Here is a 72,089-nt window from a genome sequence, read left to right on the forward strand (position 1 = left end):
CCACTAAGTCAACACATGTACCACTACTTCATGCATCAATTTTTTTTTAAAGACAACCCTAAGGGTTGTCATTAGAAAATTTCTATTATATTTTGAGTTTCTCGTAATTATGTTACAATGTTTTGATATTTATTTATAACGATCAAGAATGGACTCGTATGTTGCTGTAAAAAATGATTTTTAACGATCCGCATATTGTGATCAACGATTGTTACAAACTTTTGGTTAAATGAAAAGTAATAATAATACATATATAGTTAACAAAAGTTTAGAAAAAATTAACATTTTTAAAAAGGTATATAGGGAAGGGAAATAAATATTGGTTAAACAAAAAGTAAAAGTTATACATATATTATTTTATTATATATACTTCACAAAAGTTGACAAAATCAATATTTTTAGAGTTATAAAGGAAGGGAAAAAATGGTTTTTGTTATGATACAAAAAATTTAAGATAGGATGGCTGACAATTTCCATATGAATCCAAAATTTAGGAGACGTAATTGAATGTATATCACAAGCGTGAATTTGTACAGTGAACCTTACTAGTATAAATACAACATGAATCAACATGTAAGACACACAAAACAATTTCATAATAGAAATCTCCTACTTCTCATATTTATTTCTTTGTTTATATATATGTCTTGTTGCATAGCATAGATCATTAAAGTTGTTAAATAAAACTAAAATTATAACACGTTATCAGCCCGAAGTGCTCCGTATAATCAAGGTTTATCTAAACAAGCACAAGTCACTAATCAAGGTAAGAAATTCTTTAACGATATCTTTTATTATTTATTAGTAAGGTAAATATTATTATCATCATAAGTAAAATTATATTTCTGTAATCTAACTTTTATTAACATCACTAACATTTATATTTATGTTATTTAAGTTATATATGGTCGGTTATACCGCCTGAATTATATTTATGTAATCTAACTTTTATTAACTTCACTAACATTTATATTTATGTTATTTAAGTTATATATGGTCGGTTATACCGCCTGAATTATATTTATGTAATCTAACTTTTATTAACTTCACTAACATTTATATTTATGTTATTTAAGTTATATATGGTCGGTTATACCGCCTGAATTATATTTCTGTAATCTAACTCTTAACTTCACTAACATTTATATTTATGTTATCTAACATTTATGATTACTTATGCAATTAATCATTATTTATTTTATGCATACTAATGTTTATTCTTAAAATTTATTATTTATGCATAATATGTTTATTCTCTTAATCTTCGTATTTATACTAAACGTATTTATACTAAATGTATTTATAGTAATCGTATTTGTACTAATAAAATTCTTTTATTAAAATTATTATTAATACAACGTGTACATAACAGTCTTTAACGTCAACTAACGACGTTACAACGGTCATATATACATAACGGTTGTTAACGTCAACTGACTACGTTACAACGACTATATTTTTCAAATATAAAATAAACATCTCCGTTTTCACAAATCAATCTTCATTTTCTCAGATTACCACTCTCAAAAAGTTTTTTTTTGTAAAGATGATTCACACAAGGATGATTTTTCCTATTGTATTGGTCATACTAACTATCATCATTGTTGCTAATATACCACGGGGTGAACCTATATTCTATCCTGCTCTTGTGGTTTTATCATTTGTAATCATGCCATTATTCTGTTGTTTGCTACTTATAAATTTAAAATGATTCTAATTTCATTTTATTATTTGTCTATGAATAGAAGTTGATTATGATTATGATTTATGTTGTTCATCTTTTGATAATAGAAAATGTCGAATTTGAAAAGGCTTAAATTTGCTCCTTTAGAATTAAGTGGGAACAACTACTTAACATGGGTTATGAATGTAGAAAAAATCTCAAATCAATCGGTATTTTAGAAACCCTGAATGAAAATAACAATTGTTCCGAACAAAAGAAAGCAATAGCAAGTATTTTTATTAGCAAACATATTGACGAGTCCTTAGAATCTACATATTATATGATCGAAGATCCAAGTGTATTATGGAAAATACTCAAAGATAGATACGATATTAATTATCAAGAAATAATGGTGATCCATGAAAGAATAAAATTGAAGATGTTAGTAGACGCTCTTATAAGAATCTCGGAGATTCTTATTAATGGTCTGGTAACATGGATCATCAGTCTAGTATTTCTTGAATACATGAACATCTTGTTTAGCTCTACAAATAAGTCCCAAAAGAAAAGAAAACTAGAGTGAATTTGTTGAAAAATCTTGATTAAATAAACCCTGAGCTACCTTGAGACTTGAATGGTTTGAATTTTCTATGATGCCTAGCTTGTTATATATCACTCATAAATAAATGGTTTTAGACCATAACGCATATGTTTATTAAGTGTTATCTTTTATGTACTTCAGATTGTAACTTGTTTGCAGGTAATATAATTTGACTATCTTGCTGAAATATAACTCATTATTTACTTATCTTATTTGAAGTTTTAGTATGAATCCTGCTGAAATACAACATCAATTAAATGGTAAAGTCCTATGTATTGCAGATAGTGGTAACATACACTATGATCAAATCTAAGAAATATTTCATTGATTTAAATCAAATGAAGGAATTATAAATACTATATCAGGTCTTGCAAACTTGATCTAAGGAACGGAAAAGGCAAAAATTCATATTACCAAATGGTACGAATTTTCTGATAAACAATGCATTGTTTTCTCCCAAATCAAAGAGAAATTTGTTAAGTTTCTCTGATATATATCATAATGGATATGATTATCAGTCAATGATAACCGGAAATGAGAAATACCTATGTAGCACCGAAAAGCGCATATGATAAAAAGCGCAGCGCATATGATTAATAGCGCATATGATGAAAAGTGCATATGATGAAAAGCGCAGCGCATATGATTAAAAGGGCAGCGCATATGATTAAAAGCGCATATGATGAAAAGCGCAGCGCATATGATTAAAAGCGCATATGATGAAAAGCGCATATGATTAAAAGTCATATGATGAAAAGTGCATATGATGAAAAGCGCAGCGCATATGATTAAAAGCGCATATGGTGAAAAGGATATATGATGAAAAACGCATATGGTGATTAATGAAAAAGCACATATGGTGATTAATGAAAAGCACATATGGTGATTAATAAAAAAAAGTGCATATGGTGATTAATGAAAAAAAAGCACATATGGTGATTAATGAAAAGTATATTGTGAAAAGGAATCACAAATGTTTCTTGAAAGAATTCAAGGTGATATATATGGATCAATACATCCATCATGTGGACCATTTCGATATTTCATGGTTCTAATAGACACATCTAACAGATGGTCTCATATTTGTTTATTATCAAATCGAAATGTGGCATTAGAAAAAGTTTCTTGTTCGAATTATTAAATTAAGAGCACATTTCTCGATTACACCATTAAAAGGGTGAGACTTGTTAATGTTGGTTAGTCAACATCTCAAGCATTTTATGATTATTATATGTCTAAAGGGATTGTTATTGAACATCCAGTTGCTCATGTGCATAAAAAATTGGTATAGCTGAATCAATAATTAAAAGCATGCAACTAATTACTAGACCATTAAAAATGAGTACATAACTCTCAGAATTTATATGAGGACATGAAAATTTACATGCTGCGACTTTATTTCACATTAAACAAAGTGTGACTCATAAATATTCTCCTCTACAGCTTGATCTTGGCCAAGAGCTAAATATTTCACACCATTAAGACATTTGATTGTGCAGTATATGTTCTAGTTGCACAACCACAACGCACTAAAATGGGTCCTCAAAGAGGGATGAAAATATATGTTGGATATGAAACATATTCAATTATAAGATATATTGAATCCATGACGGATGATGTTTTTACAGCACATTTTGCTGATTGTCATTATAATGAAAAATTGTTCCCTACATATGCAAGAACTTGCAAATAAATTACCTAATGTATTTACATATACAAAAAGTAGTGACTAAATCATATATACTAGTAGTAAATGCTTCATCTAGAATTGAAATTCTAAAAGCTGGCAATAATGTCACTCATGAGTCTTTGCCACGCCAGAAACGTGGGAGACCAATTGGTTCCAAAGATAAAAATCCTTGAAAAAGAAAATCAGCTGATAATGAGGTAAAAGAAAGTGTTCAAGAAGAACCACAAATCAATACTCCTTCTGCAGAGGAGATTGTTGATATCAATACGGAAATTGCAATCAATTATGCACATTCAAAAAATATTATGAAACCGAAATGACACGAAAAATCTTGATGAGATATTTTCATATAATGTTGCATATGACATCATGAATGATGATGATGATCTAGAACCAAAATCTGTCATGAAAAAATAGACATGATTGAGATCATTGGAAAAGAGAAATACGAGCTGAATTTGAATCGCTCAATAAAAGAAAAGTTTTCGAATCTATCGTTCTCATACCTAAAGATGTGAAACATGTGGAGTATAGATGAATTTTTATGCGAAAATGAAATGAGAAAAATGAAGTTACAAGGTATAAAGCTAGACTTGAAACTCAAGATTTTTCTCAAAGACCGGGAATTGATTATGATGAAACTTATTCCCCTGTTATGGATGCAATTACTTTTAGATACTTAATCAGCCTGTCAGTTTCTAAAAATATAGAAATGCATCTTATGGATGTTATTACTGTTGATCTTTATGGATCACTTGATAGTGATATATATATATATATATATATATATATATATATATATATATATATATATATATATATATATATATATATATATATGAAGATACCTGACGGATTTAAGGTATCAGAAGCATCAAATGCAAAACACAAAGAAATGTACTCAATTAAATTACAAAGATTTTTATATGGGTTAATACAATAGTATAACTAATTAAGTGATTACTTAATAAGAAAAAAGGTATACAAATAATCTTATTTGAACATGTGTTCTTATTAAGAAAACAACATTCGGATATGTGATCATAGCTATTTTTGTCGATGATCTTAACATCATAGGTACAAATAAAGAGATCCATGAAGCCATTCAACTTCTAAAGAAAGAAATTGAAATGAAAGATCTCGGAAAAACCAATTATTGCCTTGGTTTGCAGATTGAGCATATGCCTAATGGTTTACTTGTACATCAAACAACTTATACAGAAAAGATTTTAAAACGTTTCAATATGGACAAGGCAAAACCATTAAGTACTCTTATGATTGTTAGATCACTTAATGTTGACACTAATCCATTTCGTCCCTGTGAAGATCATGAAGATATCCTAGGACCAGAAGTACCATATCTTAGTGCAATTGGAGCTCTTATGTATCTTACAAATTGTACAAGACCTGACATTTCTTTTTGCAGTTAATTTGTTTGGCAAGGTTCAGCTCAGCTCCCACCAAAAGACACTGGAATGGGATCAAACACATATCTCGATACCTTCGAGGAACTACTGATTTAGGATTATTTTATTCTAACGAATCAAAACAATATTTGGTTGATTATGCAGATGCAGGTTATTTATCCGATCCACATTAAGCTAAATCTCAAATTGGATATGTATTCCTAAATGGAGGTACCACAAAATCATGGCGTTCTTAAAACAAACACTTGTTGCAACATCATCAAATCATGACGAAGTGATTGCATTATATGAAACTACTCGAAAATGTGTTTGGTTGAGATCAATGACACAAATCATTATTGATTCTTGTGGACTAGAATGCTATAAAAGACCAACAACTATCTTCACCAACAACTATATATGAAGATAATGTAGCTTGCATAATACAAATGAAAGAAGAGTATCAAAAGTGACAGAACAAAATATAAATGCTGACGAGGTACCAAAGCCATAGATGGTCTTAACGGTCATAAGTTTGATGGAAAATAATGGTATGTTGGTAAGGCTCAGAAAAGACTAAAAGGGAATAGGAATTGAAACAAGGGTTTGAGCAAACCATGAAGGAGACTGTAGACAAATCATAGGGGCTAAACTTGTACATAAAAGATTTAGATGATACAGTTTCAGATGAAAACTCAGATTCTTCTCATATACTCAAGATCTCGTAAAAGACAACCAGATTAAAATGAGATACGTTCAATCAACAACTCTGCTGATCTTTATACCAAAGCACTGTCAACTGCTGTTTTCAGAACACACATTCACAATATTGGCATGAGGCAAGTTCAAAAGATGTGACGACTCAGCGATGTCTACTTGAGAGGGAGTCAACTCTATACTGCACTCTTTTTCCCTTGACTAAAGTTTTTATCCCACTGGGTTTTTCTTTAGCAAGGTTTTTAACGAGGCAGTACTAGTTGATCTCTATTGAAAATAAATTGTCATCCAAAGGGGAGTGTTATGATATGAAAAATTCAAGATAGGATGGCTGACAATTTCCATATGAATCCAAAATTTAGGAGATGTAATTGAATGTATATCACAAGCGTGAATTTGTACAGCGAACCTTACTAGTATAAATACAACATGAATCAACATGTAAGACACACAAAACAATTTCATAATAGAAATCTCCTACTTCTCATATTTATTTCTTTGTTTATATATATGTCTTGTTGCATAGCATAGATCATTAAACTTGTTAATTAAAACTAAAATTATTACAGTTTTGTTCTATAACAATAAACAATAAAAAAATAAGAGTACTATGCTCCCAAAAAAATGACAAATGACAAAGTAGCTACTATTCACAAGCCCTCTACAATTAGCATATATAATAATAATAACTAGTAATTTGGGGTCGCTTGCGGCGGGCGAGATGATTTCAACATCTAAAACTATATTTTTTCGTTAAAATATTCTTTTCATATTGTGCTTAACAGAACAAAAAAAGAAAGAAAGTCACAATTACCAAATACGCACAAATTTAATTTTCTATTATTGAACCAATCGAAGTCACATAATATAGCTAATTAAAATGGTTGAGTAAAAGAATAATTTTTAAACAAAATTCAATAGTAATCATTATTGTTAACAACATATAATAGAGTTATTGTTGGAAAATTGTTAAAGAATATATAATTATAAAATTAAATTTTTAGAAAAATCTTATTTTCATCAAATAATTTGTTGGTGTGTGTACATAAACAATTGTAGTTGTCACTTTTTTTTCTTAATATAGTGGGTTATGCGTGTTGGATAAAATAATAGCTTAATCCCTATCATTTTGAATAAATGGACATCTCAAATATCGCTAACTAATGAAGACTTAACCAAAGTACCAGTGTGGATTAAGCTTCATGATGTTCCGTTGGCTGGTGATGTGGTGAAACGTAACCTTTATTTATGAACGGATTTGAGTTATTTTGTTACACGAATTGTTTTATTGTATATGTGGTGTTTTAATGAATTCAGGTTGATTTCACACATATATAGGCAACTAGTCCTATCCGCGTAGTTTAGTTTGTTGGTAAATCCGATTCGTTTCACAGGGAGATGGAGTGTTTTAATGGGTTTTTAATAGTCTTTGAAGTTAAACTTATTCAAAGGGGGTTTTGGATTAGGAATTTATATTTAGCATAACATAATAATAATAAAATATAACTTATTCTTAATTTAATTGAACTACTTATTAATTAAAATTACAAGATTATATGATTTATAATTATTAAAGAAATGAACTTAAATGAAACTATAAATGGTGACACAACAATTTTATTACTAAATGGTAATTAATAAAACAATAACTTGTAATAAAACTAAATGATTAGAATTTTGTTTTGAGCAATATAAATTTATTTAAATTAACTAAATAATAAGTTTTAATTAAATTAAAAATGAATTATAGGAAATTATAATAATTAAACTAATTATAAATTAATTACAACAATAATAAAAGATTTAATTAATACTTAAATTTTAAACAGTATTCGTACAGTACTAGTATTATACTTACGCGTTTCGCGTGTATTTATACGCGTTACGCGTATATTTTAGAAGCTACGCGTTTCGTGTATATATCTACACGGTTCGCGTACGTTAAATTCGATGTGACAAAACAGTACTGTTAAACTGATGCATATTGATTGTATATTTTTTTAACTGTATAATAATACGTAAATAAATAATAATAATAATAATAATAATAATAATAATAAGTATTTGCAATATATAAGTAGGAGTGTTTACTTAAATGTGTCACCTCTAGATCTATGGATTGTTTTAAATTTAAGCTCTATTAAAATGTTTAGTATAAAACTTTATATTTTTCTTTCGAATAAATAAAGTTTCAACTAGCTAAATTAAGTCTAATTTTCGTCGGATCTTATTTAGATAGTTACTATTTCCCAAGTATTTAAATTGAGACCCAACCTAGTTTTGACTTTCGCCAAAACCCAAATCATAACGGTTTCCCTTTTTACAATTTCACTATTATATACCTAATGATATTACCCAAACCACCGAACTTTAATTCTAATTTAGTGTTAATAAACTATTCATAAGTTCGTCTAAATCACTTTTAATGTTGAAGCTTAATTTATATAAATAAAAATAACTTTCGTTATTTGAATCTAACAAATTAAGTGACAAGGGTTAAATATCCAAATACATAATAATGGTTCTTTTAATTAGGCTCAATATTAAAAATACTTAAGTTACATTTTAATGTATTACAAATGATAACAATCCATTTCACTAGGGGCTCTACATCTAAGCAAACACTAGGGAAATTTAGCTACTCATTATACTAGATTAAACATAAAAATATAAATATACAAACATACTAATAACGATAAAAATTGATAACGATAATTTTAATAGGATAAACTTACTAAAATCTTCACTTTCATTTACTTCAAACGGTAGAAAAATTACAATAACAACACCCTTTGCACTTGCACAATAATACCCTTAATCACGAACGATACACCCTTAATATTGAAACTATCCTAAAAAATTGAACTTGAAAATTAATTGGAACAATAAAATGGTATGAATACTTGAAAGAAATAAATTCTCTCTGCTCTACTCTCTCTATATTTTTCTGTATGTGTGTTGTTGGATGTTGTGTACTGACTCTTCTGTATATTATTTTGTGTTTTTATCCCTTGCACTCGTACTCCGTATTATAACATTCTGAGAGTTGAAGTAGTAGGTAAACTTGAGTGTGTATTCTCTTTTGTATCTGTAAAGCTGAAAAGTAATAATATTATACTCAAAAGAAACCGTCCCATGTGAATTTGCAATCTGAATCTGGTCTTGACATTACGCGTTTCGCGTAGAGGATCACACGTTCTGCGTAGGAGTAAATTATTACGCGTTTCGCGTGGTTATATACGCGATCCGCGTAAGTTGAAACAGAACTTTTCTTATTTTTATTTTTGCGTTTGTTCTTTGTTGATCCTGTGTTGACGTATATTGACTTGGAACTTTCATTTGAACTCTTTTTCTTCGATCATTTTGGACTTTCATTCGGATAACTGTTATCTCGATATATATTTGGTTAAAACCCGTCGTTTATTATCATTTCTTCAAACTTCAAGTTCGCGTTTACTTTTGCCATTTTTCTCGTGAATTATGCATTTGAATGTCTTCGTTTCGGTAAAAGTCGATGAAATATAAATGATATTGCGTCGAAATATATGTATGTTTAAAGCAATATCAGCTGGGTTCACGGATGATGGTCTGAGTGCGATTGCTACAAAGGTTGGTAAGCCTTTAATGCTGGACTCTTACACAAGTACCATGTGTCTTGAGTCATGGGGTCGCCCGAATTATGCTAGGGCAATGGTTGAATTGAATGCGACTAATGAGGTGAAGGAGAGGCTCAACGTTGCCATGCCAAGCATAGATGGGAAAGGTAAAACCGTTGATGTTGTGACCATCGAGTATGAATGGAAGCCACCTAGGTGTTCGTGTTGCCAAGTTTTTGGGCATAAGGATGCCCAATGTCCTAAGAACATTCCGGTAACTACTTAAGATGTGGATGCTGATGGATTCAAAAAGGTTACTAAAAAACATGTTCATGGTCTAGTAATTGGGAATCATAAGGATGATAATGTGAAATCCAAGAGTGGATATGTGGTCGGTAAAGTGAAGCAACAATTGGTTTATCGCCCTGTGAATAAAAATGTAGGAGCTCATGATAATGAAGCAAACACAAGTAGAACGAACAAAATTGATAAAGATAAGGCTGTTCCAATTAGTGTGGTCAATGATTTTGAGGCACTGAACAATCTTGATGATGATGATAAGTTAGCGGGAGCCAACAGTAAGAGTGCTCAAGACAATGAGAATGATGTGGTTGATAATGAGGTGAATAGGAATGAAACTGAAGAGTTTATTGCAAATAGATCTTTTGAGGGGGCAAGCACTCCCGGTCTAGACGCTTTAAATGTTTAGTATAGGTGCTTGAAATATAAGGGGTATGAACCGAAACCCTAAACAAAATGATGTTGTGGATGCTATCTCATGTAATAAAGTTAGTGTGTGCGCGGTGTTTGAATCTCATGTTACTGTTGATAAGCTTGAGAGTATTTGTAATAGAGTTTTTCCTCATTGGGATTGGACTTCAAATGCTAATGTGTGTGTGTAAAAGGCACTCGTATTCTGCTTGGTTGGGATCCGGATGTTGTAAACATTAAGGTTTTAGCGATGACTGATCAAGTTATACATTGTTTGATTGACACGATTGGTGGGAATAATAAATTCTTTGTATCATTTGTTTATGCGAAAAATAATTATATTATGCGTAGGTCATTGTGGCGAGATCAATGTATGCATAAGAGTTCCGTTGGCAAATATCCATGGGTTATGATGGGCGATTTTAATGCATCGTTGTATCTAGATGATTCGTCGGTAGGTACCTCGAAGATAACTTTAGCTATGCGTGATTTTCTAGATTGTGTGGAGAGTTTACATATGTCTGATGTAAACCAAACGGGTTTGAGATTTACGTGGAACCAAAGGCCTAATGCTTCAACGGGTATCTTGAAGAAAATTGATAGAGTTATGGCGAATGACGAGTTTGTAAGTAAATATTAGGAATCATATGCAATTTTTCAGCCGTATCGTATTTCGGACCATATCCCTGCTATTTTGAAAATCCCTTTGGATACTCAGATTCGTCCTCGTGCTTTTAATATATTCTTCAATATATTCTTTCTCGGTTTGGTTTTCATCCAACAATGGTGCAATGGATTATGAAGTGTGTTTCCTCTACGTCTTTTTCAATAAACATAAATGGGTCATTGCATGGCTATTTTAAGGGGAAACGTGGATTAAGACAAGGGGACCCGATGTCACCTTATTTATTCATGTTGGTTATGGAGGTTTTAACGTTATTATTGGCGCAAAAGGCGAGAGATACGGATCAATTTCGCTTCCACCCGAAATGCGATAAGCATGAGATTATCAATCTATGTTTTGCGGACGATTTGTTCATATTTTCATATGCGGATATTGAGTCGGTGAAGGTCATTCATCAGGCTTTGGAGGACTTTAAGAAATATTCGGGTCTTGTTCCAAGTTTACCGAAAAGTACGGCATATTTATCTAATGTAACTCGGGGTATGAAGAACCACATTTTATCATTACTCCCCTTTGAAGAAGGAGCTATGCCAATTCGGTACTTGGGGGTTCCATTGGTGTCTTCGAGGTTGCTTTATAGAGATTGTAAAGTGCTTGTTGAACGTGTTCAAAAGAAACTAGCGAACTGGAAAAATAAGTGTTTATCTTTTGCCGGGAGAGTCCAGCTTATCATTTCCGTCTTGACCTCTATGCAAGTGTACTGGCAGTCGGTATTCATCCTTCCTTATGCTATTATAAAAGAGATCGAAGCTCTTATGCGAGGCTTTCTTTGGTGTCAAGGAGAGTTAAAACGTGGAAAAGTTAAAGTGAAATGGGTGGATGTATGCAAACCTAAGAGTGAAGGAGGACTTGGAATTAAACGTTTAAGTGATTGGAATGTTGCTCTTATGGCAACTAATATTTGGCTGGTTATTTCGAACAAAAACGCCTTATGGATCAAGTGGGTTCATGCTTATCGCATTAAAGACATGAATTTTTGGGTCATTCCGATTCCAAATGATGCTTCGTGGAGTTGGGGAAATCTGTTATTAATTCGTGATAAGGTGCGAAAAAATTTCATGTTTAAAATAGCTAATGGTAACTCAGTTTTTGTTTGGCATGACAAATGGGTTAAAGATGGCCCAATATCTGACTTCATTTCTAGCCGAAGAATACACGCAGCTGGTTTCCAAATGAATTATAAAGTATGTGATTTATGGAATAATGGGTGGAAGTGGCCTACTGAGTGGATTACTCAATTTCAAGTTATTCAAAACTCTACCCATCTTATCCCTTCTGATTCTAATGACAAGTTATGTTGGTTGGATGAAAATGGGGGGTTAAGTGACTTTACTGTTAACAAAGTGTAGGAATCTATCCGCTCAAGGTCAAATAGTGTGTCTTAGTACGAAATTGTTTGGCATGCTCAATGTATCCCGATACATTCATTCTTATTGTGGCTTCTTATGGGAGAAAAATTAAAGACTCAAGATAAGTTAGCTAGATGGGAGATAAATAATAATGTGAACTTTGTATGCCCTTTGTGTTCGACTCAAATGGATAGCCATGATCACCTCTTTTTTGAGTGCACATTCTCGGCCCAGGTTTGGATGTATGCAAGAAACCGTATGTCATTTCAGTTGTTAAGTGGGAATTGGAAGGATGCTACAGTTTATTAGGAGCAGTATACTAATAAAAAGACGGCGCCGGTTATTGTTGCTAAGCTTCTACTTGGAGCTTCGGTTTACTTCATATGGCAGGAGCGTAATAATAGGCTTTTTAAAAAGACAGCCAGAACGTGCGATCAACTTATGGAGGTCATTTTCTCTACGGTCAGATTGAAGCTGATGTCGATTCGATGGAAGGATTCTATTCAAGCTCATACTATGAAGGCATCATGGAAGATTTCTTAATTTAATGTAGTCTGGTTTGGAGTGGGTTGGTTTTGGTTGGCTAGTGTGTCTTGTTGGCACTAGTTGGCTTGTTGGCGTGAGGGCTGTCTCATTGCCATTTATTTTTCTTTATAACTCTATTGTATATATCTTTTGATTATCAATATATTTACCTGGTACTACCCTTTACCCAAAAAATAAAAAATAAAAAAACTATTACGAAAAAATGTACAATGGCCTAATTGTGATGGGTAATAATGTTTATGTCTACGGTAAGACCACACTGTATGGATACGTTACCCGTTGTTATAAGCTCATGTGGCATTCATTACCCTTTGGTGCCATAGGCACCAATTCATTATAGGTTTTAGTTATAGGATTTCACCATGGATTTAACGGAGGAAAGAGGGATAGTTATAGTAATTGTGGGTTCCAGTGGATTTTTTATTGTTGGACTTGATGTTTTATTGCTTGTACGTTGTATATAAAGAGGAGTATTGTTTAGTCATGATAGGGAGTGTTTAGTTATGAGTTAGTTATAAGATATTGGTGTTGATGTGGCGCTGATGTGGAAAGTTAAGAGAATGAATAGTTTAGTTACGATAAAGAGTAGCCTAAGTGTCAACTTTCTATTCTAGACCAATCAAAATGAAAAGCCACTTACACATTTTAAATATTATAAAAATAAATATATAATAAATATAAATATTAAAAGAAAGTTAAGCGCTCTAGAAACTCAAATGGACCAATCATATGCATGGTTGACTTACATGTTTTAATATAATTTTTTTGAATGGAAGTATCGGCCTCAACAAGAGGAGACTTAACTACTTTCGCGATCATATGCCACCCACACACGCGTTAGAAGAGAACCCAAATCGCAATATGAAAGGACCCGTTCATATACATTATAAACGATTCACAATAGTTGATTACATTGCGAGGTATTTGCTATATGATACATTTTACAAATATTGCATTCGTTTTTAAAAGACAAACTTTCTTTACATCGAAAATTGACAGGCATGCATACCATTTCATAATATCCACTATCCAACTATAAATTGATTTAATAATAATCTTTGATGAACTCAATGACTCAAATGCAACATTCTTCGAAATATGCTATGAAAGACTCCAAGTAATATCTTTAAAATGAGCAAATGCATAGCGGAAGATTTCTTTAACACCTGAGAATAAACATGCTTTAAAGTGTCAACCAAAAGGTTGGTGAGTTCATTAGTTTATCATAATCATTCATTTTCATCATTTTAATAGACCACAAGAATTTCATTTCCAGTTCTCATAAATATACGTCCCATGCATAGAGACAAAAATAATCATTCATATGGTGAACATCTGGTAACCGACATTAACTAGATACATATAAGAATATCCCCTATCATTCCGGGATCCTCCTTCGGACATGATATAAATTTCGAAGTATTAAAGCATCCGGTACTTTGGATGGGGTTTGTTAGGCCCAATAGATCTATCTTTAGGATTCGCGTCAATTAGGGTGTCTGTTCCCTAATTCTTAGATTACCAGACTTTAATAAAAAGGGGCATATTCGATTTCGATAATTCAACCATAGAATGTAGTTTCAATTACTTGTGTCTATTTCGGCAAACATTTATAAAAGCGCATGTATTCTCAGTCCCAAAAATATAAAGGGTAAAAAGGTAAATGAAACTCACCATACTGTATTTCGTAGTAAAAATACATATAACGTCATTGAACAAGTGCAAGGTTGGCCTCGGATTCACGAACCTAAATTAATTATATATAATTATGTGTTGGTCAATATTTGTCTAACAAATTAGGTCAAGTCATAGTGTACCACAATCCTAATGCTCGAGACTAATATGCAAAAGTCAACAAAAGTATATTTGACTCAAAATTATTTCCAAAAATCTATACATGATTAATATATAGTTTAAATATCGTCGTTTTATATTTTTAAATATTTTTAAAAGATTTATTAGAGTAAATAATATAATTTATTTATTAATAAATAAAATTTTTATATTAAATTTATATAATAAAATATACTTTTATATATATTAAGTAATAAAATTTATAGGGTTCATTTAATATCATAAAGATAATATGATAGGTATTATTAAAGTAAGTTATTACACGTAGTAAAATATGTTTGTATCACATATTTATTTGATAAAATAATATCTATAATGATAGTAAGTAAAAGTTGTATTATTTTGTAATAATAATTATTATTATAAAAATATCAATATTTATAATTACTAAGATGACATTATGATAAAACGATAATTCTAATTATGATAACTTTAATATTTACGATAATTTTTAATATTATCTTTAAAATAATAATTCTATTTAAAATAATAATAATAATAATGATATTTTATAGTAACAATGACATTTCTATTAAAATAATAATTTTTGTTAAAATGATAGTTTTAATACTAATGATACTTTTAATAATAATAATAGTAATGATAAAAATAATAAGAACGATAATTTTATCTAAATCAATATCTTATAATATTTTAATTTCATCATGATACTCTTACTCATTATTTCCTAATCATTTTGTTTAATAGCTTTTAATCATCTTTTATATCGTGTTCATAATAATGATAATAATAGTAATCAAAATAATTAGGTGTTATAAATATTTATTTTAATTACACTAATATTAATAATGATAGTTACTATAACATTATTAACGATAATACTAATAATTATCTTAATGATAATATAGTAATAATAATAATAACAATAAAAATAACCATTTTCAAATAATGATATATATATTAATAATGATAATAATAATAATAATACTAATAATAATAATAATAATAATAATAATTGGATAATAATAATAATACTAATTATAACTTTAACAATAATAACGATAGTAATAATAAAAAAAAACATTTTTTAATGATAAATCCCTTTTATTGATAAAGATAATAATAATGATAATAATAAGATAAAACTAGAACGACGATAAAAACGATGATAATAATAATCATTTTTAATAAAAATATCGAAAATTCAATTGATTATAACTTCTAATCCGTTTATCGAAACCATTCGATATCTAAAGGAAAAGTTCTTAATTTTTCGCTAGCTTTCCAAGGACATGCATATCTTATACCTTATCTCAACCGCAAGTGTAACTAATTCAATATTCAACCTAACCTGTCTAAGGGCAATATCAAAAGTACAAGCATGCATAATCCTAAATACTCGAGCACTAGTCAGGGATACACTATTAGTATGTAAAAGTTAAATTATGAGTACTCACGTATCAATATTGAGATTCAATATTGCAGGAAAGGTACGTAGACGCAACGGGAATGATAAACACTATATTGACCTCACGAGCATACCCATGAACCATACTCAATCACCTCCATAGCTATAACCCATAATTTCCTTAATCCTATTCTGCTCGAAAAATAATTTCGAAATCACTCGGACAGCACTCCGTCGTAATATTTTATGTATACTAATAATATCTTGAAATAATACGGAGTAAATATATATATGTAAATCGATTGAGAGAGTTTAGAGAAAAATATTTTCAAGTTTCTATGAAATAATGAAACCTATTGAATTCTATTTATAATAGATTTTTGAATTATTAAAGTGAATTATTAAAGTATGAATTATTAAAGTGAATTATTAAAGTATGAATTATTAAAGTGATTTATTAAAGTATGAATTATTAAAGTGAATTATTAAAATATGAATTATTAAAGTGAATTATTAAAGTATGAATTATTAAAGTGAATTATTAAAGTTAAAGTAAAGTAAAAATAAAGTAAAGGTAAAGTTTAAGTATAGTAAAAGTATAAAACTATGTACGTATAATACGCGTATAAATATATATAATATTAATTTAAATCTTTATATATATTTAATAAAATAAAATATAAATATAAATATCGTTATCTTTATCATACTAGTTAAGTAATGAGTTGTCAAAAGTGGTTCTAGATATTTATAAAAGTTATATACGTTTTAATAATAAAGTTCTTTTTAAGCTGAAAACGTTTTTGTACGTTTGAAACTAAATAGATCAATCGAGTCTTTATTAGATTCAATCTTCCACTATCCTTTGTCTAGTTCTCAATGATTGATAATTTATTCTTATTTATAAATCACTTTACTATTTTCCGAATATTGTTAAAATGGAAAGATTTCTCAAATCAACGTGGGCCATTCAACAGAGACTTGTAATCATAATTCAATATATCTGATAATTCAATCATTTGATCTTATCTTCTAATTCTATTGATAAACATTTTGAAACAGATACAATCATATAAAGTATTTAATCTAATATTTTGTTTACGTTTCAAGTTATAATATATATACACATATACATATATAATCATATTCGTTCAATGGTTCGTAAATCGTTGGAACTTGGTCGAGGTTGAATGAATGTATGAACATAGTTTAAAATTCTTGCAATTTAACTTACAAAATATTGCTTATCGTGTCGGAAACATATAAAGATTACAGTTTAAATTTGGTTGAAAATTTCCGGGTTGTCACAGTACCTACCCGTTAAAGAAATTTTGTCTCGAAATTTGAGTAGAAAGGTCGTGAATGATAATAAGTATGTTTTCATGATGCATACGGGCTGAAAATTAGAGTTTTATCATCAGCGAATAATTTGGATAAACAATCCATTTATATGAAGAGTACGAATGAAGCTAACATAGAAGAGTGAAATGAGTAAGTGTAGATTCATCTTATCATTTGACGTAGATATGATTGATTCCCAGATTTTGATGCATTTTATGCAAGTCCCTAGTCATCTACCCACGTCCATTGCAGGTACAACAGTTTACAGGCCACCATGATTGCTCGTTATTATCCTATCTGTGTTTGTATGTGGTTATAGGAACTGCAGGAACGAGATTTAAATATTTGACTATGTTAGACTTAGTCAGACGTACGAGTGAAGCCTCACTAGTACAACTGACAGGCTCATACGCACGGTTGATGCTGAGCTAAGTCACAATTACAACCTAAATGAGAAGACACGAGTGAGTGATCACCCGTACGGCTGATGAAGCCAACTCGTACGTGTGATGAATGAATCGTATGGGTGAGTCAACAGCAGGGGTATATAAAGTCTTATGTTCTTCATTTTAGGTTAAGCCTCTCATTTGTTACACACACTCAGATCTAGTGAGCTCCTCCGATTCTCTCTCAGTCCAAATCACCCAGGTGGTGAATAATAGCCTTAGGTGTTGATCTAATCACACTTGATTTAGTTGTGCTTTGACTAAATTAATCAAAAAAACTTAACCTATTCACTAGAGGGTTTGATTCACTTATTACGCCATTGTGTGAGTTAAATCTGTTGATTTATAAGTTCCTAGTCATGTTTCATCACCTTCTATTCTTTCACCCTCAACTCATATTTTAAAGTATTCATCAATATGCTCCATCCAGTTCTGATTCTCGATATACTTCTAACTTTCATATCGGTCATTCTTCTTTTTCATCTACCGTCAGAAGAATCTATTTACTTCTACTATACTCTTGGGTTTATAGTGTTTCTAGTTCTCCCGTGTCTTTATATTGCTATATGCATCGATATATATGGTTTATAATTTCTGGTTTGTCGTTGGGATTTATATGTTCTCTTATATTTCAAAGTCTCTGCTTCTGTCTTCTATAATCATTATCATTCACAGTTAATGCTCTCTTTTATTTGCTGCAATTTATACCCCAATTTCTATTTCGGAGTTTTGTCCTTTCGTTTCTTCTTCTTGCTATTAAGCACCGCTTGTAATGGTCCAGAATTCACAGATATGAATTTTGGAATGAACATTGTTAATGTTCTAGGAAGGAACTTGTGATGGCACGATCTTGACTTGTCAAGTTACTAGAATACCTTGGAAAAGGCCGAATCATCAAGAAATATTTTCTTGATATTTTAGAGGTTAAATAGAATACAAGAGTCGTATAACATGGCACATGATGATGTTATGATCTGTGAATCATCACGTTCCATTTAGAAACTCAGCATGACTTACTGTAATATAATCACATTGATCAAGTGTCATTATATTATACTAATTCATGCTTCAGTTCCCAACACTACTTCAAAATATTCCTATTTTAAACTTGAATGTTTCAGAATTTAGAAACTAAAATAGTTTCTTTTATGATGTAATACAGATAGCGCGAAGAGGTAAATGATTTCAAATAAGAAAAATTAAGAAAATATCTTCAGAAATATGGAGGATATTTATAATGAAAGATATGATGATATTTTAGAATTTATAATATCAGAGGATGATGAAGAATATTGTCCGCAGGGGTTTAGAGTCAGGAGCAAGGTATTCGTTAATGACTTCAGCAGGTACTGAATCATTTGGATCCTTTGAAGTCAGGTTCAGTTTTTGTAATTTGCCCACAGCCTCCTTCCTACTTTGCTCAATCCGTTTTCCAGTTCCAAAACTTCTCTTTTTCTGCGCTTTGTCATCACACTTCATCATTATCATCCAGCTTTTACCGTTTAAAGTCGTTTATAGTTTTTGCTGCTTCATCAGCATTTTTTTTTCCATTTTCGGAGAACCAATTCGTAGTTCGGAGTGTTTTTCAGAAACTTCACATTCAAATTAAGTCCAGAAGATAGACGTTATATATACACATATAACTGTTGGCGTAGACATCCTGCGAGATTACTAAATACTGATTGCTAATTCTCAATGATTCGTATGGCAATTCTCATTACAAGATGCGAATGAGTAAATGATGGGGTTTCAATGAATAATTATAATGACTTTTTGGAGAGGCTAAAGTCAAAGGGTAATGAAGTTGTTGGTACATCTGCTAATAATGTGGTGGAATGTAAAAGGTTCCCAGGTAACGATGGTGTATATCTCAAGGTTATAATAAGGTTAGTCTGACTGAAAAGTCGAAGTTGACTTGCTGGAGCTGTGACAAAACTGGCTACTTTGAATAGGAGTCGCAAAGTTATTTTTGCTAATAAATGCCAAAGAATCTGACGCGGATACGTTGTTTAAACTTTTACTTTGGTTTCAAGAGTTTTTCGGGTACATAACTGTGGGTAACATGTGGTTGGATCATCATCTCGATTGCTCATCATTCGAAGTGTCTTCAGAAATTTTCGAAGGGTTTGAACACAGATTGTAATCGTTAACATACATTTGATGTTCTAACACAGTTTTGAAGTCAAAATATAGCTTGTGAAAGATGTAAGGATCTAAGAGTGATCATTTTGGTCATATCTCAAGTTGAATTTTGAGATTTCAAAATCAGAATATGTAATTAAATTTTGAATGAGTATGGTTGTTTTGATTTCTATAAAATAATGTATATTGTTGTGAAAGTAGGGAGTATAATGGATGATTTGCTGAATCAGATTCGAAGAATGTAACATATTAATTGTGAATTTATATATCTCTCGGGTATTACCTACCCGTTAAAAAAAATTTCACAATTAATATTTTGTACAAAAGAATTTTATTACAGTCTTTATGAAAATATATATATGTATATTTTCTTCAGATGTAACATAGATTTAATGAGTTAATGTTAAATTAAACTCATTTGATTTATGGTTGAAACTAGAATTGAATAATCCCTAAAGGCTTTAAAAAGTACATAACTTTTACGCAGTATTTCTTTAATGACATTGAAATTATGAATCAATACTTCGTTATTTGTTGATGTATGATGTTTGGTTCGTGGAATTCTTGTGAATTTCGCTAAGTACTAATGATGTTATCTGAAAAGTTTCGGGTATATCGATGATGAAAGTGTAAAATCAAATATATACTTGATTTATTATGAATTGAAATTTGTTGAATTGCGACAGAGATTGTAGTTAACGCTGGTTAAGTTGCGGCCGAAGGACGTACATTATTGCATATTTGTAATATGAATTAACCGAGTAGTTAAGATTCACACACAATAGGTTAGCACGGAAAGATTTATTTCAATATATATATATATATATATATATATATATATATATATATATATATATATATATATATATATATATATATATATATATATAATATACATATAATTTCTTCAGAGGGAATGCGTTAATTCTTCATAACTCGTTAATACAATATACACGTTATTGATTCGTAATGATGTCCACAGTGATTCTTGAACTGACGGAGTTTGTGATGTTATCGGTGTTATTGATTCGGATGTTGACTGTACTGACGATGCTGGTAACGCTGACGGTACTGTGGATGCTTTTGGTAAAGCAAGTTTAGCTTGTTAATCATACACCATTTTTGTCAGGGTTTCTACTCTTCCTTTTATCATTTTGGTTCGTTTAACTGATTTATGGTTAGGGCTAGATTAGATAATCTCTAAGACTTTAGAGATTACATAATCGCCGCGGAATGTTTCTCCAATGAAGTTATGAATTAATACTTCGTCAGTTATTGTTGTTGGTACTCCTTGATATCTATGGTGCGTATGATGTTGATGCTCGTGGGACAGATTGTGAAGTTGAGGATTACAACGCGGTTGTGGTTGGAGGTGGTAATGGTACTGTTGGCGTTGATGATGGTGGTACTGGTTATGCTGCTGATGCTGCTGCTGGTGTTTGTAATCTCTGCACCATATTCTTCAAAGCCACTACCCGAGCGCGAAGCTCGTTGACTTCTTCTATTACACCGGGGTGATTGTCGGTTCGGACGATCGGATAAATAAAATCTAAAATTTGATGTAATATATAATCGTGACGAGATACTCTGGAAATGAGCGAGAAAATGGTGTTTCGGACAAGTTCGCCGGTAAGTGTTTCAGGTTCTTCGTCAAGAGGGCAATGTGGTGGATGGAAGGGATCACCTTCTTCTTGTCTCTAATGATTGAGGAGGCTACGAACCCATCCCCAATTCATCCAGAATAGGTGATGACTGATTGGTTGATCTATTCCGGTCACTCTGCTTTCGGAGCTTGAATGGGATTCCATTTCGGAATCTGAGTGACTTGAACTGATAACGAATTCCATTTCATACGATTGGATAAAGGATTTTTTTTTCCGATATGAAATGATTTTGGCTAACGGATGGTATTCTAATTACATAGAATATATATATATATATATATATATATATATATATATATATATATATATATATATATATATATATATATATATATATATATATATATATATATATATATATATATAGATCAAAAGATTTCGTAGATTACGGAGGACTTTGCGGGATATGTCAGGCAAAGTTTAAAGTAACAGATACGATAAGATATGATTTAGCAGATATGCTAAGATATGAATTTTTGTCTATACACTATTCATGCAATCAATGCAGTAAGACGTGTCTTAGACTAAAAATGATAAGCAGGTAATTTTCTGAGGATGATAAGTAGTTAATTTTCGACACAAAATGATAAGCAAAACTTTTGACATGCAGACACGGTCGAAGTCCAGACTCACTAATGCATCCTATTGACTTATCAGTTAGATACACTAATGCAGACCTGGTTGGCTAAGACCACCGCTCTGATACCAACTGAAAGGACCCGTTCATATACATTATAAACGATTCACAATAGTTGATTACATTGCGAGGTATTTGACCTATATATGATACATTTTACAAACATTGCATTCATTTTTAAAAGACAAACTTTCTTTACATCGAAAATTGACAGGCATGCATACCATTTCATAATATCCACTATCCAACTATAAATTGATTTAATAATAATCTTTGATGAACTCAATGACTCGAATGCAACATTCTTCGAAATATGCTATGAAAGACTCCAAGTAATATCTTTAAAATGAGCAAATGCACAGCGAAAGATTTCTTTAACACCTGAGAATAAACATGCTTTAAAGTGTTGAAGAATATGTATTGAAGATTAACCCTAACGTCTATCAAAGCAGGTAATGTTCAGTTTATTTCCACTTTATATTTAATCAATCATTTTGTAAATATCGATTCATGTATACAAATGGGTTTTAATTAGGTTAATGAGAGTTAGTGCTTCTTGTGTTTTGATTCATCTGATCTTTAGTTGTTTATTCTAACATATAGGTTTTGCTGAAGTCTTTTGAACGTTTAATTAATTACCAGGCACAAATTATGGTTGATTTTCGTATCTGAGATAAATGCAAATCTCATATAGGTTCATTGCCCTCCAACGGTTCATGCTTTGGTGCAGAAGCGGTAATCATATTATTAATTTCTTGCCAATAATGAACTTTTGATCATGTTTTCGTTCAGGACATGTTTTTATTAAAATACATTTCAATTTGTCTTGCATTTCTCTGTAGATAGATGATGCATGATGTAACTCGTGTGAAGGGATTAGAAAAGCATATAAAAGATACGGATGGGGTATGACTAATCCGGAGTTGATTGACTGGGAAAGACGTACCATATTTTTATGTTCTGTATGGTTTTACTAATAGGTAAAACATATAACGAAAATCTAAAATTATAAGATCGGAGAAAAATTAGAGTTTTAGGCTCTTATTAATTCAACACTTATATATATTGAAATATTTGGGTCTACTTTCATTTCCACTATTGCTATTACAGTGATGTTTCTTTGTACCTTGGTGATAATTTTATTTTATTGTGGGTCTCAGTGCAAACTGAAGGTGTTGCTCAGAGGATTAAAGATGACTATATGAGAAAGGTGAAGGATGCAATATTTATGGGTCTTTAGAGGATAACAATGTGGCTGGAAATTTTAACTTCATCTAAAGCTTTCATCAGTCGAGTATTGATATCCTGATTTACTAGCTTCTTCAATAAGATTATTATAATGTAGGCTAGAATCCCCATCTTTCTGCAGACCATCAATTTATTGAAGTATTTTTTCTTTTTTTTCTTTTTTTTTTGTAAATCTGAAATCGTATCTTCAATTGATTTCTGCTAATATATTGAAAATGCATCATGCAGATAATTCACAAGACAAAATAAATTAGCTTTTGGAGATTATTATCCTGGAGGTACGATTCCTCTGGATGGGTATTTATTTTCGTTTACTTTTGTCACTTTAGTATGCCACATGCCATAGATGACAAAATGGGTGGGTCAAATGCTTTTGGGTAACAACTAATTTGTCATGTGACTTCTGAAAGGTTGTATTTAAGTTAATTAATCAGCACTTATCTATTGCTTTCCTTGGGTGTTCAAAAGTTTGATCTATTACTTTTCTTAGGTGTTCAAAAGTCTGATTTATATTCCAACTACACGAAAGACTGTTGCAGTGAAAAATGTAAGTTGAGTAATTATAATTTAAATAAGTATGTTTGCAACACATAATAATATAAATAAATAATATTGAATCCTTAATGTGCTACTATATACGAAGATAAACACATTCCACATAGACACTGGGCAAGTGTTTAGTCATCTAGCCAATGTGCTGATTTTGTTTTTATATGCTCGCATTTATAGCTCCCAACATATGTTGCAATATTACATTAAGATTTTTATATATAAAACAGCTATATTCGATCTTAATTCAGTATTTTCTTAATTCATTTAACATTCATTGTATAGAATGTATGCTTCAATGTATCAAGATTCGATCAACGAAACTTCGATGCGTTATTAATCTTCACACAATATTATTTAGTTGTTGGTTGACGATCAACACAATTTCATTCATTGTTTCTTATGTAATAGTTTTTGGTTTTGATTTCATTGTAGTTAAGAAGGAAGAGAGCTAAATTGGGAGAGTCTTTCTTCCAAGAAAAGTAGAGACTGAAAAAAGGTTAGTAAAATTAATCACCAAACAATTATGTGTTACTTTTTATATGAAAATTTCAATGTAATTAGCTATTAAGAACTATTTGTATATTGAAATACAATTGAGAAATAGAAGAAGTCTTATCACCATCAATTTATATGATGTTTCTGTTGCTTTTAGATTACCATCATATAATAATTTGGAATTTCACCGCCCTTTGAAATGTACCCAATATATTTACAATTATAACAAATTAAAAGAATAATGAAATTTAGACATTGTTAGTTGTTACCTTAGTACATCCAAAGTATATTCATAATAAAGCAAACGACTTTTGTTCTCTATACAATTCATCATCACGTTAAGAAATTATAATCATGGAGTAGGATGTGGGAAACTCGACTTGAAAAGTGAGTAGAAAGTATCACTTTGTAGTGATATTATGGTTTACAACTTTGTTTTATTTTGTTTTTGCAATATTAACACACCATCATTTCTAATATTGTTTTGCTCTCTAATCAACCTAACATATACAATACGAAATACTATTAATGGAACAAATAAAAATTTGATTTGACTCATAAAAAAATTCCGCGAATTCGCGCGTTTTAAGCTAGTATATATATATATATATATATATATATATATATATATATATATATATATATATATATATATATATATATATATATATAGAGAGAGAGAGAGAGAGAGAGATGGGTTCAAATGAGAACCAAAGAAAAAGGAAGAAATGTGAGAACTAATTTAGACCATTTGATTGATTATATGGATGACTGAGATTAGATGTAATATTTATCATTATAAAAATATTCAATTTACCACTGAAAGGGTACATATGGAAAAAAACAGTGACGCCAAACAATTGTGTATAACTAAAACATAACCATAGGAGCAGTTGAGAGAAATCAGTGTAGCAGTTTTCAAAATCAAATTAATAATGATAAAACTTCGTTTTTTTGAGTGGATTAAAATTAAAATTGAAATCTTTAAATTGTAAAAGAAATAGGTACTTGAGGAGATCGATGATGATGGGAAACTACCCTTTAACTTACCATTAAAGTTTTTAAGTGCGTACATTTGGTATCATTTTACGATTGTTCATTCAAGAGCAAAATAAATTAAAATAAATCCTTCATATAATCGATAAGTAATCAAGGTAATATATGTGTAATTGATAACTTTTAATTATCATTACATTAAGTTCAATTGTTTTTTTTTTCTCTTATTGATCGTTGGAGGTTTTTACAGGAATTATTTAATGGATGCTAAAGACAACTCCAAAATTGGACATACAAATTCAGGTTTGATAATTCTCTGATAATAGTTAGTAATTTCCTGAGATTAAAATTTAATTAGGGCAGTTTATTTATATGATAGTATGTTCATTTTGAATATTGGTAAGATATGTTTGTGTATTTGTGTATACGTTAATTCAAAAGTGTTGCAGATTGGGCATGTAAGTATGTGCATATTTTTTCAATCTTGTATGTTGTAAATTTGTAAGTATGTGCAGTATGAAGTTCATTAGTCGTTTATGTTTATTTGTGAATATGTGATAGTATGTGTGGATCTGGTAGTAGACATGTTAATAATTTATACTTGTTTACAATGTTAACAATTAACATGTTAACCTTGACTGCCATTGTTTTGTGTGGTGTTTATGAATGTACTTATGAATGTTTATGAGTTTTGTTTTTTCTTGTAACAGTTCCTAACATCTGGTAAATAATGAAATTGTGTAATTGTTTGTATCAGATTATTGTCTGGTGTGTTTTTCAGTGCAGTAGACATGTTAAAAGTTTATAATTGTATCAATTGTTAAAATGAAACATGTTAAAAAGTGTTAATTAGTTAAAATGTTAACAAGTGTTAATTAGTTAACATGTTAATAGTTTATACTTGTGTGATGTTTTTACATGTTACCTCATGTTAAATGTTAACATTTTTTATTTTATTTTTTTTGCAGAAAACAAGAGAAATTAAATAAATAAATGGTTGATCCAAAAAGATGATAAGACATTTAGTATAAACTTGTAGCATGTTATCATTTATTTACATGTTTTAAGTAGAGTGTTTACATCTTAAACTACTGTCCTGGTAAATTTGTGTACATGTGAAATTAGTTTCATATTAAGATTTGTTGACATGTTTAAAAGTTAGCATTTTGTGTTTTATAAATGGTGTAGAATGCATTTGTTCATTCTGAAAAATGTTAACGGTTAACATGTTAAGAGTGCCAACTATTGTTTATGAGTTATGCTTATGGGTTAACATGATAACAGTGTATAATTTTGTATATGAATTGTGTTAACGAGTTAAGATGTTAAGTATTTATATTGTTGTTAACTTGTGCATTTGTGGTGTTGTTAGCAATTGTGTTTGTGGTGTTGTTAAGATCTGTGTTAACAAGTGTGGATACTCTAATTGTAGGTATTGACTTGAAAAGTACAAAGGAACAACTGAATAAAAAACGGGCAGTAAGATTTGAAGATAATGATGTTGTTACTTGTCTAGTAAGAATGAGACAAAATGAAGGCAAGTTTGAAAGTGAAAAAGAAAAATAATAGTGATAATATCTTGGAAATAGGGAGGCTGATGGTGTTACAAAACAAAGCTGTGATGCAAAGACTAGGGTTGAAGAAGACGCTACAATGACATGTATTTGAACAAGATCATCTCCAAAACCTTTGTTAGAGTTTCGTCTTTGACGTACAGGCTTCCTCACTCGGCTCTTCAATATCAACTCACTGTTCTTGTATTTTCGCCACCTCTGCGACACGTTGTAATGAATCCACATCTGTTTTATTTTTCGGTTTACTTGCTTTGTTGCATACAAACAGCCTATGTGATAAATCACCATTTTGTTTACGTTTAGTCGTATATTTTCTTACACTGAAATCAACTTTTTCCGCATAACTTTGATACATAACTAATGCTTCCTCGAGTGAATTAAACACCATTCCTACGACCGGTTTGTATATCGTTTGAACTTCTGGTATGAAGTATTTGCTACCATTTGGGGTATAGAATGGAACCCTTGAGCTCGATGTGCCTATTGAGAGTTCTTTAGAATATAACAGTGAATAAATAAATGGTCTGTGACATAATTTGTAACAAAATTTGTTTAAAAGAAGTCAATCTGTAACAAGTGAATTATATTGACTAATCGTGGGAGTCGAAAACCATGATCGTATATTATTCATCAACAACAAACACATAGAAATTGACCATGTTCGTATTCATATGATAATTTCAAAAAATTGAAAACAATCTTTTCAGAAAATATACACAATCAGCAGATACATTAAATACACCAGATACAATCTGCACTAAACGTGGCATTGTGAGAATATATCAGATACATGTCATTGTTAGAATACAACAGATACATCATATACACTCTGTACATACATCAGATACATCAGATACATAGATATAAATACATCAGAAGTTCGAAACGTTTAACTTCGATTCGTAGAGGACTCGGGAATTCATGACTAAAGCTAAATGCTTCCAAATCCCGTGAGTCAAAACCCGCTAAATCGGATTTTGTATAACCGTATTTTATGTTTTAACATTAGGATGTTCAGGCGCTTCTTCTTGATGATCATACATTTGGAATTAACACCTACAAAAAAAATAATAATTCAGAATTGAAGCATTAAATAGTTGATTGTGAATATATACCTGAATCAAATTGGTTAATTGAGATACGGGAGATGATGGTGGCGACATACACTTCCGTAACTGCTCTCCTTAATTCTAGTTTGTAACCGCTGAACATTAATTGAATACTTTGAATAATAAAACACGGCAATTAAGTAAATATGACTAATTTACTGTTTTACCCTCCTGAATTTTGGTTCTCATAGTTCTCACAATTTTCTTGGTTCTCATTTGAACTTTTATCTGTGTGATGTTTTTACATGTTACCTCATGTTAAATGTTTACATTTTTTTTTTTTTTTTTTTTTTTTTTTTTTTTTTTGCAGAAAACAAGAGAAATTAAATAAATAAATGGTTGATCCAAAAAGATAATAAGACATTTAGTATAAACTTGTAGCATGTTATCATTTATTTACATGTTTTAAGTAGAGTGTTTACATCTTAAACTACTGTCCTGGTAAATTTGTGTACATGTGAAATTAGTTTCATATTAAGATTTGTTGACATGTTTAAAAGTTAACATTTTGTGTTTTATAAATGGTGTAGAATGCATTTGTTCATTCTGAAAAATGTTAACGGTTAACATGTTAAGAGTGCCAACTATTGTTTATGAGTTATGCTTATGGGTTAACATGATAACAGTGTATAATTTTGTATATGAATTGTGTTAACGAGTTAAGATGTTAAGTATTTATATTATTGTTAACTTGTGCATTTGTGGTGTTGTTAGCAATTGTGTTTGTGGTGTTGTTAAGATCTGTGTTAACAAGTGTGGATACTCTAATTGTAGGTATTGACTTGAAAAGTACAAAGGAACAACTGAATAAAAAACGGGTAGTAAGATTTGAAGATAATGATGTTGTTACTTGTCTAGTAAGAATGAGACAAAATGAAGGCAAGTTTGAAAGTGAAAAAGAAAAATAATAGTGATAATATCTTGGATATAGGGAGGCTGATGGTGTTACAAAACAAAGCTGTGATGCAAAGACTAGGGTTGAAGAAGACGCTACAATGACATGTATTTGAACAAGATCATCTCAAAAACCTTTATTAGAGTTTCGTCTTCGACGTACAGGCTTCCTCACTTGGCTCTTCAATATCAACTCACTGTTCTTGTATTTTCGCCACCTCTACGACACGTTGTAATGAATCCACATCTATTTTATTTTTCGGTTTACTTGCTATGTTGCATACAAACAGCCTATGTGATAAATCACCATTTTGTTTACGTTTAGTCGTATATTTTCTTACACTGAAACCAACTTTTTCAGCATAACTTTGATACATAACTAATGCTTCCTTGAGTGAATTAAACACCATTCCTACGACCGGTTTGTATATCGTTTGAACTTCTGGTATGAAGTATTTGCTACCATTTGGGGTATAGAATGGAACCCTTGAGCTCGATGCGCCTATTGAGAGTTCTTTAGAATATAACAGTGAATAAATAAATGGTCTGTGACATAATTTGTAACAAAATTTATTTAAAAGAAGTCAATCTGTAACAAGTGAATTATATTGACTAATCGTGGGAGTCGAAAACCATGATCGTATATTATTCATCAACAACAACACACATAGAAATTGACCATGTTCGTATTCATATGATAATTTCAAAAAATTGAAAACAATCTTTTCAGAAAATATACACAATTAGCAGATACATTAAATACACCAGATACAATCTGCACTAAACGTGGCATTGTGGGAATATATCAGATACATGTCATTGTTCGAATACAACAGATACATCATATACACTCTGTACATACATCAGATACATCAGATACATAGATATAAATACATCAGAAGTTCGAAACGTTTAACTTTGATTCGTAGAGGACTCGGGAATTCATGACTAAAGCTAAATGCTTCCAAATCCCGTGAGTCAAAACCCGCTAAATCGGATTCTTGTATAACCGTATTTTATGTTTTAACATTAGGATGTTCAGGCGCTTCTTCTTGATGATCATACATTTGGAATTAACACCTACAAAAAAATAATAATTCAGAATTGAAGCATTAAATAGTTGATTGTGAATATATACCTGAATCAAATTGGTTAATTGATATATGGGAGATGATGGTGGCGACATACACTTCCGTAACTGCTCTCCTTAATTCTAGTTTGTAACCGCTGAACATTAATTGAATACTTTGAATAATAAAACACGGCAATTAAGTAAGTATGACTAATTTACTGTTTTACCCTCCTGAATTTTGGTTCTCATAGTTCTCACAATTTTCTTGGTTCTCATTTGAACTTTTATCTGTGTGATGTTTTTACATGTTACCTCATGTTAAATGTTAACATTTTTTTTTTTTTTTGTGTGCAGAAAACAAGAGAAATTAAATAAATAAATGGTTGATCCAAAAAGATGATAAGACATTTAGTATAAACTTGTAGCATGTTATCATTTATTTACATGTTTTAAGTAGAGTGTTTACATCTTAAACTACTGTCCTGGTAAATTTGTGTACATGTGAAATTAGTTTCATATTAAGATTTGTTGACATGTTTAAAAGTTAACATTTTGTGTTTTATAAATGGTGTAGAATGCATTTGTTCATTCTGAAAAATGTTAACGGTTAACATGTTAAGAGTGCCAACTATTGTTTATGAGTTATGCTTATGGGTTAACATGATAACAGTGTATAATTTTGTATATGAATTGTGTTAACGAGTTAAGATGTTAAGTATTTATATTGTTGTTAACTTGTGCATTTGTGGTGTTGTTAGCAATTGTGTTTGTGGTGTTGTTAAGATCTGTGTTAACAAGTGTGGATACTCTAATTGTAGGTATTGACTTGAAAAGTACAAAGGAACAACTGAATAAAAAACGGGTAGTAAGATTTGAAGATAATGATGTTGTTACTTGTCTAGTAAGAATGAGACAAAATGAAGGCAAGTTTGAAAGTGAAAAAGAAAAATAATAGTGATAATATCTTGGATATAGGGAGGCTGATGGTGTTACAAAACAAAGCTGTGATGCAAAGACTAGGGTTGAAGAAGACGCTACAATGACATGTATTTGAACAAGATCATCTCAAAAACCTTTATTAGAGTTTCGTCTTTGACGTACAGGCTTCCTCACTTGGCTCTTCAATATCAACTCACTGTTCTTGTATTTTCGCCACCTCTACGACACGTTGTAATGAATCCACATCTGTTTTATTTTTCGGTTTACTTGCTATGTTGCATACAAACAGCCTATGTGATAAATCACCATTTTGTTTACGTTTAGTCGTATATTTTCTTACACTGAAACCAACTTTTTCCGCATAACTTTGATACATAACTAATGCTTCCTTGAGTGAATTAAACACAATTCCTACGACCGGTTTGTATATCGTTTGAACTTCTGGTATGAAGTATTTGCTACCATCTGGGGTATAGAATGGAACCCTTGAGCTCGATGCGCCTATTGAGAGTTCTTTAGAATATAACAGTGAATAAATAAATGGTCTGTGACATAATTTGTAACAAAATTTTTTTAAAAGAAGTCAATCTGTAACAAGTGAATTATATTGACTTTCGTGGGAGTCGAAAACCATGATCGTATATTATTCATCAACAACAACACACATAGAAATTGACCATGTTCGTATTCATATGATAATTTCAAAAAATTGAAAACAATCTTTTCAGAAAATATACACAATCAACAGATACATTAAATACACCAGATACAATCTGCACTAAACGTGGCATTGTGGGAATATATCAGATACATGTCATTGTTCGAATACAACAGATACATCATATACACTCTGTACATACATCAGATACATCAGATACATAGATATAAATACATCAGAAGTTCGAAACGTTTAACTTCGATTCGTAGAGGACTCGGGAATTCATGACTAACGCTAAATGCTTCCAAATCCCGTGAGTCAAAACCCGCTAAATCGAATTCTTGTATAACCGTATTTTATGTTTTAACATTAGGATGTTCAGGCGCTTCTTCTTGATGATCATACATTTGGAATTAACACCTACAAAAAAAAAAAAAATTCAGAATTGAAGCATTAAATAGTTGATTGTGAATATATACCTGAATCAAATTGGTTAATTGAGATATGGGAGATGATGGTGGCGACATACACTTCCGTAACTGCTCTCCTTAATTCTAGTTTGTAACCGCTGAACATTAATTGAATACTTTGAATAATAAAACACGGCAATTAAGTAAGTATGACTAATTTACTATTTTACCCTCCTGAATTTTGGTTCTCACAGTTCTCACAATTTTCTTGGTTCTCATTTGAACTTTTATCTGTGTGATGTTTTTACATGTTACCTGTAACGACCCGTCAAAATCGCTATTGACGCGGCACGTTAATCATTGATTCCACAGTGAGGTTTTGACCTCTATATGATACGTTTTGATAAAATATTGCATTCATTAAAATAATTGACTTTCTAAACATAGAAAGTTATAAACATGTGGACGAGTGCTTAGGTATAAGCAAAACCCCGAAATACATAAGTCTTTAATTTACAGGTTGACATCACAGTCTAATTATTTATTACACAACGCAGTTTTATTTTGAATGCAATAAACTTTGTACAAAGCATGAGAGACTCCATGCAGGCAACAAGCACATCACAGCGGAAGCATTCTAAGGACCTGAGAATAAAACATGCTAAAAAGTCAACACGAATGTTGGTGAGTTATAGGTTTAATTGCTCGAGTCATAAACATATATAAAGATAGACCACAAGATTTCATCAAAAGTTTATCAATAGATTCTACGTAACAGAGCACCCTGGTAACTAAACTTAACGCTATAGTGATAATTACCCCATTCGTTTTAATACACGCAAACCAACGTGTCTTAAACTCAAATAACATACGTCCGTTAAAAGGCTAGCGCTCTAGCTCGGACGGGGATGTCAAGCCCTATGGATCCATATACAATTATTCACGCCCACCAGTCCATATCCTATGTACTGGCAGCTACTAGTTACCAAAGCTAAGGGATTTCCGGTTTAACTCAGTGTAGAATTTAGTATGTACTTGTGTCTTATCGCGTTTAAAATAAATTGCATGTATTCTCAGCTCAAAAATATTTAAAGTATTTAAAAAGGGATCTATAACTCACAGTTCAATATTGAGACTCAATATTGTTGGCAAATTGCGTAGACGTAATGATGGTAGACGACTGTATGGTTGGCCTTGGATTCAAGAACAATACCCCGAACAATACCCAATATTTTCTTAGCTTGAAGCGGTTTGAAACCCGAATTAAAACACCCTCGAATATACTTTATTATTATTAAACTTAAATTAAAATTATAATTATAATTATAAATTTAAATTTAAATTACATATGAAAATAAAATATGAATTATATCGTCGAACACACTGGCCTTTTATAGTACTTTTCGATTTACTGTAGCTCATGCGATCGCATGAGTTTTCAGGGTTTTTGCCATGCGATCGCATGGCCGCCTTTTTCGTTTTTGTTTGCTAGTTCGTCGACATCAAATAGTATTTTACTGTAGCAAATAGTGTTTACTGTAGCAAATAGTGTTTACTGTAGCAATCACTGTAGCACTCTAGCAAAATACGGTTTCACTGTAGCAAATAGTGTTTTACTGTAGCAAAGTAATTTTTACTGTAGCAAATAGAGTTTTACTGTAGGAAAGTCGTTTTTACTTGTATATATATATATATATATATATACATACATATAATTGTTCATGAATCGTCGAGAGTAATCAAAGGTAATTGTATATATGAAACAGTTCTAAAATTTTGAGACTCAATCTAACAGACTTTGTTTAGCGTGTTAAATAATAAATCGTATAGAGAATTAGTTTAAATAAGTCAAAAAATTTCGGGTCATCACATTACCTCATGTTAAATGTTAACATTTTTTTTTTTTGCAGAAAACAAGAGAAATTAAATAAATAAATGGTTGATCCAAAAAGATGATAAGACATTTAGTATAAACTTGTAGCATGTTATCATTTATTTACATGTTTTAAGTAGAGTGTTTACATCTTAAACTACTGTCCTGGTAAATTTGTGTACATGTGAAATTAGTTTCATATTAAGATTTGTTGACATGTTTAAAAGTTAACATTTTGTGTTTTATAAATGGTGTAGAATGCATTTGTTCATTCTGAAAAATGTTAACGGTTAACATGTTAAGAGTGCCAACTATTGTTTATGAGTTATGCTTATGGGTTAACATGATAACAGTGTATAATTTTGTATATGAATTGTGTTAACGAGTTAAGATGTTAAGTATTTATATTGTTGTTAACTTGTGCATTTGTGGTGTTGTTAGCAATTGTGTTTGTGGTGTTGTTAAGATCTGTGTTAATAAGTGTGGATACTCTAATTGTAGATATTGACTTCAAAAGTACAAAGGAACAACTGAATAAAAAACGGGCAGTAAGATTTGAAGATAATGATGTTATTACTTGTCTAGTAAGAATGAGACAAAATGAAGGCAAGTTTGAAAGTGAAAAAGAAAAATAATAGTGATAATATCTTGGAAATAGGGAGGCTGATGGTGTTACAAAACAAAGCTGTGATGCAAAGACTAGGGTTGAAGAAGACGCTACAATGACATGTATTTGAACAAGATCATCTCCAAAACCTTTGTTAGAGTTTCGTCTTCGACGTATTTTTCGGTTTACTTGCTATGTTGCATACAAACAGCCTATGTGATAAATCACCATTTTGTTTACGTTTAGTCGTATATTTTCTTATACTGAAACCAACTTTTTCCGCATAACTTTGATACATAACTAATGCTTCCTCGAGTGAATTAAACACCATTCCTACGACCGGTTTGTATATCGTTTAAACTTCTGGTATGAAGTATTTGCTACCATTTGGGGTATAGAATGGAACCCTTGAGCTCGATGCGCCTATTGAGAGTTCTTTAGAATATAACAGTGAATAAATAAATGGTCTGTGACATAATTTGTAACAAAATTTGTTTAAAAGAAGTCAATCTGTAACAAGTGAATTATATTGACTAATCGTGGGAGTCGAAAACCATGATCGTATATTATTCATCAACAACAAACACATAGAAATTGACCATGTTCGTATTCATATGATAATTTCAAAAAATTGAAAACAATCTTTTCAGAAAATATACACAATCAGCAGATACATTAAATACACCAGATACAATCTGCACTAAACGTGGCATTGTGGGAATATATCAGATACATGTCATTGTTCGAATATAACAGATACATCATATACACTCTGTACATACATCAGATACATAGATATAAATACATCAGAAGTTCGAAACGTTTTACATCAATTCGTAGAGGACTCAGGAATTCATGACTAACGCTAAATGCTTCCAAATCCCGTGAGTCAAAACCCGCTAAATAGGATTCTTGTATAACCGTATTTTATGTTTTAACATTAGGATGTTCAGGCGCTTCTTCTTGATGATCATACATTTGGAATTAACACCTACAAAAAAAAAATCAGAATTGAAGCATTAAATAGTTGATTGTGAATATATACCTGAATCAAATTGGTTAATTGAGATATGGGGGATGATGGTGGCAACATACACTTCCGTAACTGCTCTCCTTAACTCTAGTTTGTAACCGCTGAACATTAATTGAATACTTTGAATAATAAAACACGGCAATTAAGTAAGTATGACTAATTTACTGTTTTACCCTCCTGAATTTTGGTTCTCACAGTTCTCACAATTTTCTTGGTTACCAAAGAAAAAGGAAGAACTGTGAGAACTAATTTAGACCATTTGATTGATTATATGGATGGCTGAGATTAGATGTAATATTTATCATTATAAAAATATTCAATTTACCACTGAAAGGGTACATATGGAAAAAAATAGTGACGCCAAACAATTGTGTATAACTAAAACATAACCATAGGAGCAGTTGAGAGAAATCAGTGTAGCAGTTTTCAAAATCAAATTAATAATGATAAAACTTCGTTTTTTTGAGTGGATTAAAATTAAAATTGAAATCTTTAAATTGTAAAAGAAATAGGTACTTGAGGAGATCGATGATGATGGAAAACTACCCTTTAACTTACCATTAAAGTTTTTAAGTGCGTACATTTGGTATCATTTTACGATTGTTCATTCAAGAGCAAAATAAATTAAAATAAATCCTTCATACAATCGATAAGTAATCAAGGTAATATATGTGTAATTGATAACTTTTAATTATCATTACATTAAGTTCAATTAATTTTTTTTTCTCTTATTGATCGTTGGAGGTTTTTACAGGAATTATTTAATGGATGCTAAAGACAACTCCAAAATTGAACATACAAATTCAGGTTTGATAATTCTCTGATAATAGTTAGTAATTTCCTGAGATTAAAATTTAATTAGGGCAGTTTATTTATATGATAGTATGTTCATTTTGAATATTGGTAAGATATGTTTGTGTATTTGTGTATACGTTAATTCAAAAGTGTTGCAGATTGGGCATGTAAGTATGTGCATGTTTTTTCAATCTTGTATGTTGTAAATTTGTAAGTATGTGCAGTATGAAGTTCATTAGTCGTTTATGTTTATTTGTGAATATGTGATAGTATGTGTGGATCTGGTAGTAGACATGTTAATAATTTATACTTGTTTACAATGTTAACAATTAACATGTTAACCTTGACTGCCATTGTTTTGTGTGGTGTTTATGAATGTACTTATGAATGTTTATGAGTTTTGTTTTTTTTGTAACAGTTCCTAACATCTGGTAAACAATGAAATTGTGTAATTGTTTGTATCAGATTATTGTCTGGTGTGTTTTTCAGTGCAGTAGACATGTTAAAAGTTTATAATTGTATCAATTGTTAAAATGAAACATGTTAACAAGTGTTAATTAGTTAAAATGTTAACAAGTGTTAATTAGTTAAAATGTTAATAGTTTATACTTGTGTGATGTTTTTACATGTTACCTCATGTTAAATGTTAAATTTTTTTTTATTTTTTATTTATTTATTTTTTTTGCAGAAAACAAGAGAAATTAAATAAATAAATGGTTGATCCAAAAAGATGATAAGACATTTGGTATAAACTTGTAGCATGTTATCATTTATTTACATGTTTTGAGTAGAGTGTTCACATCTTAAACTACTGTCCTGGTAAATTTGTGTACATGTGAAATTAGTTTCATATTAAGATTTGTTGACATGTTTAAAAGTTAACATTTTGTGTTTTATAAATGGTGTAGAATGCATTTGTTCATTCTGAAAAATGTTAACGGTTAACATGTTAAGAGTGCCAACTATTGTTTATGAGTTATGCTTATGGGTTAACATGATAACAGTGTATAATTTTGTATATGAATTGTGTTAACGAGTTAAGATGTTAAGTATTTATATTGTTGTTAACTTGTGCATTTGTGGTGTTGTTAGCAATTGTGTTTGTGGTGTTGTTAAGATCTGTGTTAACAAGTGTGGATACTCTAATTGTAGGTATTGACTTGAAAAGTACAAAGGAACAACTGAATAAAAAACGGGCAGTAAGATTTGAAGATAATGATGTTGTTACTTGTCTAGTAAGAATGAGACAAAATGAAGGCAAGTTTGAAAGTGAAAAAGAAAAATAATAGTGATAATATCTTGGAAATAGGGAGGCTGATGGTGTTACAAAACAAAGCTGTGATGCAAAGACTAGGGTTGAAGAAGACGCTATAATGACATGTATTTGAACAAGATCATCTCCAAAACCTTTGTTAGAGTTTCGTCTTCGACGTACAGGCTTCCTCACTCGGCTCTTCAATATCAACTCACTGTTCTTGTATTTTTGCCACCTCTGCGACACGTTGTAATGAATCCACATCTGTTTTATTTTTCGGTTTACTTGCTATGTTGCATACAAACAGCCTATGTGATAAATCACCATTTTGTTTACGTTTAGGCGTATATTTTCTTACACTGAAACCAACTTTTTCCGTATAACTTTGATACATAACTAATGCTTCCTCGAGTGAATTAAACACCATTCCTACGACCGGTTTGTATATCGTTTGAACTTCTGGTATGAAGTATTTGCTACCATTTGGGGTATAGAATGGAACCCTTGAGCTCGATGCGCCTATTGAGAGTTCTTTAGAATATAATAGTGAATAAATAAATGGTCTGTGACATAATTTGTAACAAAATTTGTTTAAAAAAAGTCAATCTGTAACAAGTGAATTATATTGACTAATCGTGGGAGTCGAAAACCATGATCGTATATTATTCATCAACAACAAACATATAGAAATTGACCATGTTCGTATTCATATGATAATTTCAAAAAATTGAAAACAATCTTTTCAGAAAATATATACAATCAGCAGATACATTAAATACACCAGATACAATCTGCACTAAACGTGGCATTGTGGGAATATATCAGATACATGTCATTGTTCGAATACAACAGATACATCATATACACTCTGTACATACATCAGATACATCAGATACATAGATATAAATACATCAGAAGTTCGAAACGTTTAACTTCGATTCGTAGAGGACTCGGGAATTCATGACTAAGGCTAAATGCTTCCAAATCCCGTGAGTCAAAACCCGCTAAATTGGATTCTTGTATAACCGTATTTTATGTTATAACATTAGGATGTTCAGGCGCTTCTTCTTAATGATCATACATTTGGAATTAACACCTACAAAAAAAAAAATCAGAATTGAAGCATTAAATAGTTGATTGTGAATATATACCTGAATCAAATTGGTTAATTGAGATATGGGAGATGATGGTGGCGACATACACTTCCGTAACTGCTCTCCTTAATTCTAGTTTGTAACCGCTGAACATTAATTGAATACTTTGAATAATAAAACACGGCAATTAAGTAAGTATGACTAATTTACTGTTTTACCCTCCTGAATTTTGGTTCTCACAGTTCTCACAATTTTCTTGGTTACCAAAGAAAAAGGAAGAACTGTGAGAACTAATATAGACCATTTGATTGATTATATGGATGGCTGAGATTAGATGTAATATTTATCATTATAAAAATATTCAATTTAACACTGAAAGGGTACATATGGAAATAAATAGTGACGCCAAACAATTATGTATAACTAAAACATAACCATAGGAGCAGTTGAGAGAAATCAGTGTAGCAGTTTTCAAAATCAAATTAATAATGATAAAACTTCGTTTTTTTGAGTGGATTAAAATTAAAATTGAAATCTTTAAATTGTAAAAGAAATAGGTACTTGAGGAGATCGATGATGATGGAAAACTACCCTTTGACTTACCATTAAAGTTTTTAAGTGCGTACATTTGGTATCATTTTACGATTGTTCATTCAAGAGCAAAATAAATTAAAATAAATCCTTCATACAATCGATAAGTAATCAAGGTAATATATGTGTAATTGATAACTTTTAATTATCATTACATTAAGTTCAATTGTTTTTTTTCCTCTTATTGATCGTTGGAGGTTTTTACAGGAATTATTTAACGGATGCTAAAGACAACTCCAAAATTGGACATACAAATTCAGGTTTGATAATTCTCTGATAATAGTTAGTAATTTCCTGAGATTAAAATTTAATTAGGGCAGTTTATTTATATGATAGTATGTTCATTTTGAATATTGGTAAGATATGTTTGTGTATTTGTGTATACGTTAATTCAAAAGTGTTGCAGATTGGGCATGTAAGTATGTGCATGTTTTTTCAATCTTGTATGTTGTAAATTTGTAAGTATGTGCAGTATGAAGTTCATTAGTCGTTTATGTTTATTTGTGAATATGTGATAGTATGTGTGGATCTGGTAGTAGACATGTTAATAATTTATACTTGTTTACAATGTTAACAATTAACATGTTAACCTTGACTGCCATTGTTTTGTGTGGTGTTTATGAATGTACTTATGAATGTTTATGAGTTTTGTTTTTTCTTGTAATAGTTCCTAACATCTGGTAAACAATGAAATTGTGTAATTGTTTGTATCAGATTATTGTCTGGTGTGTTTTTCAGTGCAGCAGACATGTTAAAAGTTTATAATTGTATCAATTGTTAAAATGAAACATGTTAACAAGTGTTAATTAGTTAAAATGTTAACAAGTGTTAATTAGTTAAAATGTTAATAGTTTATACTTGTGTGATGTTTTTACATTTTACCTCATGTTAAATGTTAAATTTTTTTTATTTTTTATTTATTTTTATTTTTTTTGCAGAAAACAAGAGAAATTAAATAAATAAATGGTTGATCCAAAAAGATGATAAGACATTTAGTATAAACTTGTAGCATGTTATCATTTATTTACATATTTTAAGTAGAGTGTTCACATCTTAAACTACTGTCCTGGTAAATTTGTGTACATGTGAAATTAGTTTCATATTAAGATTTGTTGACATGTTTAAAAGTTAACATTTTGTGTTTTATAAATGGTGTAGAATGCATTTGTTCATTCTGAAAAATGTTAACGGTTAACATGTTAAGAGTGCCAACTATTGTTTATGAGTTATGCTTATGGGTTAACATGATAACAGTGTATAATTTTGTATATGAATTGTGTTAACGAGTTAAGATGTTAAGTATTTATATTGTTGCTAACTTGTGCATTTGTGGTGTTGTTAGCGATTGTGTTTGTGGTGTTGTTAAGATCTGTGTTAACAAGTGTGGATACTCTAATTGTAGGTATTTACTTGAAAAGTACAAAGGAACAACTGAATAAAAAATGGGCAGTAAGATTTGAAGATAATGATGTTGTTACTTGTCTAGTAAGAATGAGACAAAATGAAGGCAAGTTTGAAAGTGAAAAAGAAAAATAATAGTGATAATATCTTGGAAATAGGGAGGCTGATGGTGTTACAAAACAAAGCTGTGATGCAAATACTAGGGTTGAAGAAGACGCTACAATGACATGTATTTGAACAAGATCATCTCCAAAACCTTTGTTAGAGTTTCGTCTTCGACGTACAGGCTTCCTCACTCGGCTCTTCAATATTAACTCACTGTTCTTGTATTTTCGCCACCTCTGCGACACGTTGTAATGAATCCACATATGTTTTATTTTTCGGTTTACTTGCTATGTTGCATACAAACAGCCTATGTGATAAATCACCATTTTTTTTACGTTTAGTCGTATATTTTCTTACACTGAAACCAACTTTTTCCGCATAACTTTGATACATAACTAATGCTTCCTCGAGTGAATTAAACACCATTCCTACGACCGGTTTGTATATCGTTTGAACTTCTGGTATGAAGTATTTGCTACCATTTGGGGTATAGAATGGAACCCTTGAGCTCGATGCGCCTATTGAGAGTTCTTTAGAATATAATAGTGAATAAATAAATGGTCTGTGATATAATTTGTAACAAAATTTGTTTAAAAAAAGTCAATCTGTAACAAGTGAATTATATTGACTAATCGTGGGAGTTGAAAACCATGATCGTATATTATTCATCAACAACAAACACATAGAAATTGACCATGTTCGTATTCATATGATAATTTGAAAAAATTGAAAACAATCTTTTCAGAAAATATATACAATCAGCAGATACATTAAATACACCAGATACAATCTGCACTAAACGTGGCATTGTGGGAATATATCAGATACATGTCATTGTTCGAATACAACAGATACATCATATACACTCTGTACATACATCAGATACATCGGATACATAGATATAAATACATCAGAAGTATGGAACGTTTAACTTCGATTCGTAGAGGACTCGGGAATTCATGACTAACACTAAATGCTTCCAAATCCCGTGAGTCAAAACCCGCTAAATCGGATTCTTGTATAACCGTATTTTATGTTTTAACATTAGGATGTTCAGGCGCTTCTTCTTGATGATCATACATTTGGAATTAACACCTACAAAAAAAAAAAAATCAGAATTGAAGCATTAAATAGTTGATTGTGAATATATACCTGAATCAAATTGGTTAATTGAGATATGGGAGATGATGGTGGCGACATACACTTCCGTAACTGCTCTCCTTAATTCTAGTTTGTAACCGCTGAACATTAATTGAATACTTTGAATAATAAAACACGGCAATTAAGTAAGTATGACTAATTTACCGTTTTACCCTCCTGAATTTTGGTTCTCACAGTTCTCATAATTTTCTTGGTTACCAAAGAAAAAGGAAGAACTGTGAGAACTAATTTAGACCATTTGATTGATTATATGGATGGCTGAGATTAGATGTAATATTTATTATTATAAAAATATTCAATTTACCACTGAAAGGGTACATATGGAAAAAAACAGTGACGCCAAACAATTGTGTATAACTAAAACATAACCATAGGAGCAGTTGAGAGAAATCAGTGTAGCAGTTTTCAAAATCAAATTAATAATGATAAAACTTCGTTTTTTTGAGTGGATTAAAATTAAAATTGAAATCTTTAAATTTTAAAATAAATAGGTGCTTGAGGAGATCGATGATGATGGAAAACTACCCTTTAACTTACCATTAAAGTTTTTAAGTGCGTACATTTGGTATCATTTTACGATTGTTCATTCAAGAGCAAAATAAATTAAAATAAATCCTTCATACAATCGATAAGTAATCAAGGTAATATATGTGTAATTGATAACTTTTAATTATCATTACATTAAGTTCAATTATTTTTTTTTCTCTTATTGATCGTTGGAGGTTTTTACAGGAATTATTTAATGGATTCTAAAGATAACTCCAAAATTAAACATACAAATTCAGGTTTGATAATTCTCTGATAATAGTTAGTAATTTCCTGAGATTAAAATTTAATTAGGGCAGTTTATTTATATGATAGTATGTTCATTTTGAATATTGGTAAGATATGTTTGTGTATTTGTGTATATGTTAATTCAAAAGTGTTGCAGATTGGGCATGTAAGTATGTGCATGTTTTTTCAATCTTGTATGTTGTAAATTTGTAAGTATGTGCAGTATGAAGTTCATTAGTCGTTTATGTTTATTTGTGAATATGTGATAGTATGTGTGGATCTGGTAGTAGACATGTTAATAATTTATACTTGTTTACAATGTTAACAATTAACATGTTAACCTTGACTGCCATTGTTTTGTGTGGTGTTTATGAATGTACTTATGAATGTTTATGAGTTTTGTTTTTTCTTGTAACAGTTCCTAACATCTGGTAAACAATGAAATTGTGTAATTGTTTGTATCAGATTATTGTCTGGTGTGTTTTTCAGTGCAGTAGACATGTTAAAAGTTTATAATTGTATCAATTGTTAAAATGAAACATGTTAACAAGTGTTAATTAGTTAAAATGTTAACAAGTGTTAATTAGTTAAAATGTTAATAGTTTATACTTGTGTGATGTTTTTACATGTTACCTCATGTTAAATGTTAATTTTTTTTTTTTTTTTTTTTGTTTGCAGAAAACAAGAGAAATTAAATAAATAAATGGTTGATCCAAAAAGATGATAAGACATTTAGTATAAACTTGTAGCATGTTATCATTTATTTACATGTTTTAAGTAGAGTGTTCACATCTTAAACTACTGTCCTGGTAAATTTGTGTACATGTGAAATTAGTTTCATATTAAGATTTGTTGACATGTTTAAAAGTTAACATTTTGTGTTTTATAAATGGTGTAGAATGCATTTGTTCATTCTAAAAAATGTTAAGGGTTAACATGTTAAGAGTGCCAACTATTGTTTATGAGTTATGCTTATGGGTTAACATGATAACAGTGTATAATTTTGTATATGAATTGTGTTAATGAGTTAAGATGTTAAGTATTTATATTATTGTTAACTTGTGCATTTGTGGTGTTGTTAGCAATTGTGTTTGTTGTGACAACCCGGAAATTTTCAACCAAATTTAAACTTTAATCTTTATATGTTTCCGACACGATAAGTAATATTTGTTAAGTTAAATTTCAAGAATTTTAAACTATGTTCATACATTCATTCAACCTCGACCAAGTTCCAACGATTCACGAACCATTAAATGAATATGATTATATATGTATATGTGTATATATATTATAACTTGAAACGTAAACAAAATATTAAATTAAATACTTTATATGATTGTATCTGTTTCAAAATGTTTATCAATGGAATTAGAAGATAAGATCAAATGATTGAATTATCAGATATATTGAATTATGATTACAAGTCTCTGTTGAAAGGCCCACGTTGATTTGAGAAATCTTTCCATTTTAACAATATTCGGAAAATGGTAAAGTGATTTATAAATAAGAACAAATTGTCAATCATTGAGAACTAGACAAAGGATAGTGGAAGATTGAATCTCATAAAGACTCGATTGATCTATTTAGTTTCAAACGTACAAAAACGTTTTCAGTTTAAAAAAACTTTATTATTAAAACGTATATAACTTTTATAAATATCTAGAACCACTTTTGACAACTCACTACTTGATTAGTATGATAAAGATAAAGATAAAGATATTTATATTTTATTTTATTAAATATATATAACGATTTAAATTAATATTATATATATTTATACGCGTATTATACGTACATAGTTTTATACTTTTACTATACTTAAACTTTACTTTTACTTTATTTTTTACTTTACTTTACTTTAATAATTCATACTTTAATAATTCACTTTAATAATTCACTTTAATAATTCATACTTTAATAATTCACTTTAATAATTCATACTTTCATAATTCACTTTAATAATTCATACTTTAATAATTCACTTTAATAATTCAAAAATCTATTATAAATAGAATTCAATAGGTTTCATTATTTCATAGAAACTTGAAAATATTTTTCTCTAAACTCTCTCAATCGATTTACATATATATATTTACTCCGTATTATTTCAAGATATTATTAGTATACATAAAATATTACGACGGAGTGCTGTCCGAGTGGTTTCGAAATTGTTTTTCGAGTAGGATAGGATTAAGGAAATTATGAGTTATAGCTATGGAGGTGATTGAGTATGGTTCATGGGTATGCTCGTGAGGTCAATATAGTGTTTATCATTTCCGTTGCGTCTACGTACCTTTCCTGCAATATTGAATCTCAATATTGATACGTGAGTACTCATAATTTAACTTTTACATACTAATAGTGTATCCCTGACTAGTGCTCGAGTATTTAGGATTATGCATGCTTGTACTTTTGATATTGCCCTTAGACAGGTTAGGTTGAATCTTGAATTAGTTACACTTGCGGTTGAGAGAAGGTATAAGATATGCATGTCCTTGGAAAGCTAGCGAAAAATTAAGAACTTTTCCTTTAGATATCGAATGGTTTCGATGAACGGATTAGAAGTTATAATCAATTGAATTTTTGATATTTTTATTAAAAATGATTATTATTATCGTCGTTTTTATCGTCGTTCTAGTTTTATCTTATTATTATGATTATTATTATCTTTATCAATAAAAGGGATTTATCATTAAAAATTGTAATTTTTTTTATTATTACTATCGTTATTATCGTTAAAGTTATAATTAGTATTATTATTATTATCCAATTATTATTATTATTATTATTATTATTATTATTATTATTATTATTATTATTATTATTATTATTATTATTATTATTATTACTATTATTATTATCATTATTAATATATATATCATTATTTAAAAATGGTTATTGTTATTGTTATTATTATTATTACTATATTATCATTAAGATAATTATTAGTATTATCATTAATAATGTTATAGTAACTATCATTATTAATATTAGTGTAATTAAAACAAATATTTGTAACACCTAATTATTTTGATTACTATTATTATCATTATTATGAACACGATATAAAAGACGATTAAAAGCTATTAAACGAAACGATTAGGAAATAATGAGTAAGAGTATCATGATGAAATTAAAATATTATAAAATATTGATTTAGATAAAATTATCGTTCTTATTATTTTTATCATTACTATTATTATTAAAAGTATCGTTAGTATTAAAACTATCATTTTAACAAAAATTATCATTTTAATAGAAATGTCATTGTTACTATAAAATATCATTATTATTATTATTTTAAATAGAATTATTATTTTAAAGATAATATTAAAAATTATCGTAAATATTAAAGTTATCATAATTAAAATTATCGTTTTATTATAATGTCATCTTAGTGATTATAAATATTGATATTTTTATAATAATAATTATTATTACAAAATAATACAACTTTTACTTACTATCATTATAGATATTATTTTATCAAATAAATATGTGATACAAACATATTTTACTACGTGTAATAACTTACTTTAATAATACCTATCATATTATCTTTATGATATTAAATGAACCCTATAATTTTTATTACTTAATATATATAAAAGTATATTTTATTATATAAATTTAATATAAAATTTTATTTATTAATAAATAAATTATATTATTTACTCTAATAAATCTTTTAAAAAAATATTTAAAAATATAAAACGACGATATTTAAACTATATATTAATCATGTATAGATTTTTGGAAATTATTTTGAGTCAAATTTACTTTTGTTGACTTTTGCATATTAGTCTCGAGCATTAGGATTGTGGTACACTATGACTTGACCTAATTTGTTAGACAAATATTGACCAACACATAAATATATATAATTAATTTAGGTTCGTGAATCCGAGGCCAACCATGCACTTGTTCAATGATGTTATATGTATTTTTACTACGAAATACAGTATGGTGAGTTTCATTTGCCTTTTTACCCTTTATATTTTTGGGACTGAGAATACATGCGCTTTTATAAATGTTTGACGAAATAGACACAAGTAATTGAAACTACATTCTATGGTTGAATTATCGAAATCGAATATGCCCCTTTTTATTAAAGTCTGGTAATCTAAGAATTAGGGAACAGACAACCTAATTGACGCGAATCCTAAAGATAGATCTATTGGGCCTAACAAACCCCATCCAAAGTACCGGATGCTTTAGTACTTCGAAATTTATATCATGTCCGAAGGAGGATCCCGGAATGATAGGGGATATTCTTATATGTATCTAGTTAATGTCGGTTACCAGATGTTCACCATATGAATGATTATTTTTGTCTCTATGCATGGGACGTATATTTATGAGAACTGGAAATGAAATTCTTGTGGTCTATTAAAATGATGGAAATAAATGATTATGATAAACTAATGAACTCACCAATCTTTTGGTTGACACTTTAAAGCATGTTTATTCTCAGGTGTTAAAGAAATCTTCCGCTGTGCATTTGCTCATTTTAAAGATATTACTTGGAGTCTTTCATAGCATATTTCGAAGAACGTTGCATTCGAGTCATTGAGTTCATCAAAGATTATTATTAAATCAATTTATAGTTGGATAGTGGATATTATGAAATGGTATGCATGCCTGTCAATTTTTGATGTAAAGAAAGTTTGTCTTTTAAAAACGAATGCAATGTTTGTAAAATGTATCATATAGAGGTCAAATACCTCGCAATGTAATCAACTATTGTGAATCGTTTATAATGTATATGAACGGGTCCTTTCAGTTGATATCAGAGCGGTGGTCTTAGCGAACCAGGTCTGCATTAATGGGTCTAACTTATAAGTCGTTAGGATGCATTAGTGAGTCTGGACTTCGACCGTGTCTGCATGTCAAAAGTTTTGCTTATCATTCTAGTCGGAAATCATCTGCTTATCATCCTTATGGAATTACCTACTTATCATTATTAGTTTAGACACGTCTTGCTACATTAATTGCATGAGTAGTGTATAGACAAAATTCATATCTTAGCGTATCTGCTAAATCATATCTTATCGTATCTATTACTTTAAACTTTGCCTGACATATCCCGCAAATTCCTCCGTAATCTACGAAATCTTTTGATCTATATATATAGATATCCTATGTAAATAGAATATCACCCGATAGCCCGAAAAATCATTTTATATCGAAAAATCCTTTATCAAATCGTACGAAATGGAATTCATCGTTAGTTCAAGTCACTCGGATTCCGAAATGGAATCTCACTCAAGCTCCGAAAGCAGTGTGACTGGAATAGATCAACCAATCAGTCATCACCTATTCTGGATGAATTGGGGATGGGTTCGTAGCCTCCTCAATCATTGGAGACAAGAAGAAGGTGATCCCTTCCATCCACCACATTGCCCTCTTGACGAAGAACCTGAAGCACTTACCGGCGAACCTGTCCGAAACACCATTTTCTCGCTCATTTCCAGAGTATCTCGTCACGATTATATATTACATTAAATTTTAGATTTTATTTATCCACTCGTTCAAACCGACAATCATCCCGGTGTAATAGAAGAAGTCAACGAGCTTCGCGCTCGGGTAGTGGCTTTGGAGAATATGGTGCAGAGATTACAAATACCAGCAGCAGCATCAGCAGCATAACCAGTACCGCCATCATCAACGCCAACAGTACCATTACCACCTCCAACCACAACCACGTCGTAAACCTCAACTTCACAATCTGTCCCACGAGCATCAACGTCATACGCACCATAGATACCAAGGAGTACCAACAACAATAACTGACGAAGTATTAATTCATAACTTCATTGGAGAAACATTCCGCGGCGATTATGTAATCTCTAAAGTCTTAGAGATTATCTAATCTAGCCCTAACCATAAATCAGTTAAGCGAACCAAAATGATAGAAGGAAGAGTAGAAACCCTGACAAAAATGGTGTGTGATTAACAAGCTAAACTTGCTTTACCAACAGCATCAACAGTACCGTCAGCGTTACCAGCATCGTCAGTACAGTCAACATCCGAATCAACAACACAGATAACATCACAAACTCCGTCAGTTCAAGAATCACTGTGGACATCATTACGAATCAATAACGTGTATATTGCATCAACGAGTTATGAAGAATTAACTCATTCCCTCTGAAGAAATTATATGTATATTATATATATATATATATATATATATATATATATATATATATATATATATATATATATATATATATATATATATATATATATATATATATATATATATATATATATATATATTGAAATAAATCTTTCCATGCTAAGCTATTGTGTGTGAATCTTAACTACTCGGTTAATTCATATTAAAAATATGCAATAATGTACGTCCTTCGGCCGCAACTTAACCAGCGTTAACTACAATCTCTGTCGCAATTCAACAAATTCCAATTCATAATAAATCAAGTATATATTTGATTTTACACTTTCATCATCGATGTACCCGAAAATTTTCAGATAACATCATTCGTACTTTGCGAAATTCACAAGAATTCCACGAAACGAACATCATGCATCAACAAATAACGAAGTATTGATTCATAATTTCAATGTCATTAAAGAAATACTGCGTAAAAGTTATGTACTTTTTAAAGCCTTTAGAGATTATTCAATTCTAGTTTCAACCGTAAATCAAATGAGTTTAATTTAACATTAACTCATTAAATCTATGTTACATCTGAAGAAAATATACATATATATATTTTCATAAAGACTGTAATAAAATTCTTTTGTACAAAATATTAATTGTGAAATTTTTTTTAACGGGTAGGTAATACCCGAGAGATATATAAATTCACAATTAATATGTTACATTCTTCGAATCTGATTCAGTAAATCATCCATTATACTCTCTACTTTTACAACAATATACATTCTTTTATAGAAATCAAAACAACCATACTCATTCAAAATTTAATTACATATTCTGATTTTGAAATCTCAAAATTCAACTTGAGATATTACCAAAATCATCACTCTTAGATCCTTACATCTTTCACAAGCTATATTTTGACTTCAAAACTGTGTTAGAACATCAAATGTATGTTAACGATTACAATCTGTGTTCAAACCCTTCGAAAATTTCTGAAGACACTTCGAATGATGAGCAATCGAGATGATGATCCAACCACATGTTACCCACAGTTATGTACCCGAAAAACTCTTGAAACCAAAGTAAAAGTTTAAACAACGTATCCGCGTCAGATTCTTTGGCATTTATTAGCAAAAATAACTTTGCGACTCTAATTCAAAGTAGCCAGTTTTGTCACAGCTCCAGCAAGTCAACTTTGACTTTTCAGTCAGACTAACCTTATTATAACCTTGAGATATACACCATCATTACCAGAGAATCTTTTACATTCCACCACATTATTAGCAGATGTACCAACAACTTCATTACCATTTGACTTTAGCCACTCCAAAAAAAGTCATTATAATTATTCATTGAAACCCCATCATTTACTCATTCGCATCTTGTAATGAGAATTGCCATACGAATCATTGAGAATTAGCAATCAGTATTTTGAAATCTCGCAGTATGTCTACGCCAACAGTTATATGTGTATATATAACGTCTATCTTCTGGACTTAATTTGAATGTGAAGTTTATGAAAAACACTCCGAACTACGAATTGGTTCTCCGAAAAAAAAATGCTGATGAAGCAGCAAAAACTATAAACGACTTTAAATGGTAAAAGCTGGATGATAATGATGAAGTGTGCTGGCAAAGCGCAGAAAAAGAGAAGTTTTAGAACTGAAAAACGGATTGAGCAAAGTAGGAAGGAGGCTGTGGACAAATTACAAAGACTGAACCTGACTTCAAAGGATCCAAATGATTCAGTACCTGCTGAAGTCATTAACGAATACCTTGCTCCTGACTCTAAACCCCTGCGGACAATATTCTTCATCATCCTCTGATATTAGAAATTCTAAAATATCATCATACCTTTCATTATAAATATCCTCCATATTTCTGAAGATATTTTCTTAATTTTTCTTATTTGAAATCATTTACCTCTTCGCGCTATCTGTATTACATCATAAAAGAAACTATTTTAGTTTCTAAATTCTGAAACATTCAAGTTTAAAATAGGAATATTTTGAAGTAGTGTTGGGAACTGAAGCATGAATTAGTATAATATAATGACACTTGATCAATGTGATTATATTACAGTAAGTCATGCTGAGTTTCTAAATGGAACGTGATGATTCACAGATCATAACATCATCATGTGCCATGTTATACGACTCTTGTATTCTATTTAACCTCTAAAATATCAAGAAAATATTTCTTGATGATTCGGCCTTTTCCAAGGTATTCTAGTAATTTGACAAGTCAAGATCGTGCCATCACAATTTCGTTCCTAAAACATTAACAATGTTCATTCCGAAATTCATATCTGTGAATTCTGGACCATTACAAGCGGTACTTAATCGTAAGAAGAAGAAACAAAAGGACAAAACTCCGAAATAGAAATTGGGGTATAAATTGCAGCAAATAAAAGAGAGCATTAACTGTGAATGATAATGATTATAGAAGACAGAAGCAGAGACTTTGAAATATAAGGGAACATATAAAGCCCAACGACAAACCAGAAATTATAAACCATATATATCGATGCATATAGCAATATAAAGACACGGGAGAACTAGAAACACTATAAACCCAAGAGTATAGTAGAAGTAAATAGATTCTTCCGGCGATAGATGAAAAAGAAGAATGACCGATATGAAAGTTAGAAGTATATCGAGAATCAGAACTGGATGGAGCATATTGATGAATACTTTAAAATATGAGTTGAGGGGGAAAGAATAGAAGGTGATGAAACATGACTAGGAACTTAGAAATCAACAGATTTAACTCACACAATGGCGGAATAAGTGAATCAAACCCTCTAGTGAATAGGTTAAGTTTTTTTTTTTTTTTTGATTAATTTAGTCAAACCACAACTAAATCAAGTGTGATTAGATCAACACCTAGAGCTATTATTCACCACCTGGGTGATTTGGACTGAAAGAGAATCGGAGGAGCTCACCAGATCTGAGTGTGTGTAACAAATGAGAGGCTTAACCTAAAAATGAAGAATATAAGACTTTATATACCCCTGATGTTGACTCACCTGTACGATTCATCCATCACATGTACGAGTTGGCTTCATCAGCCGTACGGGTGATCACTCACTCGTGTCTTCTCATTTAGGTTGTAATTTTGACTTAGCTCAGCATCAATCGTGCGTATGAGCCTGTCAGCCGTACTAGTGAGGCTTCACTCGTACGTCTGACTAAGTCTAACATAGTCAAACATCCAAATCTCGTTCCTGCAGTTCCTGTAATCACATACAAACACGAATAGGATAATAACGAGCAATCATGGTGGCCAGTAAACTATTGTACCTGCAATGGACGTGGGTAAATGTCTAGGGACTTGCATAAAATGCATCAACAGAAGGTGTGAGTTGTAAGGAAACGAAGGAGGTGAATTTATAAGAAAATCTCCGACAGAACAATTAAAATGGACGATCGCATTTAAAGCGGATCCTAATTCCCTTGATTACCGGAGAGTCAAATCTTATTAAGAAGATTTTCTTCAAATCCCTTGAAATCTGGGAATCAATCATATCTACGTCAAATGATAAGATTAATCTACACTTACTCATTTCACTCTTCTATGTTAGCTTCATTCGTACTCTTCATATAAATGGATTGTTTATCCAAATTATTCGCTGATGATAAAACTCTAATTTTCAGCCCGTATGCATCATGAAAACATACTTATTATCATTCACAACCTTTCCACTCAAATTTTGGGACGAAATTTCTTTAACGGGTAGGTACTGTGACAATCCGGAAATTTTCAACCAAATTTAAACTTTAATCTTTATATGTTTCCGACACGATAAGCAATATTTGTTAAGTTAAATTTCAAGAATTTTAAACTATGTTCATACATTCATTCAACCTCGACCAAGTTCCAATGATTCACGAACCATTAAACGAATATGATTATATATGTATATGTGTATATATATTATAACTTGAAACGTAAACAAAATATTAGATTAAATACTTTATATGATTGTATCTGTTTCAAAATGTTTATCAATGGAATTAGAAGATAAGATCAAATGATTGAATTATCAGATATATTGAATTATGATTACAAGTCTCTGTTGAAAGGCTCACGTTGATTTGAGAAATCTTTCCATTTTAACATGTAAGACCCGAATAATTATCTTACTTACTTGTTTATTATGGTGTTCAAGGGTGTGGGTTTTATTGTATATAAATTAAAATGCAAAAGAAACTGTTTCAGTAGGATTGCGCGCCGCGCCATTTGGCGCTGACAGAATCCTTTGTTTTAATTGGTTTAAATGAAGGGTATTTGGGTAATTTCACTTGGGGCCGGATTTGTGAGCCATATTAGCTGGTTTGGATCAGTTTTGGATTATTTTCACATCCATTCATCACTCCCAAACTATTTTAGAGAGAGAGAGATTCTAGAGAGAGATTTAGGGTTTTGGTGAAGAAGGAGGCCGAATTGATCAAAAGCTCGAGTTCTAAAGTTGTTCCTTTCGTTCCTAGCTACGTTGTGGTGGTATTGGTAAGCTCAAACTCCGAATTTCATCTATTTGATTTGATATTCAAGTTAGGGTTTGAATTAGTTTGATGAAAAACCCTTTTAGATGATGAAATGGGTTTAGTGATGCTAGTAATTGGGTTTATTGTTAATTGTTGGTGGATTTTGGGTTGGTGAACTAATTGGCCATGTTTAGGACTTGAAATTGAGTTTAATCATTTAAGTTAGTGATTATGGAAGTATTGAAACCCATTTAAGGTTATTTGGTTGACTAATTGTGACTTTGGGTCAAATTAGGGTTTGGTGGTGATTATGACCCATTTGACGATTTAATGAGGTTTATAAACTTAAAATGGATTAAGTTGAAGTATTAAACCGAGTTAAATGTGTTTTGGTGTTAAAACTTGTAAATGGTGAGATTTTGACTTAATGGGTCAAAACTAGGGTTTTAGTGTCAAAATGGGTATGACGCATGTTTAACACTTGAGTTTGAGTTTAATTGGCGTATTAGGACCATTCTCACTTGTGTTAGTGATTATTGCTTAGTTTTGGGCACGGTTTGTGCTTGGAAGTGCATTTGGGTCGAAATTGCACTAAGTGACGAATTGGGTTGATTTGTAAATCCACTCTAAGTGTATTGTTGTAATTGTGATAATGGAATAGGTACTTTCCATTGGCGAGTTGCGGATTACTTAGAAGCATTCTTCAAGACTTCAAGGTGAGTGTTAATATTCTATGTGCATATGTATGTGTAGGATGGGTGCGGGTCGGGTTGAAGTGTTTCTTGGTTATAGAGCTCACTTCACATATAGGTGGATTTGATGGACTTGTATATAGGTCCAATTGGCACGGTTGTGCGTTTTGGTTGGCCACCTTTGGCGGGGTACACAATTTGTGTGTACATTATCACACGCGGTATGATGTGGATTATATAACCCCAATGGCGAAGGGTTAATATTGTGATGCGGACTTAGATATAACCCCAATGGCGAAGGGTAGTATTGTGAGTGGAATAATTATACGTATGTATATATGGCGTATTTATTTGTGAATGTTATGGTATGAACCATCGAGCCGGTAGTGCCATAATGTGTGTGTGTGATAGGATGTGAACCACGAGCCGGTAGCATCGAGTGTGAACCACGAGCCGGTAGCACTATAAAATAATTGATGTGAACCACGAGCCGGTAGCATCGAGTGTGAACCACGAGCCGGTAGCACTATAAAATGATTGATGTGAACCACGAGCCGGTAGCATCGAGTGTGAACCACCAGCCGGTAGCACTATAAAATAATTGATGTAGCCGGTAGCATCGAGTGTGAACCACGAGCCAGTAGCACTATAAAAGAGTATGACTCAATTGCGTATGGTGTGAACCACGAGCCGGTAGCACCATAGCGTTATGGTTAACCTTGGGAGTTTTACGCGTTGTTATATATATATTGTATACGTATAATGTTGTATTGACGTGATGTAGCTAACCTTCTGGTTGTAGCTTATTGGCATTGTTCGCAACGTTGTTTGCGAACTTACTATATTGTTGGTGTTGTTAGCTTGTGCTTAGTCAACGTACGGTATGCTAGGTTTAGCTTGCCTTATACTTGGATGCTTCGGTATGCGCTATTTGATTATTATTGTGGCGTGTCCATTTTATACATATATATGTATGTAATATATTATCATTCACTAAGCGTTAGCTTACCCTCTCGTTGTTGACTCTTTTTATAGATTGCATGCGGATGGTGGCTCGGGTAAGCGTGAGGATTAGAGGACTTGCATAGTTTGCGTAGAAGGCTTGCTTTTGGATTTATTAGGATTGGGTAGCGTATCCCCAATCGCCATGCTCGGCTTTGTTTTGTATTAAAAGTCTCATGGTCGAAAATTGTATTTTGATACTTAGAGGGGTAATTTGGGTCAATGTGGGCCCCGCTTCGTAAACTAAATTTTATTAATGGAACGCGCTAGTTTTCATATATTGAACATGCGGTTAAAAGCGTTTTGTCTAAATACGTCGGGAACTAGTCAAACATTTTCGCATTTAAGGACTTTTTAGACAGTCCACTTTGGCGCGCCGCGCGGCCTATATGGCGCGCCGCGCCACATGCTATTCAGAATATTTTTTTTTATTTTGCTGTTTTCACGTGGTTTTGTCGTTGGATGGTTTGGGTTGTTACAAGTGGTATCAGAGCATGGTCTGAGGGATTTAGGTGACTTGAGATAGGTGCCTAGACTTAGACTTGTGTGTGCTTAAATTGTTGCGGGACTTGTAGGATTACGGGTCGGAATGGGTTTGGTTAGTGCCTTGGCTATAGGTTGACTAACGTTTATATTAGTAATGCGGATATTATTAATATGTTGTTGTGTTGTGATAATAATTCTCGCGTGTGTTTGTACCGCGTATAATTTTGGTTGTGTTTGTGTATATCATCGAGCGAGACGGTCGTTGTGCTAACGATTCGATGCGGCATGTGTGCGTAATAAGAACTTGCAAACCTTATTACGGGTGCAAATCTTGTCTAACAAGTGATGTACGACGAGTGTTTAGCAAGATGGGACGGTGTTGTGCGTGTGGTTTATACGTTCGTGATCTAATCGTTTGCATTCCTTAGAATGAAAACGGAAGATGGATGCGGAACGAGTGAGCCTATTCACGAAGGGAAGGATGAGTTAACGTTAAAGATTGAGGCTATGTTTGAACGATATGTCTCGATTTTCACCGGCAGAGTTAGAGAAGTAACCAAGGAGTTGGTCGAAGGACAAATGACGAAAGTGGTCCGAGACCAAGTGACTAAAGTTGTAAAGGAAGAGTTTGAAAAGAGGTTTCCCAAACCTCGAGGTAGCGATGATGAAGATGTACTTGCAAGGTTAGGATTACATGGTGCTCATGGTAAGAGGGCACGAAGTACGCCTGAAGGCGTCGAGAATGTGAAGAAGAAGAGTAAGAATGGTTACAAGCTTACGTGCTTTAAGTGCGGGGAACGGGGTCATTTAGCACAAGATTGTACGGTGGTGCCTTTAGGTACAATCAGATGTTTCATTGCCGAATGGAGGGACACCGGAAGTCAGAGTGTTCCGAATCGCATGACGATCGGGTCAGGAGGTTAGAGCGCGAATATATGATGGGAAGTGGAGCACGGAAGCCCAACAGCGCTACATCAGGTACTTTTAGTACGAAATCATATGTCATTCGTTTGTAATAACATGCGGTATGTGCGTAAGTCTTAGCTAAACTTTATTCTCCGTTGGAGATAATTTGTAGCAAGCGGGCGGTCTACGTTTATGGTTCCGGTTTGCTCTCAGCAGAGCGTATAAGTGGTGTGTTGTGCCTTGACTCTATGGTGTGAATCCTTGGGTGCTTAGGCATTTTGGTTGGTATCGGGTTGTTTAGCTCGTTCGAGTGAGACCCTTAAGGTCTCAATTGTGTTGTGCATGTTATTGTTATGGGTGACGTTCCTAATGGAAGTACCCTATGGTGACTTTGGATTGTCGGGCGAAGGGCGTAAGACTTGGCGTAACCAAGCATTCCTTAGTATTTGGGAAATGTCTCTACCAAGCCATGGAAATGAGTTTTGGTGTTCGGATGTTAGAGCGTGTTCGCTCTCGTGTTGAAGTTGATGAACCATGAGGTTCGACGGGTGGGATGAAACCCGAGAAATCGAGTGTTTTGGATCTCGATGTATGTTGGTAAAGGATTCTACGTGACGCGACATTAGGTGCCTTTTTTTTATACCTACTAGCGTGGTGTTCGACTCCGATTGTGTTGCGGTTACATTGTACTCAGGGTACCGAAGTGAAACCCTTAGGTTCATGAGTGATCGGGTGAAATTCGACAAACTAAAGCAATTGGATGATTGCGAGTGTATAGTTCGTGTAATTTGTGGTACACTTTTCGTTCGAAATGTTCAAGGATAGGTTAGGATCCTTGGTATGCTCAAAGTTGGAGCAAGACATGGTGATGGGCCGTGTGAACCCAATTATTGGTAAAGTCTACCTTTGGTAGCATTGTACGGGTGTACGAGATGCGGTTATGGAACGTAATTCCAAGTAGAGGAGTTACACTCCCGCACGAGGAGGTTTTAGTGTGAGATTTCGGACAATGTTTTAGTAAATCGAAACTTGTGTCGGGACCTAGATTTGGTCGATTTGTGGTAGAGTACAATTTCGGATAAATTGTACTTATGGTTTGGATTTGAATCATCACCGAGGTGGTAACGTGGTAAATCTCGTTGAGAGATAATGGACGTATTTGGCGAGCAAGGTGAAATCCTCCGGTTAAGGGAGGTGTGTGTCGGGTTCTCTTGTGGAGAATTATTGTTTGGTACCTATGTTTGGTATACGTGGTTCTTGCTCGATTATGGTATGGTTGTTTGATGAAGCATGATCTTTAGGGTCCGCTGACTTCATCATGGGAATACGTGATTGGTGGAGCATGACTTTCGGGGTCCGCTGACTTCATCATGAGCGTGGTGTTATATCGGTGAAGCATGATCTTCGGGTCCGCTGACTTCATCCGGTGTTGTGATTGGTGGAGCATGACCTTCGGGGTCCGCTGACTTCATCAAGGGAGTAGTGTTATGTCGGTATGGTGTAACACTATCGGGAAATGCCAGTACCGGTGGGAAATGCGAGTACCATTCCTATGTTGAGATTGTGAATCGCGTGTGGTTTCGGATTCACGATGACGCGTGTGGTTTCGGTCATCTTAACTAAATGAATCTCGTGTAGTTCGGATTCATGGTGACTCGTGTAGTTCGGTCATCTTATTGAGGTAGTAATCTCGTGTGGTTTATGATTACTAAGGCTCGTGTAGTTTGGCCAACCTCGATGTTGTGGAAGTGAATCTCGTGTAGTTCGGATTCACAAATGACTCGTGTGGTTTCGGTCATTGTATTGAGGAGTGAGTCTCGTATAGTTCGGATTCACAAATGACTCGTGTAGTTCGGTCATTCCTCCGGGATAGTGACTCTCGTGTAGTTCGGATTCACTATGGCGCGTGTAGTTCGGCCATTCCCGATTGTTGTTGTGGTGAAGGTAGTGAGTCGCGTGTAGTTCGGATTCACTAGGGCGCGTGTGTTTTCGGCCAGCCTTCGTGTCGTGTGATCTATTGGTTGTTTGATACACCAATGGTAGGGTCGTAAGGACCATGTTGCGGGAACTATCGGTCGTTTTATACGTCGATGGTGGGGTTGTGAGGACCATGTTGTGGGATTAGTGAGGCGATAGCCGTGTTTCGCTCACATGTTTGTTACGGGTGTGACGATGGTTGATTTCGTACACCTTGGGTTTTGCGTTTCCATAGTCATTTTGGGCGCTATCGGTTCTAGCCGTTGGATTATGATGTTACGGTGGTTGCGTATTGGTCGTATGGCGCACTACAAAGGATGTTTAGTGATTGGTGTAATCCGAAAGGGTTCGTTTGGTTCGGTCTTCATCGTTTCGGATTGTTGACTTTAGGATTTAAACTTGGTTGCTTTTAGCATTGTACTTGGTAATGTTACGCTAGAGGGTTGATATCTCGGTTCGAGATTGGTTGAGTTTCCCGATGTGAGGGATTGTGCATGGTTTTAGTGCTCGGATTGTGATTTGTTAAATCGCGTGTGACGATTTTGGTTGATAGAGGTGATTCATTGGGAAGAGTTGCCTAGGAAAGTCGGATTGGGACGTATGTTTGAGGACCGTGGAGTGTGGTCCGTTTGGTTAAGTGACGAGGATCACGAGGACGTGATCGAGTTTAAGTGGGGAAGAGTTGTAAGACCCGAATAATTATCTTACTTACTTGTTTATTATGGTGTTCAAGGGTGTGGGTTTTATTGTATATAAATTAAAATGCAAAAGAAACTGTTTCAGTAGGATTGCGCGCCGCGCGGGTTTGGGGCGCGCCGCGCCATTTGGCGCTGACAGAATCCTTTGTTTTAATTGGTTTAAATGAAGGGTATTTGGGTAATTTCACTTGGGGCCGGATTTGTGAGCCATATTAGCTGGTTTGGATCAGTTTTGGATTATTTTCACATCCATTCATCACTCCCAAACTATTTTAGAGAGAGAAAGATTCTAGAGAGAGATTTAGGGTTTTGGTGAAGAAGGAGGCCGAATTGATCAAAAGCTCGAGTTCTAAAGTTGTTCCTTTCGTTCCTAGCTACGTTGTGGTGGTATTGGTAAGCTCAAACTCCGAATTTCATCTATTTGATTTGATATTCAAGTTAGGGTTTGAATTAGTTTGATGAAAAACCCTTTTAGATGATGAAATGGGTTTAGTGATGCTAGTAATTGGGTTTATTGTTAATTGTTGGTGGATTTTGGGTTGGTGAACTAATTGGCCATGTTTAGGACTTGAAATTGAGTTTAATCACTTAAGTTAGTGATTATGGAAGTATTGAAACCCATTTAAGGTTATTTGGTTGACTAATTGTGACTTTGGGTCAAATTAGGGTTTGGTGGTGATTATGACCCATTTGACGATTTAATGAGGTTTATAAACTTAAAATGGATTAAGTTGAAGTATTAAACCGAGTTAAATGTGTTTTGGTGTTAAAACTTGTGAATGGTGAGATTTTGACTTAATGGGTCAAAACTAGGGTTTTAGTGTCAAAATGGGTATGACGCGTGTTTAACACTTGAGTTCGGGTTTAATTGGCGTATTAGGACCATTCTCACTTGTGTTAGTGATTATTGGTTAGTTTTGGGCACGGTTTGTGCTTGGAAGTGCATTTGGGTCGAAATTGCACTAAGTGACGAATTGGGTTGATTTGTAAATCCACTCTAAGTGTATTGTTGTAATTGTGATAATGGAATAGGTACTTTCCATTGGCGAGTTGCGGATTACTTGGAAGCATTCTTCAAGACTTCAAGGTGAGTGTTAATATTCTATGTGCATATGTATGTGTAGGATGGGTGCGGGTCGGGTTGAAGTGTTTCTTGGTTATAGAGCTCACTTCACATATAGGTGGATTTGATGGACTTGTGTATAGGTCCAATTGGCACGGTTGTGCGTTTTGGTTGGCCACCTTTGGCGGGGTACACAATTTGTGTGTACATTATCACACGCGGTATGATGTGGATTATATAACCCCAATGGCGAAGGGTTAATATTGTGATGCGGACTTAGATATAACCCCAATGGCGAAGGGTAGTATTGTGAGTGGAATAATTATACGTATGTGTATATGGCGTATTTATTTGTGAATGTTATGGTATGAACCATCGAGCCGGTAGTGCCATAATGTGTGTGTGTGATAGGATGTGAACCACGAGCCGGTAGCATCGAGTGTGAACCACGAGCCGGTAGCACTATAAAATAATTGATGTGAACCACGAGCCGGTAGCATCGAGTGTGAACCATGAGCCGGTAGCACTATAAAATGATTGATGTGAACCACGAGCCGGTAGCATCGAGTGTGAACCACGAGCCGGTAGCACTATAAAATAATTAATGTGAACCACGAGCCGGTAGCATCGAGTGTGAACCACGAGCCGGTAGCACTATAAAAGAATATGACTCAATTGCGTATGGTGTGAACCACGAGCCGGTAGCACCATAGCGTTATGGTTAACCTTGGGAGTTTTACGCGTTGTTATAATGTTGTATTGACGTGATGTAGCTAAACTTCTGGTTGTAGCTTATTGGCATTGTTCGCAACGTTGTTTGCGAACTTACTATATTGTTGGTGTTGTTAGCTTGTGCTTAGTGAACGTACGGTATGCTAGGTTTAGCTTGCCTTATACTTGGATGCTTCGGTATGCGCTATTTGATTATTATTGTGGCGTGTCCATTTTATACATATATATGTATGTAGTATATTATCATTCACTAAGCGTTAGCTTACCCTCTCGTTGTTGACTCTTTTTATAGATTGCGTGCGGATGGTGGCTCGGGTAAGCGCGAGGATTAGAGGACTTGCATAGTTTGCGTAGAAGGCTTGCTTTTGGATTTATTAGGATTGGGTAGCGTATCCCCAATCGCCATGCTCGGCTTTGTTTTGTATTAAAAGTCTCATGGTCGAAAATTGTATTTTGATACTTAGAGGGGTAATTTGGGTCAATGTGGGCCCCGCTTCGTAAACTAAATTTTATTAATGGAACGCGCTAGTTTTCATATATTGAACATGCGGTTAAAAGCGTTTTGTCTAAATACGTCGGGAACTAGTCAAACATTTTTGCATTTAAGGACTTTTTGGACAGTCCACTTTGGCGCGCCGCGCGGCCTATATGGCGCGCCGCGCCACATGCTGTTCAGAATTTTTTTTTTATTTTGCTGTTTTCACGTGGTTTTGTCGTTGGATGGTTTGGGTTGTTACATAACAATATTCGGAAAATGGTAAAGTGATTTATAAATAAGAACAAATTGTCAATATTGAGAACTAGACAAAGGATAGTGGAAGATTGAATCTCATAAAGATTCGATTGATCTATTTAGTTTCAAACGTACAAAAACGTTTTCAGTTTAAAATGAACTTTATTATTAAAACGTATATAACTTTTATAAATATCTAGAACCACTTTTGACAACTCACTACTTAATTAGTATGATAAAGATAAAGATAAAAATATTTATATTTTATTTTATTAAATATATATAACGATTTAAATTAATATTATATATATTTATACGCGTATTATACGTACATAGTTTTATACTTTTACTATACTTAAACTTTACCTTTACTTTATTTTTACTTTACTTTACTCTACTTTAATAATTCATACTTTAATAATTCACTTTAATAATTCATACTTTAATAATTCACTTTAATAATTCATACTTTAATAATTCACTTTAATAATTCATACTTTAATAATTCACTTTAATAATTCAAAAATCTATTATAAATAGAATTCAATAGGTTTCATTATTTCATAGAAACTTGAAAATATTTTTCTCTAAACTCTCTCAATCGATTTACATATATATATTTACTCCGTATTATTTCAAGATATTATTAGTATACATAAATTATTACGACGGAGTGCTGTCCGAGTGGTTTCAAAATTGTTTTTCGAGTAGGATAGGATTAAGAAAATTATGGGTTATAGCTATGGAGGTGATTGAGTATGGTTCATGGGTATGTTCGTGAGGTCAATATAGTGTTTATCATTTCCGTTGCGTCTACGTACCTTTCCTGCAATATTGAATCTCAATATTGATACGTGAGTACTCATAATTTAACTTTTACATACTAATAGTGTATCCCTGACTAGTGCTCGAGTATTTAGGATTATGCATGCTTGTACTTTTGATATTGCCCTTAGACAGGTTAGGTTGAATCTTGAATTAGTTACACTTGCGGTTGAGAGAAGGTATAAGATATGTATGTCCTTGGAAAGCTAGCGAAAAATTAAGAACTTTTCCTTTAGATATCGAATGGTTTCGATGAACGGATTAGAAGTTATAATCAATTGAATTTTTGATATTTTTATTAAAAATGATTATTATTATCGTCGTTTTTATCGTCGTTCTAATTTTATCTTATTATTATGATTATTATTATCTTTATCAATAAAAGGGATTTATCATTAAAAATTGTAATTTTTTATTATTATTACTATCGTTATTATCGTTAAAGTTATAATTAGTATTATTATTATTATCCAATTATTATTATTATTATTATTATTATTATTATTATCATTATTAATATATATATATCATTATTTAAAAATGGTTATTGTTATTGTTATTATTATTATTACTATATTATCATTAAGATAATTATTAGTATTATCGTTAATAATGTTATAGTAACTATCATTATTAATATTAGTGTAATTAAAACAAATATTTGTAACACCTAATTATTTTGATTACTATTATTATCATTATTATGAACACGATATAAAAGACGATTAAAAGCTATTAAACGAAACGATTAGGAAATAATGAGTAAGAGTATCATGATGAAATTAAAATATTATAAAATATTGATTTAGATAAAATTATCGTTCTTATTATTTTTATCATTACTATTATTATTAAAAGTATCGTTAGTATTAAAACTATCATTTTAACAAAAATTATCATTTTAATAGAAATGTCATTGTTACTATAAAATATCATTATTACTATTATTTTAAATAGAATTATTATTTTAAAGATAATATTAAAAATTATCGTAAATATTAAAGTTATCATAATTAGAATTATCGTTTTATCATAATGTCATCTTAGTGATTATAAATATTGATATTTTTATAATAATAATTATTATTACAAAATAATACAACTTTTACTTACTATCATTATAGATATTATTTTATCAAATAAATATGTGATACAAACATATTTTACTACGTGTAATAACTTACTTTAATAATACCTATCATATTATCTTTATGATATTAAATGAACCCTATAAATTTTATTACTTAATATATATAAAAGTATATTTTATTATATAAATTTAATATAAAATTTTATTTATTAATAAATAAATTATATTATTTACTCTAATAAATCTTTTAAAAAAATATTTAAAAATATAAAACGACGATATTTAAACTATATATTAATCATGTATAGATTTTTGGAAATTATTTTGAGTCAAATTTACTTTTGTTGACTTTTGCATATTAGTCTCGAGCATTAGGATTGTGGTACACTATGACTTGACCTAATTTGTTAGACAAATATTGACCAACACATAAATATATATAATTAATTTAGTTTCGTGAATCCGAGGCCAACCATGCACTTGTTCAATGATGTTATATGTATTTTTACTACGAAATACAGTATGGTGAGTTTCATTTGCCTTTTTACCCTTTATATTTTTGGGACTGAGAATACATGCGCTTTTATAAATGTTTGACGAAATAGACACAAGTAATTGAAACTACATTCTATGGTTGAATTATCGAAATCGAATATGCCCCTTTTTATTAAAGTCTGGTAATCTAAGAATTAGGGAACAGACAACCTAATTGACGCGAATCCTAAAGATAGATCTATTGGGCCTAACAAACCCCATCCAAAGTACTGAATGCTTTAGTACTTCGAAATTTATATCATGTCCGAAGGAGGATCCCGGAATGATAGGGGATATTCTTATATGTATCTAGTTAATGTCGGTTACCAGGTGTTCACCATATGAATGATTATTTTTATCTCTATGCATGGGACGAATATTTATGAGAACTGGAAATGAAATTCTTGTGGTCTATTAAAATGATGGAAATAAATGATTATGATAAACTAATGAACTCACCAACCTTTTGGTTGACACTTTAAAGCATGTTTATTCTCAGGTGTTAAAGAAATCTTCCGCTGTGCATTTGCTCATTTTAAAGATATTACTTGGAGTCTTTCATAGCATATTTCGAAGAACGTTGCATTCGAGTCATTGAGTTCATCAAAGATTATTATTAAATCAATTTATAGTTGGATAGTGGATATTATGAAATGGTATGCATGCCTGTCAATTTTCGATGTAAAGAAAGTTTGTCTTTTAAAAACGAATGCAATGTTTGTAAAATGTATCATATAGAGGTCAAATACCTCGCAATGTAATCAACTATTGTGAATCGTTTATAATGTATATGAACGGGTCCTTTTATTTGTGGTGTTGTTAAGATCTGTGTTAACAAGTGTGGATACTCTAATTGTAGGTATTGACTTGAAAAGTAAGAAGGAACAACTGTAACATCCCGCCTTTTTCCATTTACTTTTCCGTTATACTAATATAAAGTCCGTTATATGTTTATAACATCTCCCGTTGATAAGCGTTTTAAATTATCTCGTTTAGGTAATTCACGCACCCGAACGAAAGTTGAGGGACTAAACTTGACAAGGGATCAAACCCTTGACTAGGTCAAAGGGTCAAACCCCTTTCACCCATTCATTATCATCCCCATCTCTCTCTTTCTCTCTAGCAAGAACACACCCCCATTTACAAAATTCATTCAATCATCATCTAAATCCGATATAGGAGGCTTACAACAAAATAAATTACATATTCGTGATTCTCTCTTCATCCTCTTCATTTTGGTACCAACCTCATCTCGTTTGGGTAACATTTCTAAAACACTAGTTTTCTTTAAATTTGTGTTCTTGACTTAAAAGTATGTTAATTAGTGTCTATGGCTCATTGTGATGTCATGTATGTAATTTGTATGCTCGATTTGTTGTTTTTGGTGTAACTAGTTCATTATGAAAATTACTTGCTAAATCCTTGATTTTGGATGATCAAATGTTATTAGATTGTTAATGTGCATGTTTTAAAAGTGTTACTAGTATCATTAGCTTCATTTTGATGTATAGATTGATTAAAGAAACTTCATAAACGCGATTATTGATTTTGTGAACTTTTGGTTAGGGTTGACAACTCTTAAAACGAACTTTTGATGCGTTGAATGCTTGTTAATGTTATTGATAAGTGTTTAGTTGTATTACATGTTTCATTACCTTCAAAACGGCATATCATATGTATAAATTGGATTCCCGAAACTTAAATTGCAATTGATAAACTTGAAACTTGAAAATAAACCTCTATTGATCACTTGTCGGGATTTCGGTTATAGTATATGATGTTTTTGCTTGATGAAAAGTGCTTAGTTGCGTTCCTTGTCGAAAGAGCTTTCCGATGATATAAGATACATATCTTGATTGTTTACGGGTCATGAAATGTGTTGGTTTGTGTTTTGGTTCGTGCACTTAGGAAATACAGCAAACAGGGCCTGGAAAACGATCTGGACGCCGTCTAGCTTCTCGGGACGCCGTCCCAAACTTAAAACTGGGACGCCGTCTAGCTTCTCGGGACGCCGTCCCAATCTTAAAACCGGGACGCCGTCTAGCCAATTGGGACGCCGTCCCATTGTACTAAAACGGGCTGTTTACTTTGGTCATTTGACATAAAAATGTTTGCTATGCTACGGACCTCCGATTAACATGAAACTTGGCCAACATGCTCATATATGATTATATAACTTAGAAAAATTGTCGGATACCCAACCCGACCCCGTTGACTTTTCTGTTGACTTTGACCCGACCAAGTTGACTTTTAATCAAACTTAACCAAATAATTGTGTAATCGTTCTAACATGTTTTTATACTTGTACCTTGCATGAAACATGACAATTTGATTCACATGCTATTATGATCGAGTCTTAACGAGCCATAGGACTAATTGAACATCTTTGACCTATTGTGTTTACCGTTATTGATACAAACCTATTGTTTAGGTCAAGACTAGCATTGTTCTTTGCACACATTTACTTGTCGAAGTACTTTACTACTCGTGCACTCAAGGTGAGATCATAGTCCCACTTTTACTCTTTTTGAACTTACATTTGGGATGAGAAAACATAAACATTTCTTTACTAAGTGAACACAAGTACAGGAAAACAAACATTCTACATACGAGTTTAGAACAAAATCCTCAATTCGATTATCATTAGTTACACTTGCCGGGTGTAAGCGAGAACTTATGTTGTATGGATCCATATGGGTTTGACAAACCCTCATTCAAACGGTTCGCTACCGTTTACGAATGAAATATATTTTCGAGAAACAGTGTATGTTCTAGCACTAAGTGATGGGGTTCAATGGAAGGAAACGTTAAGCATTGATAATTGGGTGCTCGTGAAACAAACTTTTGGAATGTATTACTATCATTTCATTGATGCAAATCTTGTGGTTCACTTGTACTTACTTACTTAAACCTATGATTTCACCAACATTTTCGTTGACATATTTCTATGTTTTTCTCAGGTCCTTGAACGATACATGATACATGCTTCCGCTCATTATTTGATACTTGCATTGGATGTCGAGTATATGTGCATTTCATGGAGTGTCTTTTGAATTTACCTTAAACTGTGTCGCCTAGTTTTCATTCGTATTATAACGTTGTAACTTAACTATTGGTTGAACAATTCTTGTAAACTTTGGGAACAATCTTTATTTTGAAATGAAGGCGACATATTTTGGTCAAACTTTGTCTTAAAGACTTATGACCACGTAACGGGACCTAAGTAGACGGCGCCGTCAAACATGATTTGGTCGGGTCGCTACAGATGGTATCAGAGCGTTGGTTGTAGGGATTTAGAGTTCATTGGTGTCGACCCCGAGTCATAGGGTACATTGGTGAGTCTAGACTACAACCGGCATATAGACTTGAAGTAGGAATTACTTGACTACTTGTGCATTTATACTCGAACGCTTCTACTCATATCTACTCTTAGTTCATCTTAATCTCACGTTGTTTAATTTGATTGACACGCCACCTTGACTATATGAAATGATGTCGAATGCACATATGAATCAGGGTAATATAATTTCCGGGATTATATTACGGTGACTCATATGAACGTTCCGACATTATGACATAAAGAATTTAAGGCGAGTCGAGGAAAAACTTCTCTTTAGCTTTATTCTATATCACGGTTAGTATTATTGAGAATACTAATCAATGATATTCTTGTGTCTTGAAGGAACAATGGCTCCTCGTCGTGTACGCCGCAATGAAACTCCCGAACAAGCTCTCGAACGGATGATAGCTACCGCCGTAGATGCGGCCATGGCCGGTCACTCATCCAACAACAATAATAATAACAACCACAACAACAACAACAACAACAACAATGGAGCCGGAAACTCAAACGAGGGATGCTCCTATAAAGCTTTCATGGGGTGCAAACCTCACACTTTTGATGGAACCGGGGGACCGGTCGTGCTCACCCGATGGTTTGAGCAAACGGAAGCCGTCTTTAGCATAAGAGGTTGTCGGGACCAAGACAAGGTCAAATACTCCACTCACACTTTCTCCGGAATTGCTCTAACATGGTGGAACACCTATGTTCAATCGGTGGGTACCGATGAGGCTCATGCCCTCTCTTGGGCCGATCTAAAGGAAAAGATGATTGTTGAATATTTTTCGCGCGAAGAAACCCGAAAGCTTGAGGAAGAACTAAGAGCTTTGAAAGCGGTCGGAAACGATCTTAAAGCTTATAATCAACGCTTCGCCGAACTATCCTTGATGTGTCCTAATCTTGTTAACCCCGAATCTCAAAGGATTGAGCTCTACATGCTCGGTCTTCCAAAAAGCATCAAACAAGGGGTGATGTCATCCAAACCCACTACTCATCAAGCCGCTATGAACATGGCTCGCCAACTAATTGAAACGGTTGACGAAATCGTAGTTCCGGCACCTAAGGCCGAGGATAAATCGGGCGGCAACAAAAGAAAGTGGGAACCCTCCCAATCAAGCAACAACAACTTTGCCAAGAAATCTTTCACTTTCGACGGCAAGAAGGGTTATGCCGGGAATCTACCTTTTTGCAACAAATGCAACAAACATCATTTTGGCGAATGTAGTAAGCTAATTTGCCATCGGTGCCAAGGAATTGGTCATAAGGCCAACGATTGTAAAAGTGCCACTCCCGTCGCTCGAAAGTGGCCCAATGCACCAAAGACGGGCACTTGTTACGAATGTGGCCAAACGGGTCATTATAGAAATGCATGCCCAAAGAAGAAAGATAACCCCAATACGCGCAGCCGAGCTTTCAACATCAACACCGAGGAAGCCCGGGATGACACTGAACTAGTCACGGGTACGTTTCTTCTCAACAATTCTTATGTCTCTTGCTTATTCGATTCGGGTGCCGATAAATGCTTTGTATCCAAGACTTTGACTCATTCTTTTAGCACTCCACCTCTTCCATTAGATACCCCTTATACCATTGAAGTGGCTAACGGGAAACTATTAAGTGCCGACACATATTACCGGGGGTGTGCGTTAAACATTTTGGGTAAGGAATTTGAAATTGACTTGATACCCATGGAACTAGGAAGCTTTGATGTAATAATCAGTATGAATTGGTTAGTCAAAACGAAATCTCACATCCTTTGTGATCTTAACGCAATCCGAATTCCTATCGAGAATGGTGAACCTTTGATTGTTTATGGCGATAAGAGTTGCACCAGACTCAACCTCGTTTCGTGCCTTAAAGTTAGAAAACTACTCCGTAAGGGTTGTTTTGCGATCCTTGCCCACGTTAAGAAAGTCGAGTCCGATGAGAAGCATATCGATGATGTGCCAATTGTTAGTGACTTTTTCGATGTATTTCCCGACGAATTGCCGGGTCTTCCACCTCATCGACCGGTTGAATTCCAAATCGATCTTATTCCGGGAGCCGCACCCATAGCACGTGCACCATATAGACTCGCTCCATCCGAAATGCAAGAATTGCAAAGTCAAATCCAAGAACTACTTGACCGTGGTTTTATCCAACCTAGCCATTCACCTTGGGGCGCTCCGATTTTGTTTGTTAAAAAGAAAGACGGATCCCTACGAATGTGCATTGATTATCGTGAACTAAATAAATTGACGGTTAAGAACCGATATCCTCTTCCTCGCATCGATGACCTCTTTGATCAACTACAAGGGTCTTGTGTATATTCGAAAATCGATCTCCGCTCGGGTTATCATCAATTAAGGGTTAAGGGGGAAGATGTCTCCAAAACCGCTTTCCGGACTCGCTATGGTAGTTATGAATTCCTCGTCATGCCATTTGGTCTCACTAACGCACCGGCGGTGTTCATGGATCTTATGAACCGCGTGTGCAAACCGTATCTCGATAAATTCGTTATTGTGTTCATCGATGATATATTGATCTATTCTAAAAATGAAGAAGAGCACGAACAACATCTCCGACTTGTGCTTGAACTCTTGAGACAAGAACGACTTTATGCCAAATTCTCCAAGTGTGAATTTTGGTTAAAGGAAGTTCAATTTCTTGGTCATGTTGTAAGTGACCAAGGTATTAAAGTCGATCCAACAAAAATCGAAGCCATTAGCAAATGGGAGACTCCTACTACTCCTACTCACATTCGTCAATTTTTGGGTCTCGCCGGGTACTATCGTAGATTCATCGAAAATTTCTCTTTGGTTGCACGTCCTCTAACCGCATTGACTCACAAGGGAAAGAAATTCATTTGGGCGACCGAACATGAATCCGCATTCCAAATCTTGAAAACGAAGCTAACCACCGCTCCTATCTTGTCACTTCCCGAAGGCAATGATGACTTTGTTGTATATTGCGATGCCTCAAAACATGGTTTTGGGTGTGTATTGATGCAACGAACGAAAGTCATTGCTTATGCTTCTCGACAACTCAAAATTCATGAACGAAACTATACGACACATGATCTCGAACTCGGAGCCGTTGTCTTTGCACTTAAAATGTGGAGACACTATCTTTATGGAACCAAGAGTACTATCTTCACCGATCACAAAAGCCTTCAACACATTTTTGATCAAAAGCAACTAAACATGAGACAACGAAGGTGGATTGAAACCTTAAACGATTACGATTGCGAGCTTCGTTACCATCCCGGGAAGGCAAATGTAGTAGCCGATGCCTTAAGTCGAAAAGAAAGAGCGGTGCCTCTCCGTGTCCGAGCTTTAAACATCACCATTCACACCAACCTTAATAGCCAAATTCGGGTAGCCCAAGATGAGGCTCTCAAGGATGAAAACATCTCTCTCGAACACTTGAACGTCCTCACCTCTCGATTCGAAGTTAAAGAAACCGGACTCCGATATTTCGCCGGAAGAATTTGGGTGCCTAGTTATGGGGATCTACGAAGCCTTATTTTAGATGAAGCCCATAAGTCACGATACTCGATTCACCCCGGTGCCAATAAGATGTACCACGACCTTAAACAACTATATTGGTGGCCGAACATCAAAAGGGACGTAGCTACTTATGTTTCCAAGTGTTTGACATGTTCCAAAGTCAAAGCCGAACACCAAAGACCGTCCGGACTACTTCAACAACCCGAGATCCCGCAATGGAAGTGGGAAAGAATAACGATGGATTTTATCACCAAACTACCAAAAACGACGGGCGGTTATGATACCATTTGGGTTATTGTTGACCGTCTCACCAAATCCGCACACTTCCTTGCCATGAAAGAAACGGACAAAATGGAGAAACTTGCACAACTTTACATTAAGGAGATCGTAGCCCGACACGGTGTACCTTTATCGATTATCTCCGACCGAGATGGCCGTTTCGTTTCTAGATTTTGGCGTACCTTGCAAGAAGCGTTGGGAACGCGTTTAGACATGAGCACCGCATATCATCCTCAAACCGATGGACAAAGCGAACGTACAATCCAAACCTTGGAAGACATGTTACGAGCTTGCGTGGTTGATTTCGGAAAAGCTTGGGACAAGCACTTACCTCTCGCCGAGTTCTCTTATAACAATAGTTATCACGCGAGTATTAAAGCCGCACCTTTTGAAGCGCTATATGGCCGCAAATGTCGTTCACCTATTTGTTGGGCCGAGGTAGGCGACGTGCAAATCACCGGACCCGAACTCATTCACGAAACCACCGAGAAAATCGTTCAAATCCGAGATAGGCTTAGGACGGCCCGAAGTCGTCAAAAGAGCTATACCGACAAACGACGCAACGATCTTGAAT

The sequence above is a fragment of the Rutidosis leptorrhynchoides genome, chromosome 2 (genome assembly GCF_046630445.1).
Source record: "Rutidosis leptorrhynchoides isolate AG116_Rl617_1_P2 chromosome 2, CSIRO_AGI_Rlap_v1, whole genome shotgun sequence".
Classification (NCBI taxonomy): domain Eukaryota; kingdom Viridiplantae; phylum Streptophyta; class Magnoliopsida; order Asterales; family Asteraceae; genus Rutidosis; species Rutidosis leptorrhynchoides.